Source organism: Papio anubis, chromosome 2 (genome assembly GCF_008728515.1).
Source record: "Papio anubis isolate 15944 chromosome 2, Panubis1.0, whole genome shotgun sequence".
In the NCBI taxonomy this organism is placed as follows: domain Eukaryota; kingdom Metazoa; phylum Chordata; class Mammalia; order Primates; family Cercopithecidae; genus Papio; species Papio anubis.
The window spans coordinates 7,921,837-7,993,925 of record NC_044977.1 but is presented as its reverse complement, the minus strand read 5'-3'; the positions used below and the strand labels follow the sequence as shown (position 1 = coordinate 7,993,925).

The window sequence follows — 72,089 nt, the reverse complement described above, 5'->3', positions numbered from 1 at the left end:
CTGTTATAGCTTTAATCATCAATATTAACTAAAAACATAACCAAATGAACTAATCTCCATTGCACAGAGAAAATGAGGAGGTATTAAGTGTCAGCTACATATAACTATTTTAGATGACCTGAAATCTCAAGCATGTATCATAAGACATCCTACAGTCACATACATGTTAATTTATACTTTAAAAGTGGCAATATATTTAAGCAATTTTATAACATGTAAAAATAAATCTCTATATATAAATTTTAAAACTCTGAATTGTGATTAATATTTCTGTATTGGTTTATTATAAATTATGCAGGTATCCCAAATTAAGTCATTAACTAACACAATTTTTAATATTAGTTCAAGGCTTTAATTTTTTATTTTATTTTACTTCAAGTTCTGGAATACATGTGCAGAATGTGCAGGTTTGTTACATAGGTATACAAATGCCATAGTGGTTTGCTGTACCTATCAACCTATCAACTAGGTTTTAAGCCCTGCATACTTTAGGTATTTGCCCTAATGCTGTCCCTTCCCTTGCCCCCAACACCTCAAAGGCCCTGGTGTGTGATGTTCTCTTCCCTGTGTCCATGTGTTCTCATCGTTCAACTCCCCGTTATGAGTGAGAACATGTGGTGTTTGGTTTCCTGTTCCTGTGGTAGTTTGCTGAGAATGATGGTTTCCAGCTTCATTTATGTCCCTGCCAAGGACATGAACTCAGTCTTTTTTATGACTGTATAGCATTCCATGGTGTATATGTGCCACAGTTTCTTTATCCAGTCTGTCATTGATGGACATTTGGGTTGGTTCCAAGTCATTGTTATTGTAAATAGTGCTGCAGTAAACATATGTATGCATGTGTCCTTATAGTAGAATGATTTATAATCCTTTGGGTATATACCCAGTAATGGGATTGCTGGGTCAAATGGTATTTCTGGTTCTAGATCCTTGAGGAATCGCCACACTGTCTTCCACAATGATTAAACTAATTAATACCCACCAACAGTGTAAAAGTGTTCCTATTGCTCCACAGCCCATCAGCTTCCCTTGTTTCCTGACTTTTTAATGATCGCCATTCTAACTGGCATGAGATGGTACCTCATTGTGGTTTTGACTGGCATTTCTCTAATGATCAGTGATGATGAGCTTTTTTTTCCATATGTTTGTTGGCCACATAAATGTCTTCTTTTGAGAAGTGTCTGCTCACATCCTTTTCTAGATCTTAGCAATTATGTTCAAATGACATGTTTCAAAATTTCATTATGATTCTTGTAAAAATGTTAGCCAGAATTATGATTTGATGTAATTTAGTACATAGTTTTATATTTTTCACAATCCCAGCATTTTATGAGTAATCTTAGCTTATCTGATCTGTGAACTAAGATATGAAGTTTAAGTTTAGAATAGCGATCTTCAATAGAAAACAAATTCATATCTTATGCAAGTAAAGACAAACATGTTCACTTGTGTTACATTTATACGTGATAAAAGTCAAACAAAAGACAAATAGCTGATTTTTTAAAATTACCAAACTGGGTGGATTAGTCAAAATTTTACCGTAATAACATACACTTCAATTGTTATGTAACAATGTTTCTGAGCTAGTATTTTCTATATGATTTTTCCTTTTTCAAAGGGCTAGCACATTTAAACTTCAGTTTCTTTACTTTTTGGAAAACTGGGGAACTACTGACCCACATAAGTACTTATACATTTTTACAAACCAATTAAAAATAGTTCTTGAACTTAAGACATTTTATCATCTAACTTATTAACTGTACAATAAAAGAAGTATTCTTAAATATCACAGAAAAAAAAAAAGGATTTTCTCAAATATAGACACTCAAAGGTGTAGAGAATTATAGCGTCAGATTTCCAGTCTCAGCCATAGGTCTAAATAAACCTGGAAATTAAAAACAAAACAAAAGCTTGTCCAGATCTTAAAGATATGTTCTACTTTCTAGTGGTCATGAAATACACTTTCTAGTGTTCAGGAATATTCAAGGAAAAAAAAATGAAATAAATTAACAAAAAGGGTTCTCTCTGTCACCTGGAAGAAATTAAATTCCCACTCTATACCCAAACATGATAACTACATGACCAGAAGATTCCTTGTTATTTTGTCACATATTAATAAAACCATAATTACTGTGCTTTTATGAAAAACCAGAACCCAAAATAAAATAACTGGAACAGAAGAGAGGGAGAAGGACAGGGGGAGACTGACTGAGAAAGAATTGTAAAGGTTAAATTCTGTCGCATTACTTTGCTGCAAATTAATTCACACAGTTGTTTAGCAAAATTTCTCATAATTTATGAATGTAGTAACTTTAAACCCATTCAGCATTGTCTTCATTTTCTGAAGTCATATCTTTCTTTCTTTTTTTTTTTTCAGACGGAGTCTCGCTCTGTCGCCCAGGCTGGAGTGCAGTGGCCGGATCTCAGCTCACTGCAAGCTCCGCCTCCCGGGTTCACGCCATTCTCCTGCCTCAGCCTCCCGAGTAGCTGGGACTACAGGCGCCCGCCACCTCGCCCGGCTAGTTTTTTGTATTTTTTTTTTTTTTTTAGTAGAGACGGTCATATCTTTCTAAAAATGTTTTTAAAAACTACAACCTCAGAATGCACTAGGAAGGCTTTTCTGTTTTCTGTCACTACCTGCTAGGGATTAAATTGTGTCACCTAAAAAGACGCTGAAGTCCTAACTTCCAGTACCTGTGCATGTGACCTTATTTAGAAATGGGGTGCTTATAGAGGTAATTAAGAAAATTATCTATTCCAATATGATCATGCTTTGATAAAAAAGAAGAAACTCAGACACAGTGAAAGACATAGAAGGAAAACATAAAAATACAGTTGGTCATCTACAAGCCAAGGAGACAACTGAGGCTACCACAAGTGAGGAGAGAGGCATCAAATAGATATGCCTTCACAGCTCTCAGAATAAACCAACCTTACCAACACCTTGATTTCAGACTTCTCACCTCCAGGACTATAAAAAATATATTTTTGTTCTTCTAAGCCTTGAATTTTGTAGTATTTTGTTACAGTAGAACTAGGAAACAAAAACATCACCTATAGTTTTCATCATTTTCACAGAATGACAGCTGTGTTTACATTCATTTTTTCTGCCTTGAAAATATTGTAATATAAAGAAGTACAACCTCCAAATTGCTGTTGTATGAGAGATGGAAAGAAGGAAGCACTGGTTCTCTACCTGAAAAATAAATTACTGTTAGTAGATTTTTTATTTGTTTTATTTTGGCGTTTAAAAGAGAGTGGAAAAGATAATTCAACTTACAAATATCACATCCTAAATCAGACTAGTAATATTTTAATTTATTTAACATAGAATGATGATTTATCAGAAAGACTTGCAAATGGTGGCCAGGTTGTCCAAACAACATTGCTCTTCTAAGAGATGAATTATGATTTGATTTCATTTCTAATATATCAGATAAATTTTGTTGTGGAAACAAATCTATTATTGGACTGTGATGAATAACAGATTACTACAAAGCAGAATTGCTCCCCTTTGTCTCACATGTACCCTTGGACCATATCTTATAGGTTTCTGTGCCACTAAATGCTGCACAAAGTGCCTGCCTGTGGATCTTGGAATTGCTCAACACAAACAAACATGTTAATTAGGCAGTCTCAGTTCAACAACAAAAGCAAGAAAATTATAACTCAATACAAAGTCAATGAAAGGCTATTTTCTTGTTTTATGCAATAATGCTACCTAAAAAACAAAATAGTGTCAAACACACAAATCTATTCTTTGATAATGATAAGGTATGAATCCAGCCTACGAATGTGAGGACATTCAATTGGAATGTAGTTGTCCGCACTGAAAAGCACGACGATTTTATTTCCTTCTCTAGGACCCCAAACAAGTCACCCTGACAGACCACAAAGCAAAAGTGTATATTGTTTATACACTGATTATACAGCAGGATCTAAGTGATTCCTGTATAACTTATAGTACTTGAGGGACAAAAGAAAAGCATTTCATGGAGCTAAGTCCTCTCCAACTGGCTTGTAACGTTTTTGCTTAGAAGTAGGCAATAGATTTAGTATCAGAATTTACCAATAAATAATAACTACAAATAATAGGCATATTTTTCTTTTCTTAAATACAAAGTATTGTTTTAAGCTGAAAATATTGTTACAAGATCTTTGGGGTGTCAATTTTCTGGCGGGAAACCTCTGGGGCTGGTTGCACCTTTGCCTGAGTTCTTGTCCTGTTTCCAGGAAGATTGAGGTATGCAGGTAAGTAGACGGTGAACGAGGCTAACAGGAGCTTTGCTGAGTGTTACAACAGCTTAGAGGAGCCCCACAGTGCACAGTGGGTAGCGCCTCTCTCCAGACAGGTCATCTCCTCCAGGGTTCAGCTCTCAGGAGAGAGGGTAGCTGCTCCCTGCAGCTGGTCCTCCCAGCATCTCCAGCTACCAGCAGAGACGGGGACTCTTTTCCACAGCTAGGCATCCTGTCCTCTCTCATCCTCTCTGCCCTGCTCTGGCCTTCCTCTCTCCGGTTTTGGCTGAGCCCCAGGCTTTTATGGACCTCGGAGGGGAGGAAGTGCCTGCTGATTGCTCTGTGGGCGGGCATGGAAGAGGCACTACTAGCCCCCGCTCTGGTCTTTGGGACTGGCGCCCTGGCCCCCGGCCTGCAGGCCCTCTCTGACCTGAAGGTGGGGACTTACTGGCGTCCCTCCCTCTTCCTCCCAGAAATCCGTATGCCTCCCGCTGCCATTCATGACCTGGAAGCTTGGCCCCAAGCCTTCTCCAAGATCTGAGCCGGTGCTGGGAGCAGAGAGAGGCCAAGGCAGTGGGAGCAGACACCCCTGAGCCTGCAGGGATGGGGTGGGGCGCCTTTCTGGGCCCCAAGGGTGCAGGCTGAACCAGGGAGGGCCTCCGCAGCTGCACCGGAAAGCTCCTGCTCCACTAATTCAAAAAGGGCAGGGCTCCCGCTTGTCCCTAGCTCCTGCCTACTCCCTGGGCGGGAGGCCCGGGTCTGCAGCCGACCTGTGGCTGCACCTTCACCCAGGAGGGCAGAAATTCTGCCTGCTCCCGGCCTCCACAAGAGCACAGGGAAGCTGGAATCCACAGCTGCAGTTTGGGTGGCTGCAGCCCCACACTCCTGGGCGGGGCGTCTGTCTGCGCCGTGGAGCGGGAGGCCTGATTCTGCAACTGTAGTTCCGGCGGCTGGGGCAGCACCTGGGGATTCCTGCCTTAACTCAGAACGGGTGGGGTTCCCAAGGGCTCCATGAAGTGTGCAGCCCCAGCCACCGCCTCCCTGCTGCAGCCAGCGTGATAGCAGCCGCCGCACCAGACTACCCGCCACTGCTATCAGTATTATCTGAAAATAGTTCGAAGTATTATTTAAAGTGTAATAAATGAAAATATCTAAAAACATTTAATGTTCACCAAACAACAAAGTAACAGTGTAATTATCATAAAATATGCAATTTTATAATTTGACTACTCCTATAATTCCACTCTACTTGTAGGAATATGTCCTATGCTGTCTGTATTTGATTATGATTATGTATTTAACTTTTTTAAAAAAATTACTGAGTCAATATTAACAATATGTGCTTCATGGAATGGTAAGATTGAAAAGTACATATGTGACAAGCTTAATATTGTGATTTTTATTCACTGCCTTAGATATTCTCAGAATTTAAAAAAAAACCATTGAATACATCTGTGAACTTCTAGGATATTTTCAAGTGTTGAGATATATTGATGAGAAATGACAGCTATGTAGTCAACATGGCAAAATGTAAAGAGCCACAATTTGGTTGCAGAACCTTTCATTTCTGTTCATATGTGCAGTGTAGACGTGGTGAGTTCAAATTTCCATTAACGTTGAAGATTAATGAATGAGAACGTATATTTCATCATGGTACAAAACATCCACATGTATCATATGCAAGTTAAATATTTTTTAAATCGTAGACAGAAGATAAGATCCCTAGATCTGGTTAAGCATTAGGTGAAAACGTTTTCAATATAAACATGCAATAGGAACCAAGTAGAAAGCAAATTGCCTGGGCCATAGATTAAGTGTGAATTGGATTATTGAATTGAGGAGCGAAAAAAGGTGCTGTTAAATTCCAATTATTTAAACACTGGTTAAAATGATAATTAAAGTTTTATTCAAGACTATCGGTATTGCACTAGGGGAGAGAGATTTAGGCTTAAATTTGAATAGAGCAAAGACATCTGGAGATTTATAACCAATGAGCAGATGAGGTGATCAGTGAATAAAAAATTGCTAAAAGAAAACATCAAAGGTGGGAGAACTCCTGCTAAACTGACTTGGCAGAATTTCCACTGAAACAAGACTCAGTAAGGACGCACATGGAAGCCCAAGTTTGAGGCCTATTCTAGAAGAAGTTTTAGAGAAGCCAAACTGAAGTTTGGTTCTAGAGAAAGTTTTTATCAGTGGATAGGAGAGGGTTGGGAGTAAGTCCTAGAATGGTTAATATAATATAATATTTTTGAGTACTTAATTTCTGTTAGGTACCATTAACATTATTTTTATTATGTAATTATAATTTAGCAATAAATTAAATAATAACTTTTAAACAAATAAATTACATGATTAAGGTGTTCAGAGTTTTGGGTATTTGGAGATTAAAAGTAGAACAATTTTTATCATAAGATATACAGTTATTAGATAAAATAAACTTCTACTTTCAGCCAACATAGAGTAACAAGGACCAGAGTTCCTATGCTGTCCAAAACAAAACATAGCAAAATAAATACAAAAGTAAACGAACATAAAACGTAAATAAAAAGGAACATAAAACGTAAATAAATATATATGAAACTGCACTTTGTATGACATGGGGTACCAGCCAATGAAGGAGAGTGAAACCTAAGAGACAGGAAACAAAACAATTAAAGTGATTAATGATTTCATTTAATGATTAATGGTTTAAAATGCTTAAAGCATACATTTACCATGGTTTACTTGCTTGAGAAGTTTTTAAGCCAGTATCCAAGACTGTAGAGAAAACAATCTGTAAAGATTTGAAAGTACAGTACCTGACACTCAAACAGGACCAAGAATAGCCCTCTTTATCAGATTGCTTCCATCTCACATGTTTTACCTCAATTATCAAGCAAATTCAACTACTTTCTCTTTATTAAGTGTTTGTATATAAACAGAAGCTTCACTATGAAATTTAAACATTTTGTATTACTTCAGGAAAAATTAACATATGATGGAAAATTCTTCCTCCTCACAGAATTCCCTTTATCCTTTGCATATGTAGTTTTCATAATTTTTGAACTTTATAAATAAGTAATATTATAAAAGTAAGGTTCATAAATTTACTGCATGCTAGAACTTATACAGACAAATTCATGGTGCCTGCACATCATGTATATAGGAGCCTATGAAATGAATTTAACAAATATGCATCATTTTAGGTAAAATCTTAGTATTAAATATAATAAACTATTTGTCATGTATTTAATTTATTTAATTTTATTCATCTTAACATGATAAGACATTTATGTTCACCCCCATAGATTTATTTTTTGTCAACCTTGAGTAATTAAGAATCCAATTTCACTTCAACAGCCCCCAGGTTTCTACAGCAAATGGAAATATATATGTATATACAGACTTTATCCTTTACTTATTTCTTTTTTGTGTCCTATACACTCCAAGTTCTTCAAACAACCAGACTGCTTTTGAAATTTGAAATAACTTACATAGTCAAAAAACAATCCAAATAAAAAATATGAGCAAATAAATATAAAAAATTTCTTGAAATATACATGTTAACCCCAACTTTTCATCTCATATAGTGCTATTTATGTTCCCATCTCATGTTTTCCAGGTTTCCAAAATTTATTGATCTGATTCAGGTAGATTAATAGAATCTAGCAATTGGTTCATTGATCTAATTTTCCATTATGTTCTGAAAGATGGTTCTCGAAATACCTTGTGGCATATCTTTGGTAAAATTTTCTGGACACAGGTTTTTCCTTGTCCTGCATTAATGTGTATTATTTGAAATCCACCATGGAGATCTATTTCATAACACAGGAATATAGTTGAATAGGGAATTCACTTCCCTGGGCACATTCCAAGTCTCCTTCCTGAGTTAAAGACAGTGAAGACATAAAAATAAGTTTAGTCTTCAGATATGTTTTTCATTCTACAGGTCCTGTGGAGCTACTGAAGTAAAATTTCTCAGGGTGTACAGAAAATATCTTCTCATTCTGAAGTCTTTTGTTATAAACAATCGGAAAAAAAAACAAAAAACAAAAACAAAAACAAAAAAAAATGTCTATGTCTCTGACAATATAATTTCAAAATTTCAAGTCAGGATGGATTTTGATACTATGTTTCTGTTTACAATACTCCCAAATCAATACAAATTGATTTTTCTTCCTTGTATGTGACCATAAATTTCAGCAATGGTGCAATATTCTAGGCACAACAATGCAATTAAACTATTCCATCACACATGAAGCTTTGAAAATGAATACATGAATACATATTCATACAATACATTGACACTGATAAGTAATTTTCTTGTGGCCAAAGAGTTACGTCTTTCAAAGCATGTAAGATTTTCGTTTTCCAATCCTTCTTTATATATAACGGTTTCTAAGCGTCACTATTAAATCCCATGTCTAAAGGAAAATTTAAAGTGACTACAAATTCTTTGATGTTTTTCCAGTTGAAAAGCAGGATTTCTGCCACTTCACTTAATAATCATACAAATTTCATTACTGCTTTACCCAACAAAAGTTTAGCAGGTGACTGTGTATATGCATTGGGTCCAGTTCTTAAAAGGGTCACAGCTACGTATTCCTTGGAATCCTTTCTTGGTGATACTGTTTTTGAGAATTCAGCCACCACAGTGTAGGAAGCCAAAATAATCCCATAGAATGATCACATTATCATCCTCTGGTTGTCAGGAACATAACAGCTACCAGACAATAATGAGTATCAACTACCACCATATGAATAAGCCTTCTTCAATGTCCACTGAAGAGAAAACTTCAAATGACTATAGTATCTTACCACAACCACTTGACATAACCCAAGAGAGAACCATATAGTTGAATCCAGTCAACCCATAGAAGAATAAACGATAATAAATTATTGTTTGAATCCATTGGGTTGTGATGTGGTTTGTTTGCAGAAGTATTGATACATATGTATGACATAAATTAAATTTCCAAATAAGAGCAATTTGCTTTTATCCATTTAATTTACCAGAATAAGAAATGATAGTTGAACTTTTCTCAAACATTTTATTGCTATAGCTCTAATTTCCCAAGGTTAAATAAAGTAACAAGATGGGCAAAAGTGTGAATTTTACCCATTAAGTTGTAAAATTGTATACCAAACTCTTCTCTATTCTCATTTTGAATACCCAACCTATAGCACAGAATACTTACCTTATTACCTTTCCCTCTGCAAATAATTCTTAGTAGCTAATTTGTTGTGTTCTTTAATCATTTTTATCAATGATGAGTAATTAAGAAGCTGACCTTTTTTCATTACCTCTAATATTTTATTATAAATAGTTCATCTTGTAAAAGTCTTTTGCCAGCCCACATAGTCCATAAGCGTTTCTACTTTAGTCACTGCTTTTGTTATAATCTTTACCCTAAGCTGTGAACATTACTGGAGACGTTTTCACCTTCATTTGGGTTAGTAGTTAAAAATTTGATATGGAGTTCTTCCACGCTCTCCACTCTCCCCACACAGTGAATGAAAGCCTCAAGTCCTTACGTACTGTGGCCAAAGAATTTTCACATCTTGAACAACAGAACACACTGAATGTTTGGCCCTTGAGATCATCCAGCAGCTGCCTCTGTCACTCTGTATTGACATTTGCTACAGCTGTAATATTTCAGAGAATTTATTCAACTGGATTTTAAATGTTTCTGCCTTGATTTGGGGAAAATAGTCATGTCCAAATTTATTTTCAGTTTTAGCATGAACTGTATTTTATACTCTTTAACCTTACACAAAATATGAATTTGCATATCTAGAGATAGTATATTCTTTGAGAAATGAGAAGTACTCTCACCTACTATAAAGCACAAGAAAATTTATTATTATTCTTATTTCTTTCTGCAAATCAGTATTTACAAATTATATTTAAGTTTCAGGCTAATGATCTAGTCTCATAATTTCTTTTCTTTTCTTTCTTTTTTTTTTTGAGATTGAGTTTTGCTCTTGTCACCCAAGCTGGAGTGCAATGGCACGATCTCAGCTCAATACAACCTCTGCCTCCTGGGCTCAAGCGATTCTCCTGCCTCAGCCTCATGAATAGCTGGGATTACAGGCATCCGACAACACTCCCACCTAATTCTTGTATTTTTTGTAGAGATAGGGTTTCACCATATTGATCAGGCTAGTCTCAAACTCCTGACCTCAGGTGATCCATCCGCCTCAACCTCCCAAAGTGCTGGGTAGTCCCATAATTTCTAAAGGGTGAAGCATCATTCACTCATTTAGTCAACAGGTATTTAATGACATGTATGCAATTAACAGATGCAACTTGGTCAATTGGTCAATAATGTTAAATACCAATTAGATATTCAGCACTGTGATAGTTACTATAGTGGCTTTATCAGCAATATAAAGTCTTGGCTCTTTCCTAAGCAATTTTGCAATGAAATTGACTATAAAAGAGTGTCACATACTGTAAGCCAGGTGCCATGTTGGTCTGGGCCTACTGACACTTCAACACTCATGACATTATCAAAAGTCAACCAGTAAGACAGTAAACACACAAACAAAATATATTGGTATTGTGATAAAAGCTAATCAGAAAACAAACGAGAAGTTTTATATAACAATGTGATGAAGGGATGTACAGAGAATCCTAAACGTTGAGAAGTGGGCAGCCATAACAGGGGCAAAAGGAATTGCATTTAGGCAGAACAATAGCAAGTTGTACCTATTTAAGGGCAAATAAATAAATAAATAAAAAATAAAAATAAAAAAATGGTGTGCAATGAAAGTATGAGTTTAATACGAAAAAGGGAGAGTGTTATGAAAGTTTGAATAGGAGGAAGAAGTTCATCTGTATCAGAAAACACATCCCATAGAAAAAATATTTATATTTCATTTCTGAGATGTCTTCTTGGTAATTTAACCAAATAGATATTTTTTAAAACTAGATTTTATTGTGCATATGTATATCAGGCTAGAGTATGTCTATTGTTAAGTATGTCCTTGTATAGTTAATGGATAGAGATGACAATGATAGAAAGTAACTGTGTCTTTTATGGTCAATAAGATTTCAGGATTGCCTGGGGAGAGCCAGCATTTTATTAGGGGTTAAATTCATCTCAGCAACAGCTATAGCTTGCTGTCCATTTTTTTCCCACCCTCTGGTTTATATTCAGTCTGTCTTTGGAGTGCTACCAGTCCTTCGAGTAGCATTTGTTCTTCAGTTCTGCAATTCTCCTATATCCTAACAATAAATATGTTTGTTATTTAAGATAAGTTGATTTTTATGACACATTGGTTTACTTCCATAAATGGACTAAATATTGTGTGTGTGTGTGTGTGTGTGTATATATATATATATATACTTCTATCAACAAATAAAATATTTATCAATATTTCCTAATTAACAAATGCCAATTTCAGTATTAAGTATATTGGAAAAGTAAGTTAATTAAAGGATACTAGTATATTTGTACCAATGTAAAATTTTGTAGTTCTAGAAAAGCACATTTTTTTTCCTGTAAAATAAAATCAAGCTGTTAAACAACTATTTAGCTAGATATTTAGTTAAATAGATATTTTAGAAATTTTGTGAAGGGTACCTTGATCCTATACTAAGAAAATATAATTCTATTTGACCATATGCAAGCATTTTATTTTCATTCACACTTAAGTGACACGTATAGAGTCATCAAGTGTTAGTCAACTAAAGGATCTGATATCAATGGTATAATAGAAAAAGCATGAGCCTTTCATTCCATTTACACTGATCTACTTCTCGCTGACATATCTTACATTTTTCAACCCTATGAATTTCTTCATGCAAATTTCTATCTCTCCCGTCTATACAATTCCTCTTAAACCATTTGGGAGAAGATGAATTCACATCTTTTCCTATAGAATATCTTTGGCAGCTAGAAGTGAGCATTCTGAAGTCAGAACTCATTTGGCATTTTTAATTTTTCATATCTGTTTGAAAGTATGATAATTCTGGTGTTTCTGAGTCACGAGATAGACTACAAGCCCAGCTGAGGGAGATGAATACTTCACATATTTTGATTTCCATTTGCACAGTTTTCCCAATTATTTAACTTATTTATTGGAAAGATGTCTACAGAGCTAAGAAAACAATCAGACATAGTCTGGGAAAAAATACAAGATTTATTGGGTGAAGCTGTTACATAAATCAGGAGGCACTATTTTCCCTGACTTTCAAGTCTTCACAAATTTGGCCGGTACTTATGATAATCTCGGAGCAGAAAGAGGATCTCCTCCTGTCTATTAAGATGTTTGTTGTGCTCATTAAGAAGTCTTCATTCTCCTCTGAGGGATTTTTGTACAATCCTGTGTCTCTCTCTCTTCACTGTTTTGGAAACTGACAACATACTTGCCTATTTTCAAGTGCAAACAACAAATTATAGACCCAGTCAATTCTGAGCAATAAATTTCTTGGCTCCCCATTCTTCAGTAGGTCCAATCTGTAGCCTTAACCAACACCATTTCTGGACCAGGCCAATTTAGCACGATACCTTTTCCATATTATGAGCTGAAATATCTGCAGAGTAATTCAAAGATATGTGTTGTCAGTGACCTCAAAGGTTTGTGTCACAGTGTATTATTGCACATTCTTTTTTAGTTTGCCTCAGAATTCCCCCTTGGCAATATTTTCAGGTGCCCCTGACGTATTGACACTGACTGCAAAATAAGCTCCCCATTTTCACCTTCTGCCCCTCTGTCTACATTAAGCAGGATTTAACTTTCTCTGGTAAGATACCTGAAGTTATTCTTTTTTGTTTTCCTTTTTTTCTTTTTTCTTTCTTTCTTTCTTTTTTTTTTTTTTTGAGACGGCGTTTCACTCTTGTTTCCCAGGCTGGAGTGCAACTGGCCTCGGTCTCGGCTCACTGCAACCTCCACCTATTGGGCTCAAGCCATTCTCCTGCCTCGGCCTCCGGAGTAGCTGGGATTACAGGCGTGCGCCACCACGCCCAGCTAATTTTGTATTTTTAGTAGGGACGTGGTTTCTCATCTTGGTCAGGCCGTTCTTGAACTCCCGACCTCAGGTGATCCGCCCGCCTCGGCCTCCCAAAGTGTTGGGATTACAGGCCTGAGCCACCGTGCCCGGCCCTAGTTATTCCTGTGATAACAGGATTGTGCTGAAGAAAATTTACGAAGTAGAGAATTAGAAAGACCTCATCTGAAGTTCTACTACTTGAGCACAAATACTGTCTTTCTTATATGCTATCTTCTTTGAAATGTGCATATATTTTAAAGTAGTGGTTTCAAGCTTATTATATTATTGATTTATAGAGATGACAATATATTTTAAATTTAAAAATTCCAGCTAACTTTTATGGTCTGAACATCAAATCATATGTCACATAATTACTGTTAGAATTTTGAATAAAACATAGAATTCAAATTTATTCAATTTGTTTTTATTTCAGCTTTCATAATTTCTTATTTCAAGATATTCTTAATATTATCTAACAACATGTTGTACTCATTCATATTGCAGTCATCAAATGAAGAAATAGCATTTGTCACTAATTTGAAATTCTACTATTTTGTTCTCTGTTATGGGTCATTCCCACAACAAAGTTATTACATTTCTTTGACCATACGGCATTATATTTTTTATTTTTATTTTTATTTTTTTTTGAGAAGGAGTCTCGCTCTGTCGCCCAGGCTGGAGTGAGTGGCACTATCTTGGCTCACTGCAAGCTCCGCCCCCCGGGTTCCCGCCATTCTCCTGCCTCAGCCTCCCGAGTAGCTGGGACCACAGGTGCCGCCACACGCCCGGCTAATTTTTTGTATTTTTAGTAGAGGCGGGGTTTCACCGTGTTAGCCAGGATGGTCTCGATCTCCTGACCTCGTGATCCACCAGTCTCGGCCTCCTAAAGTGCTGGGATTACAGGCTTGAGCCACCGCGCCTGGCCATGTTTTTTATTTTCTTATATAAAACAAAGACGTTAAGGATACCCCACTGATCTTATTTTATGTTTAAAAATACTTCTACTTTTATAATTTTAATAGATGATATTCCATCTTGTACAGCTACATAAACAAGCAGTTTTTAAAAATAGCAAACTTCTTATTAGAAATAACTGTAAATTAATATGCAGTTATAAGAAATAATGCAGGCTAGGCACAGTGACTCACATCTCTAATCCCAGCACTTAGAGGCAAAGACGATAGGATTTCACTTTATGTGCAATTGTGAATTGTATTTGATTTTTAATTTTAACAATCATGGTTTTATTTCTAGCACATTAAAAAAATTAAAAATATTAACAGACAGGCCAGGTGCGGTAACTCACGCCTGTAATCCCAGTACTTTGGGAGGCTTGTTTGGGTGGATCATGGGGTCAAGAGATTGAGACCATTCTGGCCAACATGGTAAAACCCCATCTCTTCTAAAAACACAAAACTTAGCTGAGCGTGGTGGTGCACGCCTGAAGTGCCAGCTACTTGGGAGGCTGAGGCAGGAGAATCACTTGAACCCAGGAGACGGAGGTTGCAGTGAGTCAATATCGCGCCACTGCGTTCCAGCCTGGTGACAGAGGGAGGTTCCATCTCAAAAAAAAAAAAAAAAACACAAAAAAAAACACAAAAAAACCCCCAAAAAACAAAAACAAAAACAAAATACAAAAAACAAAACAAAACAAAAAAGAAAACAGACTTAGTAATGACATCATGACATCAGCAGGATAGTAGATTAGTTAGCTTCAAGTCTCTGTTATCCATGAAAACGTTAAATAAACAGAGATTATTTTAAATAACCTTACAATGGCTCCAAAAATCTATAAAATATCTATAGCAAGAAGCCAAATGCCCAGTCGAGTTAAAGGCACATTAAAAATGGTAGAAACATTTTCTGCATGACCTGTTTTGGGGAAAGCAGCAATCCAATTCCCTTCTGCTTACCAAAAATGAACCTAATTTGTAGCATTTTAACATGTCTAAGATCTACCTGATAGTTTCTGTTTTGCATAATTTACAGTTCAAATAGCCAAAACTATCACAGTTTAGATCTCAAGCTACAGAAATCTACAGGAAGCAGATTTCTCCCAAAAATATCAAGGGAGTTACAGACTCACATAAGACTGGGGCAAGAGAAGACTGTTTGTGGAATACAATAGAAAAGTGAAGTCAATGAGGAGAAGCAACTGTGTGATTCATTGTGAAATCAGCATTTAGAAAGCAGCTACATGTACAGGGTAATTAAAAAAAATAATGCAAGCACACTCATGGAAGATGCATTTTCCATATAAGTCTGAGAAAACCTTAAAACTATGTACCAGGGTAAAAAGTGAATGTACTTCCTTGCACAGAGCAGTTCTATAAAGACTGGGATCAGTGGTTGTTTTGACAAATGCCAAGTTTCTAACAAACAATCACAAAGTATGCAAAAATATATGAAAACAGGACCCATTTAAAGTAACAACATTAATATTCAGAAACCACCATGGAAGAAACACAGATATTATATTTGCTAGACAAATACTTTAAATGAACTGTACTAAATATGCTCAAAGAGATAAAGGAAGTCAGGAAAATAACATACGAACATAATTAAAATATCAGCAAACAGCTAAAAATTGCAAATAAAGAAATAAACAGAAATTCAAGAGCTAAAACAAATAAAAGCTGGGGTCTAACAGCAGACTTTAATAGGCAAGTAAAGACAGAGAGAGCAAGCGACAAAGAACTTATTGGAAAAAAGTAATGACTGAAAACTTTCCAAATTTGAAAAAAAAAAAAAGTCATGGATATACAAATTCAGGAAACTCAAAAAGCACTAGTAGAATAAAATTCAAAGTTGCTCATAATGAGATACATTATAATAAAACTGTTGAAAAGTAAGGAGGGAATTGTAAAAGCAGCAAGAAAAAAAAATGACTTTTTATGTACAAGGCATCCTCAAGTAGACTAGCAGAAGATTCTTCTGTGGTAAGCTTGCAGGCCAAGAGAGTAGAATTATATATCTAAAGTGCTGAAAGAAAGAAAGTCAACTGAGAATTAAAATGAAAAGGACATTAGACAGCAACTTAAAGTCATATAAAAATATAAAATTCTTTGGTTTTAATTAATTTTTTTATTCTACCACATTTTAAAGGCAATCATAGAAATAATTTTAAATCTATGTTTGTAAAATTATAAATGTGTAATACAAACAATTGTATTCTAATATTTTGAGTAATCTAGAAATAATGAACATATTCCTAGAAAAACATAACCCATCAAAATTGAATTTTGAAGAAATGGAAAATATGAATAGATCGATAACACTATCAGTAATCAAAATCAGTAATCAAAAACCTCCAAACAAGGAAAATCTCAGAAACAGGTAACTTTGCTGGTAAATTTGACAGAACATTTAAAAAATAATTAATGCTAATATTTCTCAAACTCTTCAAAAAGTTGAAAATGAGGTGTTACGGACTGAATTGTGTTTCCTCAAAAATGTATATGCTAATGGCCTAGACCATAATGTACCTGTATTTGGAGATGTAGTCTTTGGAGGGCAATTAGGGTTAGATGAGGTCATGAGAGTGGGTCCCTAGTGGTGGGATTAATGCTTTATAAGAAGAAAAAGAGAGAAATCACTCTCCCTGTACCACATGAGAGCACAGCAAGGAGGTGGCCATCTACAAGTTAGGAAGAGGCACCTGACCAGCAGCTTTTCCTGGGCCTCTCAGCCTTAGAACTGTGAAAAATAAATATTTTTTGTTTAAACCACACAAACTGGTATTTTGTCACAGAAGCTTGAAAAGACTTACATGAAAAAAAAATACTTCAAACTATTTTATGAGTTCAGTATTACCTTGATACCAAAGCCAGTCAAAGATAGTACAAAAAAAAGTACAGATCAATATACCTTATGAATATTAATAAAAATGCTTATTAAAATACTAGGAAACAAAATTCAACATAAATTCATCAGATTAAGGGTATTATAAATGATAACTTAAGTTGCATTTATATTATGGAATGCAAAGATGGTTCAACATAGTAAAATAAACTTAAGTAGCATGTTGACAGAATGGAGAAAAAACCCACATAACCTCCATTAATGCAGGGAAAAAAAGGATTTTACAAAATTCAACACTTTTATAATAGAAGCAGTAAATAAACTAAGCATACAAAAACTACATCAATATTATAAAGTTATATATGAAAATTCTTCAGCTAACATTATAGTCAATGGCAAAAATGGAAATATTTTTCTGTAAGATTAGGAACAAAATAAAATTGAGTACTTTTGCCACTTGTATTCATCATAGTACTGTAATTCCCTAGGCAGAGCAATTAAGATAGAAAAAATATAAAAAAGATCAAAATTGAAAAGAGATAATTAACATTATCTCTGAACTCAGATGGCATAACGTTATATGTAGAGAACCATAATGTTTCCATGAAGACAAGACTATTATGACAAATAAGGACATTGAGCAAAATTGCAAGACATAAGACAAAAAATCCATTGTGCTTTTCTACACTAAGAATGAACAATTTGAAAAATATTAAGATAACAATTTCATGTACAATGGCATCAAAAACAATAAAATGCTTTGGAATAAATTTAACCAAGGGGGTTGTATTAGATCATTTTAATACTGCTAATAAAGACAAACCAAAGACTGGGAAGGAAAAATAAGGTTTAATTGGACTTACAGTTTTACATGTCTGAGAAGACCTCAGAATCATGTCAGGAGGCAAAAGGCACTTCTTACATGGTGGTGGCAAGAGAAAATGAGGAAGATGCAAAAGCAGAAACCCCTGATAAAACCATCAGATCTCGTGAGACTTATTCACTACCACAAGAACAATATTGGGGAAACCGTCCCCATGATCTGATTTACTTCCCACCGAATCCCTCCCACAATACATGGGGATTACAGGAATACAATTCAAGACGACATTTGGGTGGCAACACAGAGCCAAACCGTATCATTCTGCCCGTGGTCCCTCCAAATCTCATATCCTCACATTTTAAGACCAATCATGCCTTCTCAACAGTTCCCCAAAATCTTAACTAATTTCTGTATTAACCCAAAGTGCACAGTCCAAAGTCTTACCTGAGACAAGGCAAGCCCCTTCTGCTTATATGCCTGTAAAATCAAAGGCAAGCTAGTTACTTCCTAGATACAATGGGTTGCAGGTTTTTGGTAAACACAGCCATTCCAAAAGGAAGAAATTGGCCAAAACAAAGGCCCCATTCCAGTCCAAAATCAACAGGGTAGTCAAATTTTAAAGCTCCAAAATTATCTCCTTTGACTCCAGGTCTCACATCCAGGTCATGCTGATGCAAAAGGTTGGTTTCCATGGTCTTTGACAGCTCTGCCTCTGTGGCTTTACAGGATACAGCCTCCCTCCCAGCTGCTTTCACAGGCTGGCATTGTCTGGCTTTTCCAGGTGAATGGTGTAAGCTGTCATTGGGTCTATTATTCTGGGGTCTGGAGAACGGTGGCCCTCTTCTCACTGCTCCACTAGGTGGTGCCCAAGTAGGGACTTTGTGTTGGGGCTCTGACCCCACATTTCCCTTCTGCAATATGCTAGTAAAGGTTTTTCATGAGCGCCCAGCCCCCGCAGCAAACTTCTGCCTGGGCATCCAGGTGTTTCTATACATCTTCTGAAATCTAGGCGGAGGTTCCCAAACCTTAATTCTTCTGTGCACTCGCAGGCTCAACACCATATGGAAGCTGCCAAGGGGCTTGCACCCGCTAAAGCCACGGCCCAAGCTCTACATTGACCCTTTCCAAGCATGCCTGGAGTGGCTGGAATGCCGAGCACTAAGATCCTAGGCTGTACACAGCACGAGGACCCTGGACCTGGACCATGAAACCATTTTCTCCCAGGCATCCAGGCCTGTGATGGGAGGGGCTGCCATGAAGGCCTCTGAAATGCCCTGGAGATATTTTTTCCATTTTCTTGGGGATTAACATTTGGCTCTTTGTTACTTATGCAAACGTCTGCAGCCAGCTTGAATTTCTCCTTAGAAAATGGGTTTTTCTTTTCTATTGCATTGTCAAGATGCAAATTTCTTGAACTTTTATGCTCTGCTTCCCTTATAAAACTGAATGCCTTTAAAAGCACGCATGTCACATCTTGAATGCTTTGCTGCTTAGAAATTTCTTTCACCAGATACCCTAAATCATCTCTCTCAAGTTCAAAGTCCCACAAATCTCTAGGGCAGGAGTAAAACGCCTCCAGCCTCTTTGCTAAAACATAACAAGAGTCATCTTTTCTCCAGTTCTCAACAAGTACATCATCTCCATCTGAGACCACCTCAGCGTGGACCTTATAGTCCATATCACTATCAGGCTTTTGGTCAAAGCCATTCAACAAATTTCTAGAAAGTTTCAAACTTTCCGAGATGTCTGTCTTCCTCTGAGGCCTCCTAACTGTTCCAACCTCTGCCTGTTACTGAGTCCCAAAGTTGCTTCTACATTTTTGGGTATCTTTGCAGCAATGCCCCACTCTACTGGTATCAATTTACTGTATTAGTCTGTTTTCATGCTGCTGATAAAGACATACCTGAGACCGGGAAAGAAAAAGAGGTTTAATTGACTTGCAGTTCTACATGGCTGGGGAGGCCTCAGAATCATGGGAGGAGGCAAAGGCACGTCTTACATGGCAGCAGCAAGAGAAAATGAGGAAGATGCAAAAGCAGAAACTGCTAATAAAGCCATCAGGTCTCATGAGAATTATTCATTACTATGAGAACAGTATGGAAAAAATTGCCTCCACGTTTCACTATCTCCTACCAGGTCCCTCCCACAACATGTGGGAATTATGAAAGTAAAATTCAGGGTGAGATTTAGGTGGGGATACAGAGCCAAACTATATCAGAGGTAAAAGATAAAACGCTGTTAAGAAAAATTAAAGACAAAAATAAATGTAAAGACTTCCCATGTTCATAAACTGGATGCCTTAGTATTTTTAAGGTATTAATACTACTTAAAGCAATCTACAGATTGAATAAAATCACTGTCAAAATTCCAATGATGTTTTGCTGAAACCATGACAAAATTTATTACAAAGTTTACACGGAATCTCAAAGGACATGTAATAACCAAAACTATATTGAAAAATAAAAAGTTGGATGTTGCACATTTAATTTTAAAACTTACTACATGGATTCAGCAATAATTATAAGAACCTGTAGTACTGACATAAAGACATATATACACACTAATGAAATAAAATAGAGATTCCAGAAATAATGCTTCACATATGTGTTCTATACACTAGTGTTATTCAATGGAAAAAAAAAATACAGTCTTTTAAACAAATGATTTAGGGGAAATTGTATATCCATATTTAAAATAATAAAGTTGGAATCTTACCTTATGACATATACAGAGATTAACTCAAAATTGATTAAAGACCTAAATGTGTGCACTAATATTATAAAATTCTTAACAGAAAACTGAGGAAACCTCATGACATTGGATCTTGCAATGATTTCTTGGATATGAAATCATAAGCCCAGGCAAAATTAAAAATATTTGTATATAGAATACACTCTGAACAGAGTGAAAAAGTAACCTATGGACTGAAAATATTTATCAATTTTACAGCTGATGATTAATATCCAGAAAATGAAAAAAAAAATCCTACAACATAAAAATATGTGTATATCACATTAACTGGATAAAGCCTTTGAGTAGATGTTTCTCCAAAGAAGGCATATAAATGACTAATAAGCACACGAAAGAGTGACTAATATTACTGATCACTGAGGAAATACAAAAAGAGCTCCCAAAAGATATTATTTTATATCATTACAATCGCCATTATTTTTTAAAAAATAAATAATCACAAGTATTTACAAAGATGTGGAGAAGTTTAAACTCTTGCGTACTACTAGTAGGAAAATAAAATATTATAGCTGCTATGGAAAACAGTATGACAATTCCTGAAAAGTTCACACTAGAATTACTGTTTGAACCAGAAATTCCACATTTGGGTAGATACTCAAAGGGATGGAAATCAGGCAATAATAGGTATTTGTACACTGTTATTTTTTGCAGGATTATTCATAAGAGCCAAAAGGTGCAAGCAACAAAGTGTTCTTTAAAATGGATGAATGAATAAAATCAATGTGTTATTTACATATGCTCTGGCTTGAACGTGTCACCCAAAGTTCATTTGTTGTCAACTCATTCCCCAATGCAACAGTGTTGAGGGGTGGAGAATTTGAAAGTAATTAGGTCATGAGAGCTCTGCATTCATGAATGAAGTAATGGTGTTACTTCAGGAGTGAGTTCAGGAGTGATCATGGCCACTTTCCTGTTTACCCTTTTGTACTTTCTTGCCCTTCCAACTTCTGCCATGGTGGTCCTCACCAGAAGCTGGCACTTCGATATTGGACATCCCAGCCTCTAGGACTCTGAGAAACAAATTTATTTTCTTCATGAATAATCCAGTCTACAGTATTCTGTTATTGCAATGTAAAATGGACTAAGACAACAAACAATGGAATACAAGATTCAGCAGGAAAATGTGAAGGAAATTCTAACACACGTGACAATGCACATAAACCTGCAAGACATTCTGCTACATGAAATATGGCAATCGCAAAAGACAAATTTTCTATAACTTTACTTAGGTGATGTGTTAAAGTTCTCCAGAGAAATATAACCAGTAGGATGTCCAGTAGGCTAGAGTCCTGGGGAGCTGTTGTAGCTCAAGTCTGACTACAACCTGGAGGCAGAAATCTCTTTACCTCCAGGAACTTTGGTCTTTTTATCTTAAGAACTTCAACTGATTGATGAAGTCCATCTACATTATGAAGGATCATCTTTTTTACTCAAGGCTTAATGAGTAAATCTCATTTAAAAATACCTTCACAAAGATCTTTGGTAGAGTGTTATTTGACCAAATATCAAGGTGCTATGTCCCAGTTATGTTGACATATAAAATTAACCATTATAATTCCATGCCTTTGTAGCTTGAAACCCATATAGAACTCCTTAATACCTAATCTTCAAATAAAAACAATGGCAGGATCACACTTCTACGTAACATAATATAGTATTCTGCATAAAAACACATTAATCTTTTCCCTAGATGGGAATGTAAATCCATGAATGATGTTCACTTTTTTCTTTGATATTCTGTAATGTAAATTCTATAATGTAAATAATACTTAAAAACTGTAATACAAATTTGTAATTCCCACCTAAAAGAGTGACTCAAACATTCATTCTTGAAGGCTCTGGGCCATAAGTGTTCTGCCTGAATAGGGTTATTGCAGCTTCCTATTGACTTTAAGCACAGGTAATAGTCATACTAAGAGGCACCCTAAAGGATTTCTATATATACTTTTTTCTTATCTCCATTTCAAAGATAGTAGTCTAATTTACCTTGACAGTCAGAATTAATCCAGCCAGCCACCACAGTTACTCCCTGTTTTGCCTGTGGATTCGGAGGCATGAGGAGCCCAAAATTGCCAGGTAGCAGTCTTAACATCTAGGTCAATTAAATTATGGTGTATCTTCTGCTAGAACCATTCCTTCCTTTGGAACTAAGCCCTCTAGGCAGCAGAGAATAAGGTCATGGGGACAGAAAGCAAATATTTTGCTAGTAGGTCAACAGGCGCAACAGTGACTTGTTCCACTTCCATTTTTACTCCTTGACTCCTGGACCCATGAATCCTGTGTATTGGAAAAGTAGCGCTATATTTTGGATGCTGTTTCAAAGACCATAAAGTCTCTTAGAGAGCCTTGTCCCAGCCCTACAAGGTATTCTAACCTAGCTGGCATTGTAACTGAGTCTTCAAAAAGCTGTTTTCCTCCCATATAAAGTCAGCTACCTCAGAATACAGGAACACATGATAAGACAAGTGAATTTTATGAGAATGGGCTCATTACAAGACTTTATTTGCTGTGCAGTAAATGTCTTGATCAGAAGCAATGCAGTTTGGCATACCATAATGGTAGACAAGCATTCTGTAAACCAATTGATATTTTATATATATATATATATATATATATATATTTTTTTTTTTTTTTTCCCAGAAGCATTACATGCAGGAAATGCAAGTCTATATCCCAAGTAAGCATCAGTTCCATTCACTAAGAGTAACACACTGCTTGGCCGGGTGCAGTGGCTCACGCCTGTACTCCCAGCACTTTGGGGGGCTGAGGTGGGCAGATCACGATGTCAGGAGATCGAGGCCACCCTGGCTAACACGGTGAAACCCCGTCTGTACTAAAAATACAAAAAACTAGCCGGGCGAGGTGGCGGCGCCTGTGGTCCCAGCTACTCGGGAGGCTGAGGCAGGAGAATGGCGGGAACCCGGGGGGCGGAGCTTGCAGTGAGCCAAGATGGCGCCGCTCACTCCAGCCTGGGCCACAGAGCGAGACTCCGTCTCAAAGAAAAAAAAAGAAAAGAAAAAAAGTAACACACTGCTTCATTCATGATAAGTCTGTAGCTTTGTATCTCTGGACAACATTGGAACGTTTTCAGCCCTAATTTCTTCAGGTACTTCTTCAGCTCTATCATCTTTTCCTCCTCCTGTAATTCCACTGGCAGGAATGTTAGATCTTTTGTTATCCTCTTACAAGTTCCTAAGTCTCCATTTTTTAGTCTAATTTTTTCTCAAGTATTTGCATTGGTTAATTTTTATTTTTCTATTCTTCAGTTTATCAATTTTTCCTCTTTCCATCCACTGAACTTTTTATATTGATTATTATATTTTTCAGTTCTTAAACATCCGTTTAGTTCTTTTTCATATCTTTTATTTCTCTGCTGTGGCTTTCTATTTTCACATTTGTTGCAAAAATTTGTAATTATGGAAGCATTTTTTAATCATGACTGCTTTAAAATTATTGCCAGATTATTCTAGCATTTCCCCCATATCAATTATGCCATCTATTGTCTTTTTGCATTCAGTTTGAGATTTTCCTAGTTTTTGACATGATCATTTTATATCAAGACCTGGTTGGATATACTAATTAACTTGATTTAATCAGTCCACATTGTATACATGCATCAAAAGATCACATTTTATCCCATAAATGTATATAACTATGATTCATCAGCTTAAATAATGTTACTTTTAGAAGATTTTTTAAAACCCGATTTTAGGCATTATGCTATAAGACTGAATCTTAACTAAACCTTCTGTTTTAGCTAGCTTTTTTCAATGCCACTTTAGAAGAGCAAAGGCGATCACCATCTTGACATGTCCAACTGGCCATAAAAGTCCAGGCTCACTGCTTGGCCTCTAATTGACACGCAGGGTGGTGGGGCTCCTGATTGTTGCTTGGCAAGTGTAGAAATTTTGTCTTGTCATGGAATCTCCACATTGAGGGTCTCCTAGTTAGCTCTATGTGATGGTAAAGTACCAGAATATTCTACAAGCCTTCGCTGACACCCTCTGGGGGGTCTGTAAGATAACTCATTATACCATCATGAGGGTGGAGGTCTCAGCTACCCGTTTCACTTTCCTGGCATGGGAGGTGGTGGTGCAACTGATATTTATGGTGTACTGTTGGAGTAGATTGTTTATCATCTAACAGATTTGTTTTTCTTTTTTTTATTGCTAAACTGCCCCCCTTTGCCACTTTTCTTGGGGATTTTTCTTTTCTCTGTGTCACTGACATTTCTAGACAACTGCACGCTTCAGCTCTATGTGGAGTATATGAGGCAAGAAGAACATCAAAGAAACTTATCACCACATTAATATTTTTAATAGACTTCACTTTTTAAAGTAGTCTTAGGTTCAATTACCACATTATTTTTCTTTTATTTTAACAAATAGATTAATTTTCATAAGATGATATTAATTCTTTAATTACATTAACTTATATTTACTTAAATCAAAGCAGTCAGTTTAATAACAGTAATAATTAAATCAAAATGTAATAATAAATCAGCTTGCTTTTTTGTTTACCTGTGATAATTGGGCTAAATAATATTTTTACTAGGTTAATTTTATATTTGACTTAATTAGTAGGTCATTTTGGTTTTTAACAATGCGCAGTCTACCAGAAAAGAGAAGCTATATATGTTTTAGTTTTCTCTCTTGCAAAATAGCTTTTATATTCTGCATATTCACTGTGAAATAATAAAGACAAGAACTACAAGGGCAGACCAAAGACTATTTAGCTTCTGCGTAGATATTGATGGCCATATGAAGGTTACTGCTATAAACATTTTTTTTCCCCACACTCAGCAGCTAACATTAAAGAAATTTGCATTTCATTATGGTCTTACTGTGCTCAACTTTTTCATAAAATCTAAAGTGCTAAAAGAAACATTTTATTGAAACTTAATTAAGATATATCCTCTGGGTGTCAAGTTTGAGGAAGACTGAAGACTCCTTTAAAATCCATATCCTATAACAAAAAAGGTGCAAATGTCATGAAGAGAGAATCAATTTTAAGAGATAAAGAAGGGAGACTATCCCAAGGGCATCAATGTGATTGCTAAGTGCTGCTATACAGATAAGTATAGAATTGGTGAATGACGTTTTCATGTATTAGGTCTTGGAAACAACAGAGTTTATAAAATATTAAAGTATTTGAGCTTTGACATTTTAAACAGCAGGTGTATTGGTTTCATCTGTTTTGTAGCCTGTGATCTGATGTCACAATGGACATTTAGATGTTTATTTTTTCTAAAAGAACAGTCTGAGATGATAACTCTTTGCATGTAGAATATCTGCTGTGTAGTTTGTGCTCAATGCACATACTAGGAAAAATTATTGAGAATGATATTGCAATCTTTGCCTTGTTTTTTCCCGTATTTGCTATCCCTACCTATTTCTTCATTAACTCTTAACTGATTTATTGCTAAACTATTTTGTTTACTATTGTCAAATTCATTTTGGTAAAAATCAGACAAATATTTGTATGGTCACATCTCTATTGAAAATATCCAGATGCTTCCCCTTTACCTTTAGACGAGAATTTAAATTCATCAATTTATTATTCTTCCATTTTATTATAATATATTTTAAAATTTTATTTTCACTAAGATTTATTTGTAGTAATAAGAATGATGACAGTAATAATAATAATAATAATAATGGCAATCTATATATAACAGATGACATGTGTCAGGCATCATTCTGAACCATTTTTGCATGTTAAAGTTTTAATCTTCATAAAAATTCGAAGAGGCAGATACAATTATATTCTCCAATTTATGCAAGAGAAAACAAAAGAAAAGATGGCTTCAATAACTTGTCTAAGGTCACAGAGCTAGAGGTTAGCTGATCTGGATATGAAGAGAGAGAGTGCCACTTTAGAATCTGTGCTACTAACATCTACATTCACATGCCTCTCTAAAGTAAACATTTGAACTATCCTATTGGGGTACTAAATTCATAGTTTTGAAACAAAATGAAAGATTCTCAATCTTTAATGTTTTTAAGTAAAAAAGTTATATGAAATTTTGAAAGTCTTGTCATGATTTACCTTTTTTATAAAACGTTCAGCAATTCAAGTTTGAAGTACTTCCTCCTTCTCAGTGATCATGAATCTGTTTATCCTATGGAAAATATTGTTTTCTAGATTTCTGCATTTTATGATTTAATGAACTTTAATTGTTCTTTGTTTTCTAGCTTTCTGTACTTTGTGGATTAATGAACTTTAATACACTGTAATATATTTGAAAATTGGGATGTTGACTGTGTCATAATTTTGTTATTGTTATGCAACTAGCAGTTGTTAATTTCCCATTCCCCTCCGAAATATCCGTTTTTTTGACCTTTATAGATTAACACATTATTGTGATTAATTTTTGCCTTTATTTCAAATATTCTATTTTGTCTTTATTGTATATCTTTTCATATTCTATAAACTATTAAGATATAATGTTCAAAAAACTTATCAATGCTAATAAAAATGCCATTAATTCATTGACAGAATTATAAATAAGTATTGGATACTAGAAAATTATTTTAGCAAAATACATTGGGGCCCTTGTGTTATATAATTTATATTGCTAATTCAAAATTTTGGTTATACTCCTAATCCTGTCTGGAACATTATTGTCAAGATATAGGAACTACAGAAGAATTTATATGTAGACACGTACATTGTAGTATTATTTCTAATAGTGGAAAATTTAAAATACTATAATATTGAGCTAAAAAATAGCAGAGGTATTCCTCATTCTTATTAATATTCTGTCTTTAAAAACATTACTTACAAATAGTTATACATGTAAAAATTAACTATAGTTTCTAAATAAAAGTTATGTAAAGCATTTATGATACACAATAAATAATTTTGCATGTTACACAACCATAAAAAAGAACAAGACATGTCTTTTGTGGGAACATGGATGGAGTTGGAGGCTATCATCCTTAGCAAACTGTATTAGTACATTTTCATGCTGATATGAAGAAATACATGAGACTGGATAATTTATAAAGAAAAAGAGGTTTAATGGACTCACAGTTCCACATGGCTGAGGAGGCCTCACAATCATAATAAAAGGTGAAGGAGGAGCAACAGCACATCCTCCATGGTGGCAGGCGAGGGAACTCATCTTTATAAAACCATCATATATCGTGGGACTAATTCACTATCACAGGAACAGGATGGGGAAAACCCACTCCCATAATTCAATTACCTTCCACCGGGTTCCTCCCATGACATGTAGAGATTATAGGAGGTAACAATTCAATATGAGATTTGAATGGGGACACAGCCAACCCATATCACAAATTAACACAGCAACAGAAAACCAAATACCATATATTCTTACTTATAATGGGAGCTAAATGACAAAGAAGGAAATCACAGACACTGGGGTGTACTTGAGGAGGGAGGTTGGGAGAGGAGCAGAAAAGATAATTATGGAGTACTGAGATTCATACCTGGGTGATGTAATATTATGTACAACAAACTCCCATGACACATGTTTATCTATGTAACACATCTTCATGTGTACCCCCAAACCTAAAATAAAAATTTTGAAAATATATAAATAAAAATAAACATGTGCATAGAACAATGATTAAAAGCCATACCCATTAATAAATTGTCTTTTCCACAGGATTATAGTTCAAACAAAGCATCAATGATATCTTTATTCCTAAATCCTGGGAAACTTTTTTCATATTTCATGTTATTTACTATCTCTCAATTGTTAAATAATTTTCTTCATTTTATCCTTCTTGAAATATCTCTAAATTGTAATACTTAGACAATTTACTTTTTTTTGCTTTCTTTACTCATTATTTCTATTCTTGCATGACTGATTCTCTTCCTCTGCCAAAGGTTTAAATGTCTGATGTTATAAGCAAACATTCTCAGTAGTTTTCTCTTCTCCTCCAGTATAATTATTCTGAATTCTCTCTTTCATACCAGTTATTCATATGTACAATCTCTTCTATACTCACTCTCCAATTATTGTTGATTAAAAATCTAGAACTTCCTATTCATATCATGATCTATATACACAATTACTTGTTCCATCTCCTAATCAAATTTCCCACAGACATGTAAAATTCCATACTCGGTTTATCATCTCACCAAATATTTGTCTTCTGTAATATGACCTGTATTGAAGAATACGTGAGAAAGAACAAAATTTACAACTTCCTTTTACTTTCTCCAATATTCAGCCATAATTCAAATGTTTCTGAATATCTCTCAAATATTGATTCTTCCTTCCTTTCTATCATTGTGTTTTTGTATTTAGCATATTTCATTATTTCTTCTAAATTAGCCATTTAGAGTTTTACCTTAAAACAGATGTTTTCAGGAACACTGATTATTACGTTCCCTGTGGAGTTAAGAAATAAGTTGTAAAAATCCCGAAAATATGAGTTAACATGTGAACTTGGTTTTTCAGACACAGTGAACAAGAGAAGTAACTGAGGGACCATTTGCCTTGTTAATGACAGAACTCAGAGAGTTCCCATTGTTCTCCACTGGGCTGCTAAGTCTCATTCAGTCAGGAGGCCTGTAGGGAAGATACTCAGCTTGGCTGAGAACAGCACAGTGGTAATTGGAGGGAGGAGAAAAGTAATACATCTTTGTGTTATTGTCTCTTGATTTCTGGAATATTAATAAATTGACTCATTAATTGACTAATGAAAAATCCTTTCTCATGCCTCTAGTCCTTATGCCTTCCTGATATGTTTTCTTATTTGTTCTCTGTTCAATTTCCAAGCTATCCACTGATCTAATTGGTACTTAGATAATAGGCTACACTCTCCTTCCTCAAAAATGTAATTGTATATTGATTTCAATTATTCGTGTATGACTCTCTGAAGCAACACAGAATATATCTACCCTCTTATCTATGAAGAACATTTTGAATGATATCAATGAGTGATCAAATTACCCTCTAAATCTTTTTCAATTAAATATGATAAGTTTCTCAAATCTTCTTCATATTTTTCTACAGTCAGATTGCCTTATCTGGAAATATTCCATTCAGTCATTGTCCCTTTCCATATACATATAAAATACTAAAAAAATGCTTGAATACCATCTTCAAAATATCAGGTAAAAAGAACAGATATGGGGATATGGAACCATACAAAACAGTCGAGGTTTTAGAACTAAACAATCAAAAAAGATGCTGAAGGTCAATTAAGGAAGGACATGTTTGGGGAACTTACTAATTCTTAAAAGCATTACACTTCTGTGAAAGGAAACTTCAGGGGGGATTATCAGTATTTTGGAATTCTGCATTAAAAAAAAAAGGTGAGAGATGTACTAGACCTTGAAAATGAGCAGAGTTTGTAAGTGACCTAAAGTGCTGTTATGTACTTTAACATAAAGAGATATATTCATTCCAGATAAAATCATCCTACTCAATGTCCCTTCTTTCTGCTGTTTGTACAAGTGAGGGTGATGAAGAGAGTGTGGATTGGCATGTGGCGGCACAGCAGGTGCTAAACAAACACAACACATTGTGCTCTTGCACTAAATATCATGAAGAAACACCTTCTCCTACTTTCCATATGCATCCGAATGTATTAAATTATGGATTAGCTCCTAAAATAGATTAAGTTCTACATTTTAAGTATGTGCAAGTATATTTATATATACATACATACATTCATGTACAGGCTTATATTTTTAATAAAGTTATCAGTATGGATTTGCACAGGCCTGTGAAATTTTTAAAGTAGGATTTATATTAATTAGGCAATTAGTCAAATAAATCTTTATGAACATTATTGGGTGGCATAAAGTTTTCTGTGATATATTAAAAAAAGGATATATACATGAATACTTCAATTTTTAAAGAGTAGATGCAGGATACAAAATACATAAAAATCCTTGCACTTTACTTAAAAAAAAATCAGCGAGCCTAAGGAAACCCAATGACGAAATACAAACATAATTTCCATTATTTTAGAATTAGTATAAAAGTCTCAGAGATATAACATATTGGTTAATGACAAGGATATTTGGGTTTATTATTTGTAAAAACTCATAAAGCAAGAAATATGTTACTGATAATACAATCATCTTTTGAATACAGACATGCTTAGAAATGTTCTTAACATGTAAAGTTGAATTATTTACATAGAAACTGTCAGGACAATTCAAGGGAACTTTGAAAATTATTCCCATGAATTAAATGCTGGAGTTTGTTTCATTCAGATACTGCTCACAGCACATTGGGGATTTTCATCTCTCTGGATTATTAGAAAGCCTCTGCCATTTCAATCTATACTGCTGCTTCATGTGTGCACACATTTCCAGAATGAAAGTGCCATAATGGCTGAAAATTATGGAGCAAGAGTGAAAGTACATGATCGTCTTGCCAAGGAGAATTAAGTCTTTTTCTCACTGACATTTAGACAATATGAACTTCAATATACTCTATGGAAAAAAATGGCAATTTCTTGATTGATGAGGAGTTGGTGATGTGGAAATAACTGTGAAAAACTCTGACCAATAATCCCAATGTGCTTTTTTTCACAGCTAATAAAAGTTCAAAACCAGAGGTACTGTAGTAAAGTAATTGCAGCGTGATTCTTAGACGAAGGGAAGAGCTTTAGTGAATATATTTTAATAACTGAATTTTCTTGCCAAATTGTTGTAATAGTGCTTTTAAGTTTTGCCTGACATAGTTACTGAACACTAAAATACTATTTTCTTCATTCATTATTGATTTATGTATTGATTAATTCCCTTCTCACCACCACCCAGCTGTTAGAATTTAATAATGTATGTTATTTGTTGGCAATGATATTCTTGGTAAATTAAATCTAGCCATAATTTGTAAAAATCTAGTTAATCTGTTTTAATATTCTAAATTCCCCCTTTTCAAGAATTTAACCAATACTCATACAAATAAATTTTATATATTTAACTTTTTCTGTATTTTTAATTTCTTCCTCCTTCCCTCTCTCCCTCCCTTCTCTTCTCTGTCTCTTCCTCCCTTCCCCTCTTCCTCTCTTCTTTCCTTTCTTCCTTTTTCTTTTTTCTTCTTTCTCTTTTCTTTCTTTCTTTCTTTTTTTTTTTTATTTATTTTTTTGAGAGAGAGTTTCACTTTGCTGCCCAGGCTGCAGTACAGTGGCATGGTCATGGCTTATTGCAGTTTCCAGCTCTTGGACTCAAATGATCCTCCAGTCTCAGCCTCACTAACAGCTGTGAATATACACATGAACCACCACACGTAGCTAATTTTTTAGTGTTTGTAGAGATGAGGCCATAATATGTTGCCTGTCTGGTCTCAAACTCCTAGTCTCAAGCAATCCTCCTGCCTCGGCTTCCCAAAGTGCTGGGATTACAAGTGTGAGTCACTGGGCCTGGTCTTTGTATTTCTAAAAGAATAGGGACTAATCAGAAATTAAAAGTAGCTGTAAACACTCAGGCTTAGTAATTTTTTTTCAGCCACTGAATTCATTGCAGTAACAGCTAATAAATAGTTCATTGTATTGTGGCCAGAATCATGGTACAAACTTTTAATTGTTGGATATCATTTTGGGAATATCCTCAATGTACATTTCTAATATGTTCTAAAAGTTTCTGGTGAAGAAATTTAGTAATTTGGAATGCAGATTGTCTTATTCTAAGAAAGGATATTGTCAGTGGAGATGAGTTGTCGAGGCCAGTTCAAAAATACTATTTACCTTGATGTAGTAGAAGAATAGTATTGATTGCAACCTTTTCATTATTGTTAATTATAGCTCTTGGCTTGGTCTCTATGGAAAGTATATTTAGAATTTTATCAGATAATGTAAGATTGTTTTACCCCAATTAAGCAGTATAGCACAGAGTAGGACAGAGAATCCAGGATGACAGCTTCCCCAGGGTGACATCTTATAGGTGAACAGAGATTAGCCAAGCACAGTATTGGAATGGCAAAGAGAAAGCTTGCGCAAGATTACTTGTTATAGCTTATTTATCAATCACTCTCGTGAAAAAGTTAATAAATCTGTAACTAGAAATTGTTAAATTTTACTGTGTATAGGCATCCCCTGCTGCTGTCTGGCTACCTGCAACTTTATTGTTTTGATCTAGACTTTTCAAGAGACTGCCTCACATTCCAAAATATCTACTTCTTCTCATTTGTTTTTCTATAATAAAAAACTGCCATTCATTTAGAGAAAATGCTTCAGGGTAGTGTTTTGAGAAGAGTCTGATAAAATACATTTACAGAAACTAATCATGTAATATTGCGCTTCTCACACATTAGGCCATATTTGCTTTATAATTTCATAGTGGGGTTCTTACTTGTAGAAGGACTTTGAGAGCAGTGCTGAAATTGCACCATGAATATATGTAGTTTAATTATGTGCAAGGCCCATAATGATATCAGAGTAATATAGGATTATGCCTTCTAAAATAAAGGATGAGAAAGAATTCCATACTAATTATTATTTTAATGATAATTGATAGAAATCTGTATGCCTGGAAACATAATGCCTGTGGATACAAAATAGCATGGTAGCTTGGTTATCTTGAGTAAAAATGCAACCAATTATAAAAATAATAGAAATAAAATTGCTTATGTATAATTTCTGAACAAGATTATGGACTTAATAAAAGATAACTACATTTTATGTGATATATTTATAGCATATAATCATTACGCACATTAAGACTATATAATTTTTTGGATAATAATTCTGTATTATAGAATTATATTTTCCAATTTTTTGGGTGGGAGAGTAACATCTATTGTTTTATATAATAATTATTTCTCTTGAATTTATTAAAGCATTAATTAACTTAGTTGAGGACATATCTGTTAACACATATTCATGGAGCATAAGCCCTGTAAGAATTACTGTTCTGCTTAGAAAGAAAAAATAATAAATAAGAAATATTCCTTGTCTTCATATGCTACTTATGAAATAATGGCTAAAATTTACATAGTGCTTATGAGTTTTCTGCACTATTCTATGTACTTTTACATATTAAACTACGTAATCTTCACAACAACCCCGCCTGATATATTTTAGTATTACATCCAATTTACAGGTGAGAAAATTGAGGTACAGCATAGTCTAGTTACTTGGCCAATATTACCCCTCTGGTAAGCTGGTAAGTGGTAAGGAGAGAAGTACACGTCTTTTTATTTCATTCTGTTATTATTATTACTATTATTTTTTGAGATGGAGTCTCCCTCTGTTGCCCAGGCTGGAGTGCAGTGGTGTGATCTCGGTTCACTGCAATCTCCACCTCCTGGGCTCCCACCTCAGCCTCCTGAGTAGCTGGGACTACAGGCGCACACCACCACGCCTGGCTAATTTTTGTATTTTTAATAGAGACAGTGTTTCACCATGTTGACCAGCCTGGTCTCAAACTCCTGACCTCAGGTTATCCACCTGTCTAGGCCTCCCAAAGTGCTGGGATTACAGGCGTGAGACACTGTGCCCTGCCCACCAAAGCTATTTTTTCATTTCCAGGCACTGAAAAATATCCAGGATACTTTTGAAGCCACCTGTCTTAAAAAAGGTGATCTATTAAGGGATAATGTCCTTAAACACCTAAACAAAGAAAAAAATATGTAATCTCAATGCTTTGTAAAAATTATGTGATTAAATAATATGTCCGTGGAAAAAATAAGAAGACATATGGTACTTTGGTAACAATGACGTGGTTACATATTAATTTAAATATTTATTAAGGAGGGGCAATGACATGATTTGTCGAAAGTTTGGGAAACGAAGAAAACAGTGATAATTTGCAGCAGTTCAAAGACGAATTAATGACAACATAACCAGATTAGTGGCAAGTGCTAGGAGAAAAATAGGGTGTTTTAGAAGATAGAATCCACCTGTGATTTGTTAGATATTGCAGAAAGAAAAGGAAATGGGTCAGTGAATCATGAAACATAGGCTTCTGTGCTAGGCAATGGGGTAGTTGTTGCAGATAATCACTCCTTTCGGCAATCTGAGGGGAGAAACACGAGCACTAGCAAATTTGGTTTGGAGGACAAATGGACTCAGATACAGGCACATTGGCTTGAGTTATAAGATAGAGGATTTTTCTATATGTCAAAGCTCAGGGACAGGTAGGAGGATTCCACTGAGTACTAGACTATAATTTGATTTTAAATTAAATTATAATTTAAAAAATAAAATCAAAGTATATCAGATGTAGGTAATTTCATTACAGTTCTTACAATTTATGAAAGAAAATGAAGGATTATTGGTTGTATACTTCAAAAATAAATCTTTGTACTTTTTAAAAGATGAATGTATAGAATGTGGCATGAAAACACTTTTAAATAAACATTAGAACAAACTATAATTCTATTGGTCTTCTGGAAAAACAAAAATGCTTCTATCTGTTCAACTATGTTGAGTAGCCATATTAGTAGAAAATAATAATGCAAATAAATTATATTTCAAAATGAATATAAATTAGACTTAGGAATTAGAAAATAAAGCATTTTCTCCTGCTGTGATACCCAAGTGATTATTTGTTGCAAACAAGGATATTCCATGGTATTGAAGTTGGCCCAATTTTGCCTGTATGGAGTTTGTTATAAACAAATACATTTGTTTCTTCTTCATCCAAAAAATAAAAATAAAAATCTTTGAGAGGGCAAATATGTTGTCTCTGATTAAATCCATTTTCTTCTCATGGTTTTAGAACTAAGTACTTTTCCGATATTTGTGGCAAGACACAATTAGCAGCATCAATGTGTGGTTCTTATTTAACCTCGGCCTCTATTTTGGATTCTCTAAGTTAACAGTAGAGGACTTAAGAAAGTGTTGCCAGATATGCGGATCTGATAGTTGCCCTTTGATAAGTGTGGGCAGAATGAGTGTTGTAAAAAGGAAAGGAAACTAATAGGTGGTGACAAAGTCTTTGATTCTATTATTAGATGCTTATTGGAATAGTTACCACGATAAATGTTTAGCACTTTCTAGAAGCCTGAGGAAGTTCTTGGATATCTGTTTATTGCAGTCCTATAGCATGTATCTAAATGAATTTAATTCAAAATGTATTCCTTCAACACCATTTGTGTGACCAATGTTTACCAGGACCTCAAGACATCCTTTCCCTTCCCTGCCCACAATACCACAGTGTGTTTAAGATATATTTTCAGCAGTTTCTAAAATATATTTTTATAGTTTAATAAACAGAAATTGTAGGCTCATGGTTTAGCCAAAAGTCTTCTTATTTATGTGTACAGTAATTAAGCATTAAACAAAATTGGATTATAAACAGATACTTAAAATAAAACGTAATCATACAAAGACAGGAGGAGATATTGTTTGCGGGTAGAGTCTCTGATTGGGATGAGGTATAATCTTGGGAAATACAAGCCATGGATATATGACATTGTAAAAGTAATCGATGCCACTGGATTGTATGTTTAAAATGCTTAAAATGGAAAAGTTATGTTATGTGTATTTTACCACAGTAAAAAAATTAAAAACAACAATTCAACTGTAAAGATAAAAGGTTTTCTTATTCTAATATTACAATAGACAACAAATCAGACAACATAAATTACTGTGGAGAATATATACACTTTTAAATATAAGAATAAGGAACAAATAATATATAATGTCATGTAATGGTATAATAATATAGCATTAGGTTTATCACAATTTATAAGTTGAACACATATACTTAATTTTATTCTAAAATTAGTCTTCGTACATGATTTTGATATTGGCTAAGGCATCCAAATATTACACATGGGTAGACAAAGACGTCTACATAATATTTGCTCCTCTGAAATTACCTATATGAGACATCTCTGAAAAATAAATATACTTTTAAAAGAGGTTCAGTGAACAAAATAGTTAATATCAAAAAAGTATGAGTTCTTTACTTTGAATTTGTTAACACAAAATGAGAAAGGTGATCAATAACATGATAAATATAACCTTAACGAAGGTAGTATTAAATAAAATATCCAATTAGTTGGATTTTAGTGGCTTGCAAAAGGAAATTTTCTTGTGCACTGTAGGAAATGCTGCAAAAATTGAATACCTTTGAATTATGTATTATGTGCTATTGTAGGTTTAAATTTTAGCGTGGAAGAGAGAGTATAATCGAATTTGTGTTTGATCAGATCACTCCATTGATTTGTAAATGATAACATTTCATTTGGCAGACAAAATTGAAAATGAATGTCCAAAATGATGCATTTTATTTTCAGTGAAAGTAGTTATTAAGACTAGAAGTCAGAACGCTACCAGCTACTATTTCCTAACAGCTATACTACAGATATTGAAAGGAAATTTCACATTACCACACTCTGCATAGTATTTAAAATTAGAAACATATTTTATTTAAGGACATTCATATAATAATACCAATAGACATATTTATTCACCAACACATAGAGTTTACCATGTTTAGCCTGGCATACTAAGCTTAGTTAAAGGTATACTCACGTTTAAATTTTCACTTGTAAAGTCAGGAAAAAAGAATTTTATGAGGCAGTGACAATTGTGCCAAGATAGCTTTTCTACTCTGCACTACACTTACCCTACTTTGTCATTCTTTTACTTTATAGTGACTTCAAAGTAAGGGTTTATACATGTCCTTTGCAGCTCTTCCAAATATATTGTTAATAAGAGTTGTATTCATAATTAAGAAAGATATTAAGTTCCCAAGACATGAAATTGCAGCATCCTTACTTGTTATTGTATTGTTAAGTTATATCTTTCTTACAAGTGGTTTGGAAGCAAAGTGAGAGGAAAATAAATTGCAATAATCATTTCGGGTGTATATTTCTCTTTCCAGGGATAGTTCTTATTATTTAGGCACATCAAATTGTGCGGGACATTTTTGAAGTCATATAACAATAATTTGAAAATAATTTAATTTTGCCGCATTCAAAAGGTGGCATATTTGGTTAAGATGGAATGTGAAACTACATACGATTTTTGTGCATTTGTCATTAGTATTCTTAAGATTTAATTTAAGAAAATCTGAAAAGGCATTTTCCTGTTTACCTAACATAATTATGCAATCGATTAAAGCCCAATACAGATGCATCATATCTGTGGACTAATGTAGGAAAAAATTAACCTCTCCAAAAGAGAGGTCCAGTTTTTGCTCTTTTTTTCTGAGAGTTAATCTTTAAGTCCTTTGAATATCCTGCCTGATAAGAGTGGCTTTGTTTACCTGTGGGGATTGGGTCATGCCTAATAGTCTATGCTAACAATAATTTATGGTGGGACCTCTGAGCCACAAGGTGTCAACTTAACCTCTGGAGAGACTGGAGGCTAAGGTCAGCCACATGGGTAGTGATGTCTACAAGATCAAATCCAAAAACAAAAAAAAAAAAAAAAAAAAAAACCTGGAAAAAATGGCTTAGGTGAGCTTCCTGTGTTGGCCATACTCCATGCATATTGCTACACATCATTGCTGAGAGCAGTTAGTGTTGTGCATGACATCACTGGAAGAGTACTACTGGAAGCTTCATATTTGGAAACCTCCTGCACTCTTCCCCATTCATCTCTTTTTGTGGCTGATTTTAATGGCATATTTTAAATAGTCATTGTGTTTATAATGGCTTTCAGTGAGTTCTGTGAGTCTTAATGAATTATTACACTGGATGGTGCTCTTGAGGACCCCCAAAATTGCAGTTCATATAAAAAACAAGGGTGGCTTGTACATTCCAAAATTTTGCAAAATTAAATATTTATCACATCAAAATTTGGATTTAGGTGTAGGGCAGTAGTTGAAGACCAGTTTCTAGGACCCCAGTGTGGGTCTAGGCAAATAGAGACATTGCCAAAATGTGAAGCTTGACAACATAAGATTGTCATAAAGACTATATGAATTAATGTTTGAAAGTACTTAGAATAGTGCCTGAAGTAGATTAAGCACAATAAAAATGTTAGCTTTTATTGACTTCATTCATTTGACCTATAGAAAATCCTTTAAATATGACTTGTATATAGCAAGTAGTAGTAAAAGAAATGTATACACAGTCAGTCATTGTTACAATCTTAAGTGATCTTTTTTTCATTGACTTTTGGACACTTGACATAGGGTCTCCATTTATCAGTTTCCATTCACTGTTTTAATGAAGAGATTGAGTTTCCAGTCCAAAATTCTTTGTTCTAGAATCTATTTTCATGTGGATGTAATAAAGTTTTTGCTATTGAAACTGTCAGGCATAGATCTGAGTTTATGTATTTTCCCAACTCTTTTCCTGATGTAATGATCCAAACGTGAGCATTTTCTTTTTTTTTTCTTTTTTTATTATACTCTAAGTTCTAGGGTACATGTGCACAATGTGCAGGTTTGTTACATATGTATACATGTGCCACGTTGATGTGCTGCACCCATTAACTCGTTATTTACATTAAGTATATCTCCTAATGCTATCCCTCCCCCTTACCCCCTCCCCACAACAAGACCTGGTGTGTGTGATGTTCCCCTTCCTGTGTCCAAGTGATCTCATTGTTCAATTCCCACCTATGAGTGAGAACATGCGGTATTTGGTTTGTTATTTTCTGTCTTACATCTGAATAGTTTCAGAAAATTTTATTTTTATTCTTGTAAAATGACATATTGATTTAATCTGTAATCAAACATAATATATGGATGAGATTTCTCCCTCAAATTTGTTAATAGTTTTAATATTTTTGAGAGTCTTTATGTGATAATAAAATTTATTACCTGAAACTCTAATTAAGCCTTTTGAACTCTTATTTATAAGAGTCTTATTTATAGAGTCTTATGTCTGCTAACTTTCATTCGTTTTGAACAATTCTTTCCAGTGGCTCATGCCTGTAATCCCAGCACTTTGGGAGGCCAAGGAGGGCGGATCACGTAAGGTCAGTAGTTTGAGACCAGCCTGGCCAACATGGTGAAACCTGTCTCTACTAAAAACACAAAAATTAGCTGGGCACGGTAGTGGGCGCCTATAGTCCCAGCTACTTGGGAGGCTGAAGCAGGAGAATTGCTTAAACCCAGGAGGTGGATGTTGCAGTGAGCCGAGATCGCACCACTGCACTTCAGCCTGGATGACAGAGTGAGATTTGTCTCAAAAAAAAAAAAAAAGAGTCGTTTCATAATTTTATTTTCTATTGATAGGATCACTAATGGTCTTCAGCTTTTTCTCATGCTTTTAAAAAAACATATTTTTATTATCAGTATAAATTCTCTCTATATATTTAACTTATTACAAAATAAAATTTTAATATTTAAGGTTCATTATCCCTGAAAACAGACAAAATACCAAGTGTTAGTATATTTTCTATCTTCTTGTCAATTTTTTAAACATATGTTTTCTTCCTTAAGCAATGACTAGTATATATGAATTTCACTAAACTAATCAACCACTTAATTACTGTCATTTTTTATTATTTCTTTTAGATCTGAAAAAATGTTTTTAATATGTTTTGCTTATAAAACAGATAAAAATGTAATGCTTGTCATAAGGAAAACATATATTCATTAGATATTAACTTATTAATAAGGAATAACCAGCAAATTAATCTAAAGACAGTTTATATTTTGTGTTTCCTATAATAAGAGAGAGTGCTTAAAATTTCCATATAAATATGTTTTCGCCTACGTTTTAAGTCAGGAGTAGGCAAACTTCTTTTTTAAGGGCAAGATAGTATATGTTTCAGACTTCTGGTCCTTATAGTCTCTTTTGCAACGACTTAACTCTGACATTGTAGCACAAAAGCAGCCATAGGAAATATATAAATAAATAAATTTCTGTAGTAGTTTCTTTAAAAAAGCAGATGACAAACTTATGAACCAGAGTTTGCCAAACTCTGTTCTAGGTTATTAATACATAAATGGATAAAATTAGTAGGCAGATTGAAGTTTCCTAATATGATACCAAACTATTAATAAATGTCATCATTTCTATTGCTAAAATTTGATATTCAAATCATAATAAAATCCCATCTAACATAACATTAGATGCTTTAATATTCATTTATATAAGCATTGACTAATAAATTGTTTTGTGTTTTATTTGTTTATGCAAATTCAAGAGTAGACAAAAAGTGTCAAAAATTAAATAAAGTTGTTTAGGGGCATATGGAACAATATCATATTCTAACATAAATGTAGTTGGAGTCTGAAATAGTGAAAATAAGTAGGATATATATTGTGGAGACAATATTTGGAAAAATAATGACTGCAATTTTTACAAATGTGGTGATGGATACAAATTTACAGATCCAAGAAGTCTAACAAAACCTAATAGAGTTTAAACTAAGAAAATGAAAATCACTGAGGCTTATCATCAAACCACTATTAAACCCAAATAAAGAGAAAATCAAGATAAATATTAAAAGCAACCAGAGAAAAACAGCACATTATATCTAGAAGAATATCAGTTTGCATGATTATTGATTCTTATCAGAAATAATGAAATTCTGAAGACAGTGGAACAACATATTCTTAAAGTGCCACAAAAATCGATTTCTACATCCACTAAGAATATCTTTTGAAAATGAAATTGAGATAAAGATATTTTTAGATAAAAGAAACAAAGTAATCTTTTGTCAGAAAACCTTTACTGTGGATGACCTTAAAATAAAGGACAATAATATGAAATGGAAACGTTTTAATCTGAAAAAATAAATAAAATTAAAGGCAAATTTGTGAATAAAATAATATATTTTTATCTTAATAATTTTAACAACATTTGATTGTTTAAAGGCAGAATAAAAATGCCTTATGGAGCCTAAAACATAGGTGTTTATGAGATATATATACATATGTATATATCTCCTAAGTATATATGAGATATATGTATCTTATAAGATTGTAAGATATATAATATATAATATATGATATATATTATGTGTATGTATGTATTGTTTTTAAAAGCAAAATAAAAATGCCTTGTGGAGCTTAAAACTTATGTACTTATAGCTATGTATCTCATAAGTATATATGAGTATATAAATATCTCATATGTATCTCATAAGTATATGATATATATATTTCATAAGTATATATACATACACAAATATCTTACATTTAGAATATGAAAGATTGGAAGGGGATGAATTATTAAGTATAAGTACAAGATTTATATATTTTTTATCAGGCATAAAAATGTTATTCTTAGTAGATTATCAAACTTGATGGAGTTATATTTTAATCCCTAGTATATCCACTAAAAATGTATGCAAATAAATTCATCTAAAAAATTATTGTATAACCTAAAATGAAAATCTAAAAATATTCAAGTTGCCAGGAGCGGTGGCTCACGCCTGTAATCTCAGCACTTTAGAAGGCCAAGGAGGGTGGAACATGACGTCAGGAGATCGAGACCATCCTGGCTAACATGGTGAAGCCTCGTCTCTACGAAAAATGTAAAAAAAAAAAAAAAAATAGCCGGGCGTGGTGGCGGCGCCTGTGGTCCCAGCTACTCGGGAGGCTAAGGCAGGAGAATGGCCGGAACCCGGGAGGCAGAGCTTGCAGGGAACCGAGACTGCGCCACTCACTCCAGCCCGGGCGACAGAGTGAGATTCCGTCTCAAAAAAAAAAAAAAAAAATTCAAGTCATCCCAAAAAGGTAAGAAAACAAGCATAGAAATAATAAGAAAGATGATATACATAAATTAAAATTCTAGGATTCTATTCAAACTAATTGATTGGCATTAAATATTAATGAATTTAATACCCTAATTAAATTGAAGATATTTAATCTTTAATGTTTATGATGCATTACTTACAAAGTGGAGAAAAATACTTTGACAAATGACATATTTTAAGTAAATAGACATAGATATGTTGAAGTTAATTATATAGAAAAAAACATCATGCCAAAGGAAAAAAAAGAATAAATAGGGTATGTTTTCTACATTCCTATAAAAAAGTAGATATCATGATAAATATAATGAAAAGAGATAAATAGAAATATTTCATAATAATACAAGATTATTCAGAAAATAAAAAACTCGAAAATGTTTATGTACAGAAGAGCTTTCAAATACATAAAACAAAATGATAAGCATAGAAAGAGAAGTAGAATATATCATAAGCAGAATGTGTGATAGTAAATTTATCTTTCAGAAACTGACAAAAGCAACTAGAAAAAAAACAATGACGTAGACTTGAAAAAATCCTCCCAATGACTTTGAATTAATTGTAATGTAGAACACTGAATTTAACAACTTCGTAATATGAATTATTTTCAACTGTACTTGTCACATGTTCCAAAATATACTATTTGATGGTACTTAAAACACGTTAAATAACTTAAAAGTTCTTATATTATACAAAATTAGTTTTGTAAGAAAATATACTTAGTCAGTAGTCAATAACCTATATTTAAAAATACAAACTCTGGGATGTTTAAGAATACATTTACAAATGATTCAAGATCAAAGAAGAATCACACATGCACACAAACAGCAAAAAAATACCTTGTACTAGAAATCAGAACATACCAAAAACAGTGTGATACTGCCACAAAAATAGTTGGAGATGAATCCATAGCTGTACATTTTATACAAGAAAAAAATGAAAGCCTAAGTAATTGCTTATGGTTCCAAAATAAGCTAAAAAAAGAGTAAGATGAAATGAAGTAATAATAATTGGGTGAATGAACAAAATACAGAAGTGATATCAATGGCAAAAACATAGAGTATTAGTAAAGCCAAAGTTGGTCATTTTAAAATACCCACAAAATTGATAGTGCTTTAGCTCAGCTATTAAATTTAAAAAACACCAAAAAAGCACAAATCAGCATCTTTGACTGAAAGCATGACTATCACCACAGGTAATACATAAATAAATAATAAGGGGATATTAATAACAACTTTGTTTTGATAGACTTGAACATGTTGATAAAATAAATACACTTCTTGAAAAGTACAACTATCAAAAAAGGCATGAAGTAAAACGGAAAACTTGACAGCCTATAGCTACTAATTAAATTATTAGTTATAAAATATATTTCATAAAGACACCTCCAAGGTAAAATTATTTCATTGGTGAATATAATCAAAATCTCAAAAATCAGATCATCAGAGTCTTACATGATCCTTTACATAGAGAAGAAAAACACATTTTCCCACTTCTTTGCTAATGCCTAATACTAAACTATGATAATAAAATTACCCCCAAAAAGGAAAGAAAAAGAACATATAAACATCCTTAAACACAAACACAACAATCATTAACAAATTACTGGCAAATCGTATCCATCAATATAGAAAATGTTCACATATCACGGTAGCCTATGTTTAGCTCAGGTCTGATTAATTTTAAAATCAATCTATGTAATTCTTGTTATTAATAGAATAGAAGAGAAAAGCACTCGATCATTCCAATAGATGCAGAAAGGGCATTATTCAAATTTACAATGTTAATAACATAAACAGTCCCAGCATCCTAAGAATATAAAGAAATTGTTTAAGCCACGTAAGCAGCATGTAAGTAAATCTAAAACTGACATCATATCCAATGGTGAAATATTGAAGATTTTCCAAATATATTTTGGAAAAAGTCAAGAATGCCTAATCTCACCACTTCAGTTCAATATTGCAACAAAGGTTGTTGCAGTAAGGTAAGGAAAATAAATAAAAAGCTACTTATCAATTACTTTATTATTTACATATAAAATCTCTAGGAATCTACATAATAACTTAGAAATTTTATTTTTGCACACTAAAAGGAAACAAAAAGAGAAAAAAATGAATAATTTAGTTAATATTAACGTGAAAAAACAAAAACACCTTAGAGATACTTTTAATAAAATGTGTAGGTAATGTATAAACTGCAAATTACAAAATATTCTTAACAGACATTGAAGAAAAAAAATGGAGCTGTACATGATTTTCGTGAATCAGTAAACTCAATATATTAAGGTTATCCATTTTGGAAAAATTGTTTTAAACATTCAATGTAATTCCAAATCTAATCCTGGCAGATATTGTGTAAAAAACTGACAAACTCATATGAATGTACAGATGATGTAGAATAGTTAACACGTTCTTGAAAAGGAACAACAAATTGCAGGATGTGTACTACTTAACTCTACGACTTACTGTAAAGCTATAGTAATCAAGGCAGTGGAAATGTTGCAGCTTCTTCACTTCTGTAGTTTGTAGTTTGGTGGGCAGGAAGAAGTGTTACCGTATTGTAGCTTTTTCACTTCCATAGTCTGGCAAGTGAGAGGGAGTGTTTAGGCTCCTTCACTTCTGTAGTTTGAGAAGTTCCAAGTTCTTTTCCCACTGTCGCAGCTTTTTTGTTCTCATAGTTTGGTAAGCAGAAGGGAGTGGCATCCAGTAGGTTTTTCACCCCAGTAGTTCAGCTAGGGTGTTACAAGTCTTTTTATTCCTGCTGTCTGTGGTTTGATAAATGGGAGAGTGTGGCACACAGTGGCTTTTTTCACTTCTGTAGATCAGAAAGTGGTAAAGAGTGTTACAGTTCTTTTTGTTCCTACCATTCAGTGGGCTCCAGGGTCTTGTCCTGTAACCAAGAGAAATGAGGTATGCAGACACCAGGAAGTAAAGCAGAGAATAATTCTATTGAGCAACAGAACGAAAGCTCTCAGCTGCAAGAGGGGCTCTGAAAGTAGGTAGCTGTCTGTGAGGCTGAGTCTGGGGTTTTTATGGGCTTAGGATTGGGGAGTTCATACTTATTGGTCCATGGGTGGTCTTGGAAAAAGTACCATCTGATTGGTTAGAAGGCATTATCCAGAAGGAACCAATCAAGGAAGGGGAAATATGGGATAGAAGTTCTCCCTCTGGTCATGGCTTCTATCTGGAGCTGCCAGTTCAGTTTTCAGGCTTTAGGTTGTCCTCAGCTTGAAGGTTGGGTTTGACTGGGGGCCAATCCATGTCTGCCTAGAAATTTCTCTCTCCTGTCACTATCATCATGACTGAGAGGAATGAGGTACACAGACATCAGAAAGTGTGTAAGGCAGAGTAGAATTTTATTGAGTGACAGAAAGAAAGCTCACAGCAGTGAGAGGGGAAGCATAAGTGGGTTGGTGGCTGTAAGAATGATCCTTGGGTTTTTACAGTCTTAGAATGGAGAAATGCATGCTGATGAGTCAATGGGTAGGCATAAGTGAGGCTGGGACCCACTTGAAATGAGGATTTCTAGGATAGGACAAGCTTTAGAGAGGACCTGGATAGGGAGGCCTGGATAGACCAGGAGGAGCAGGACCAGAGGTAGCCCACTCCCACACTGGAGACACCTCTGGAGTTTGCTTCCCTAGTTCCTTTGTTCCAATCTAAATTTTATTCATGGAAGTCTTGCCATGCCATAGGATCAGAATAAGGTCCTTAAGGTATCTTGCTGAGGCTACACCTTGGTGTTACCTGAAGGCTCCTGGACCAGCTCCAGTCCCAGAAAGTCCAAAGGGTTGTCCTTGTAGCCTCTCCTGAGATGACTGCCAGGAGAGCTGGATCAATCCTACAACATCAGCAAAGGTCTAGATTACACTGAAGGCCAAGGAAAGCCTGAACCTATGGGACCTCAGACCATTTGCCTTCACATCTACAGAAAGGTCCAGTTGCAAGATAGTAGTGAAATTGGTACTTCCCTCCAGAGACCAACTTTCCCCATCCTGCAAATTATAATCCAGCCAGGCCCATTTTCAAAAGAATGAAAGAAAATTTTTCTTTAGAGTCTGAGGGTCAAAGGAGTTCCAGTGATTCAGGATACACTCCAGGGGATTGCTGGCTGCAGATGGTTTGTTACCCATCTTTATTATCTTGAATTTGAGGCATCTTCAGAATTTCAGTAACTGGTACTGACACCATGGATGGGCTTATGGCATTCATGTCATGTCATGGATGCAAGCATGACCTCCACCCATGAAACAGGAATGACTGATTGGCAGGAATCATCATGCTTACCCTCACTGTTCTCTATCATCATGCTTACCCTCACTGTTCTCTAGCCTTTCACTGTTGACTGCCTCTGGATCCTTCAGATCTAGTTTTCCTTCTAGGGCTCCAGACTGAAGCATGGAAAACACATTGAAGTAATAGGATTTGGTCAAGGAACTCTAACAGAGGGAGCATCCTTAAATCTTTCAAAACATCCCTCAACTGATAGTTGATAGACAGGGCCAGATCATATCACCTGAGGAAACTGGAGCGGTTGACTCCCAGACACAGTCCCCTTCTCCTGTCGAGAAATGATTCTAACTGAAGACAAGAGAGGTACCTTAGGAGGGAGTATGGATCCATTAAATTAGTTCCCAGTGGCCCTCATCAAATTGCAGCCAACAACTGGCAGGGCATGTGCACTGTTGCTTCCCTATTACAAGCAGATTTTTTCCATTCACAAATGGGGCAAGCTGTAGGACCCACACAAGCTGATTTTAATAAGACCAGCAGACAAGGGACTTCGATTTTCAGGAATAAGGCAGATTAAGCACTCAAAGGGAAGAGTCCACTTGCCATCCGTTCCAATTTATCCAAGGGATTCTGCAGTTATTGAGAGAGTCTGAAATGTTAGTGTGAAGCTGAGGGACCAGATCCTCTTTAGGCAGAAGGCAGAGAGAGGTCCGCAAGGACTGGGGGCCCAGCCTAACAAAATGGCCCCAAAAGAACAATTTTTTTTGCATATATTGACTCCCCTGTTTGCACTGTGTTGACTCCTGACAAGTTGGAAAAACAACTATAATGCAGAGAATGAAATGTTGTCTAGGGCAAAATAGCCTCCTATTGTTTGCCAGTGGGTTTCTTCAACAGAGGAAAAAAAATTCTTTAAAATCTTTGTATTCCCTTCTTTCTAGAAATAAATAAAAACCACATTGTTCTGAGTTACACTCCTGATGACTAAGCCAAGTAGTCATTCTGCCCAGTAATACTATCTCTTTGGGGTAGCAAAATCGCTCGTAAAGTTGTATATAAGGACGGGTTAGCAGCCATGACAGTCTCAAAAGAAAATATGATGGGAAAGACTGGAAACCTTTAAACAACACACGAATGGACTTTTGGGGACTGGAGCTGGTCCAGGAGTCTTCAGGTAACACCAAGATGTACCCTCAGCAAGATACCTTAAGGACCTTGTTTTGATCCTATGGCATGGCAAGACTTCCATGAAGGTAAACTAGATTGGAACAATGCCAGCATTCCCAACACCTAAAGGTGAAGGGTTATTAACAAAGTTCTGCCCGGCAAGCCTGTTACCTGTGTGTTGTAGACCAGCAGCCACACAATTCACCCTTAATTAACTGACAGAAGCTCAATGCTCCATCTGTTCTAGAAAAATACCTGAGGACAAGCAGCCGTGGAATTGAAAGTAAAGAATCACAGGTTCACTCTTACTCAGCCTTCCACTGATTCTGGATGAGTCCCCAAGAAATCTCTTCCTTCTCAAAGTTCAGGAGGTGGGAGGGAGTGTTACTGCTCTTTCATTCCCGCAGTTCGGAAAGTTCCAAGTTCTTGTCTCATAACCAACTGGAATGAGTTACATGGTCACTAGAGTGTGAGTAAGGCAGAGTATAATTTTACTGAGGAACAGAAAGAAAGCTCTCAGCAGTGAGAGGGATCCTGAAAGTGAGTTGTCAGCTGAAGACTGAATCCAGGTTTTTATGGATTTAGAATGGGGAGATTCGTGCTGATTGATTTATGGGTGGGCTTGGAAAAGGTACCATTCAGAAAGAGGTATGGTGATGTGGAGAACAAATCAGGGGCTGAAGTGAAGGCTTGGCCTGGGACCAATCAGGGGCTGAGCACACTGAACATAAAAAGGAAGTTTTCACTCTGGTCTATGGACTCGATCCGGAATTGCTAGTTTGGTGTTCAGGCTTCAGACTGTCCTTGACTTGAAGGTTGAGTTCCACTGCGGACTCCTTGCTGTCTGCCTAGGAATTTGTCTGCCTCCTATCACTACCAGTACTGGCATAAGAACCAACATATAGAAACACACACACACACACACACACACACACACGCACAGAAATAGACTAATACCTACACAGTCATCTGATTTTCAAACAATGGAAAATATATTTTAAAAAGTAAAGTATTAAATATAGTCTGTGTGGGAAAGGAAAGTCTTTAAACAAATGATCTCAGAAAAACTGGATATCCATATATGTGGAGACAAAAAAGTGCCTAATTGTTGACTTGTATCAAACACAACATTAACTTGAGATGGATAATACACCTGAACAGAAAAGTAAAAAATGTTTGGGAGAAAACATAATTATTTTGTGATTTGAGATTAAGCAAATGTTTACTAGAAAGAAAGAGAAAAAATATAATTTAAATAACGAAATAGATGAATCATTAAAAATGTAAAAATATCTGCTTATCAAAAGACATTAAAATAACAAATATTGTAACCAAGTTATTCATTGACTATTCTGTCTAATGGAAAATATAGGCTGAAATTTTAGAACATCTTGGAAGTAATTATAAAAACTAAACACCTGAAAATTATGGGATAACAAACAAACATAGCTATAAGAAAAAATTGATAGATCAGGCAAATAGATTAATAAAACAAAAATTACAAAGAAATTAAACATACAATGAATAAAACCAAGAAAGAACAACTTTAAACCAATAGTGAAGAACTGTCTAAAATCCAAAAATCCTTTAATAACGATTAATTGAATAAACTATAGTATATTCGCCCAATGTAATACTTTGGAGTTTAGAAAAGAATGAAGACAAGCTATATACGTAACAAATTTCTGGGATAAAGTATAAAGTGAAGTGGATACTATTGTTACCGGTGTGTTTTCATTTATCAAAGAATGGATGGATGAGATAATACATGCATAAATGTGTGTGTGTTTTATTTAAAAACAAATCTGCAAACAAATCAAAATAAAAGGATAAATCAAAATTCAAATAGAATTGTGTGTGTGTGTGTGTGAGTGAGAGAGAGAGAGAGAGAGAGAGAGAAATAAAGGCTGGGCATGGTGGCTCATGCAGGAAATCCCAGCACTTTGAGAGGCCGAGGTGGGAGGATTACATGAGGTAGAGAGTTCAAGACAGGCCTGGCCAACATGGTGAAACTCCGTCTCTATAAAAAATACAAAAATTAGCCAGGCGTGATGGCAGGCACCTGTAATCCCAGTTACTTGGGAGGCTGAGGCATGAGAATTGTTTGAACCCTGAACGTGGAGGTTGCAGTGAGCTGAGATCGCACCACTGCCCTCCAGCCTCTGCAACAGAGCGAGACTCTGTCCTCTGTATCAAAAAAAAGAAAAGAAAAGAAAAGAAAAGGTGGACTTTTATGGAATTAACTTTAGACACATGAACATGCATTCTATAATTATAAAACAAAATATATTAAAAGATTAAATCTTTAAAAATGGAGCAAAATACAAGTTTAACCGTAGCAAGTTGTTTTCATAGTGCAGTAGAGAGTCATTATCTCAGTGATTTTGAAATACTAATCTGATTGATGGAGTATGTCTTAAAAGGAAGAAGAAGATTAAAAACAAACATACAAACAGACAAAAAACCTGTTTTGGCCAGGCCCAGTGGCTCATGCCTGTAATCCCAGCACTTTGGGAGGCCAAGGTGGATGGATCACCTGAGGTCAGGAGTTTGAGACCAGCCTGGCCAACATGGAGAAACCCCGTCTCTACTAAAAACACAAAATTAGCTGGGCATGGTAGCACATGCCTGTAATCCTAGCTAATAGGGAGGCTGAGGCAGGAGAATCACTTGAACCCAGGAGGCAGTGGTTGCATTGAGCTGTGGTTACACCATTGTACTCCAACCTAGGCAACAAGAGTGAAACTCTGTCTCAAAAAAGTAAACACACAAATAAACAAAACCCAAAACAACAACACGAAAGAACCCTGTTTTTTTCTAATCATATTGTTATTAGTAGTGCTGGTATTGTTTCCTGAAACTGGCACGTAGGTTAAAGCAAGCCATTAATTAAGACAACTTTGTTATTAATCAAGGTTGTAAGTATCAATGGCATGGACACATAAAATCAAATAAGTGAAAATCCAGAAGCTTAGATATGATCTAGAAAAAACAGAATGAATGTATATATTTTATCACTAAAGTATGTATGTATGTGTCTTTTTTAGGTTTATGTCCTGAAAGAGAATAGAAATTATGATGAATTTAATAGCAGTGAGATTAATGTCCTCTGATTTTCTTACTAGTAGGGATGAAGATTTCTAGAAGAAATAGCTGATTCCAGTTATATGATAAAAATAATACAAATATTTTATCATACCAGAAATAAGAAAATTGTCAAAGATTAAAGGTCATGTCAAGAACACTTAAAAGTTATCCTGCATTTGCTCCCATTGCCCAGATATAGGACAACATAGGAGCATCAATAAGCATCATCGTCATAAAGTATTGAAACATTAAATATATTTGAATCCAGGAGCTTATGTTAGTCAAAAATGCATGTAAGGAGAGCAACTCTATATTCTAAATACAGTCATGTGCCGCATAACAACATTTTGGTCAAAGACAAACTGTACACACCACAGTGGTCCCATAAACTTATAAGGGAGCTAAAAAATTTCTATCACCCAATGATGTCGTACCCTTTGTAAAGTGATAGTGTAATGCTTTACAGGTGTGTTTGTGGTGATGCTGGTGTAAACACACTTACTGCACTGCCACTTGTATAAAAGTACAGCATGTACAGTTATGCATGGTACATAAAACTTGATAATGATAGTAAACAAGCATGTTACTGGTTTATGTATTTACTATACTAAGTGTCTTGTTATTATTTTCACATAGTAATTCTACATAATTGTTAAAAAGTTAACTTTAAAATAGCCTCGGGCAGGTCCTTCAGGAGGTGTTTTAGAGGAAGTCATTGTTATCATAGGAAATGACAGCTCCATGCATATTACTGCACCTGAAGAACTTCCAGTGGGACAAGACATGGAGATAGAAGACAACGACATTTATTACTCTGACCCGGCGCAGGGCTGGGCTACTATGTGTGTTTATGTCTTAGTTTTTAACTAAATGTTTATAAAGTTGAAAACATTAAACATTGCCTAAAGCTTAGAGATTCGGAATATAAAAATAAATAATTTTGTACGGCAGTATGATGTGTTTGTGTTCTAAGCTAAGCATTATTACAGGAGTCAAAAAGTTTTAAAATGAAAATGTTTGTAAAGTGAAATGTTACAGTAAGCTATGGCTAAATTATTATCAAGAAAATAAATTTTTAAAATACATTTAGTGTAGCCCAAATGTACAATGTTTATATAAAGTCTACGGTAGTACATGGTAATGTCTACACGGACCTTCACATTTACTCACTGACTCACCCAGGACAACATCGAGTCCTGTAAGTTTCAATTATGATAAGTGCCCTATATTGGTGCACCATTTTTAATCTTTTGTACCATATTTTTACTGTAACTTTTTTATGTTTAGGTATGTTTTGGTTCACAAATAATTACCATTGTGTTACAGTTGCCTACAGTATTCAGTACCATAACATGCTGTACAGGTTTGTAGCCTAGAAGTGATAGGCTATCCCATATAGACTAGGTTTGTAACATGCTGTACCAGCTAGGTTTGTGAAAGTACAGTCTAGTGCCTAATGATGCACTCCTCAGAACATATCCCCATCATTAAGCAACACATGTTTGTACTGGCCAATGAAGAAAAATAATCGACCTTTTAACTCTGCTTTCCATGTAGAAACTCTGCCTCAGAATAGCCAAATAATTCTTAAGGGGACATTGCTCTTAACGGTGTTCCAGTTAAAAAAAAAATAATGCTAGAATTAGAAATTCAACATTTTGCATTCCATAATGAAATAATGAATCTGGGCAGTTAAGTTCCTTATTTCATTACAGAATATAAAATATAATGGTCACCATTTATGTGCTTCCTGATGGAAACCTACACCACCTCTGAAGGTATCTTGGGGGTGAGGGGACAGAATCAGATCAACACATCAGAGTTAACATCAGTTTAATGAAATTTCAGGTGACAGAGCAACATGTTGAATGAAAGTGTGAAGGACTACTTAGTAAAATTACAGCTCAACAGAAGGTATAGGTTACTTTCTTCAGCAAACGTGTTAAATAATCAGAATGGAGAGAGGGACAATTATAGATTTTTTTAAGTTTTAGAGAAGTATAAATGACAAGATAATAGCTTTTTGTTACTGTTGTTCCTGATTGAAACAAATTGTTATAACAGTGGATATAAGACAACTCTAGAAAGGCAAATACTGACTGGGTAGTTAATACTAGAATTTTTAACATTTTAGATGTGGCAGTGGTTTGGGGTCCATGCACATTTGAGTCTCTATTGTAAAAATACGTACTGAGAAATTTTCTCTAGATAAACACTAACTGATGTTGATGACCTCCAGAGTCAAGCCTTACATTTAAGTAAATTTCTAAGTTAGGTTGGAAATAAGTTTAGATTTATTAACTAAAGTTTTGGATTTTTCATAACAATATAATGATTTCCAGATATTTAGGAAGAGAATGGAGAGATAAATAGATAGAAAGACAGATAGATGATTGATAGATAGATAAACATAGACCAGTAAGTATAGGTAGATACATACATACATACACACACACACACACACACACACACAGATGCAGACATGTAGCTGATGCATTGATGTATAAATAAATGGGTGGATAAATGAATATTGGATGGTGAGAGAAAGAGAGAAAGATACAGGGGGAAATGAAGGTAAGGGAAGGAGACAAGAAAGAAGGGGAGGAGAGGGTAGGGAAAACAGAGCATATAGAGATACAAACACAGGAGTACACATACACTACCCAATGCCCTTTTGGTTATCATAAAATAATTTTCTATTTTTATAAATGATTTAATTTCTTGCAGTCCCTTTTTACCTTTCCATATTGCTACAAGCATAATCCCAAAGGGGAAATAGCAAGAATGTAGACATTTAGTCAAATTGTTCTTTTAGTAGCTAGGTTAAATGATTGCAGCTGCTCTGTAAATAATCAAACAATTATGTGTAGGTTTAGTGTAAATATTTGATAGGTGAATGGAATAATCTTTATTGAAGCTATACAATGCATAGAATTATAGTATAAAAATAAAAAATATAGTATAAAAATAAAAAACTGTATGAAATATGATGAAATATGGATAACTGAATGATGGAGAATGGTGATGGAATATCACCTATATAAAATGTATTCAAACTAGGAAGTACTGGACAATTAATTTAATGAGAACATAGTTATTGTGTGCTCTGAGAGGGTTCTCTGGAGTGTTTAAATGGAAAATCTAACTTCATAGGTATGTAAAAAGATATAAGATTACCATTATTTACTTTTTTCTTTGGTTTGTAACGTTTTTATATTACCTTGGAACATCACAGTTCAACTAATAATTTCTTAAGCAAAATGAGTTACGCAAGCTCTAAGTTGTTTGATCATGTTGTAAAGCTAAATATTGTCTGGTAGAAAATTCTGTCTTAGTTATCATATAATAGTTTGCAAAATTATGAAAAAGTTAGTGGTACTTAACAGACGAAAACCTGAAAATTATTTAATGAACAGCAACAAGAAAGGAGCATGTATTACTTTAATGTGCTAAATCATTTTTTAAGGAATTGTGGTATGATTTAAAAAAACAAGATTTAACAGTAAATTATTTATTTTTCTTATACCTGTTCTTTTGCTATTCAAAATGTGTTTCAACTTTAAAAAATGTATCTATGAAGTATATAGCTATAAACTCAAATGATTCTATTTCACAAATTAAAAAAATTGAGTACAAATTCAATTAAAGCATTGTCGGATTTTTTAAAAACTAGTCTGTGTCATATTCTTTCTTTGTACAGATATACTGCCCTTCTCCTACCTTCTAAAAAGTGCATAATAATGTTTTCATTCATTACATTAAAATGAGTTGTATTTTAAGAAATGTTTGGCATTTTCATGACACTTGATAGCTAACTATTCATATGGAGTGAAAGCCATAGGCCAATTTATTATTCCTTTTATAATTTGTATTTGCCATATTATCTGAAGACAACTTAATTGTAGCTCTATGACTTAATTCTACTATTCATCATTCATTATACAATGTAAATAGATGCCTATAATTCTTTCCTTTTTCAAATGTAGAGGGTGTTCAAACTTTTTATAATTGGGGTCATGTGCTGAGAATCAGTTGGTTTTACTTTGTATACTATTCCCAGTATGAAATGCAAAATCTATGTAATTTTGCATTGATCTTTACATTATCTATTATATTATAGAAAGTTGCAATTTTTTAATGTTACAGAAGTTAACACTTTAAGCTTAAGGTTCCAATGCAAAATAAATTCTAAGTCTCATTAAAGAACATACTGCTATACCTTACATTTTACTGAATATTTGTGACAAAACATTATGTATGGACTGAATAAACTGAAGACTTAAATCAGCATCTCTTATAAGATTTAAATATATGTCTGTAGGACCAGTGTGGGAAAATATAAGAACACCTTTTAGATTTTACACTATGGGCATTCCTTCTGAAGTATAGATCTTCTTTTACAGGGGATCTGCGGCATTTTTGTCTGCTTCTCACAGGAGACCTATGTGAATCTTTGATGAAACCTCTCTCTCTCTCTTTCTTTTCTCTCCTTCCTTTCCTATGAAATTATAGTACATTCAATTTTGATGCCAAGTAAAATTATTTTCCGACTCTTTAAACAACAAGAACTCTGTAAATTTAGAAAAGGGACATATTGCACACTTTTTAAAGTAGAGACAGACATGATATTCCCTCGAGTTTTACTAAATCTTTTCTTATCTCTGAATGCCTGTCTTCATCCATCTATATTAAAATAGGTCTGTTTTTATATATCCCCTCGTGGTTTCCTGTCTGGATTTTTAAAATAAACTGAACATATACTTTAGATATATCAATCTTGTTTTACCTTTTCTTTCTTTAATGTTGTGAAATCAGAGGTGTTATCCTCCATTTTTAAATTCCATGGATTTCAAGGCATTGTTAGGCCTGAGAATAGAGCAATATATTCATTAATTTAGAAAAATATTTTTACTCCTCAAATTTCAAGAACATGGTATGTATTTCAAAATCCTGTTGAATAGTTCTACATAGCTCTTATTAGAAACTAAATATGGTATGCTTGTAAGAACTTTTATCAGCCCCAGTAGTCTTATCTTTCCTAAGGGAGTTAGCTTAATACAATGGCCCTTTCCCACCATTTAGCTATTGGTGTTCTAACGAAACTTTCAAGGTGGGAAGTTTGGGTCAGTATGTAGTGAAATCTTTCAGACACTGTTTGCTTTTATTTCTTTGTTTTGTAAAAACTTCCATATTTGGCTGTCTTGTGCCCTCTGGGAGTTCAACCAATATCCACGTATTTTCTTGAAGCCTTTTCTTAACTCTTACCTTTGTTATGAGAATTGTGACGTCTTTTCCATAAACTTTTTCTAATTGATTAATGTGATCAGTGCTATGTCTTTGTGTGAGCCACTTTGATTCATCTCCCTGGGACTGTATTCGCATTTTTTTTTTTTTTAACTTTTTGTTCCCTATTTATTCTCCTGCTAAGAGCTTCTCTCTCTCTCTTTTTTTTTCCCTAGAATATTGAGATACCACATTGCACGTACATTTTTTTTTTCTTTTTAGCTTTTAAGAAGGTTCTTACTGAATTGTTCTTTCTATAGCAGGACTAAGAGAATCTAGTAGAATACAGAGGATTCCATGTCTTCAGGCACTCAGAGAGGAAACCAAAACTAAAAGTTATATAAACACCTATAAATTATTGCAAGTGTGAAATGCTGAGAAAAGAGTGTTTTGTATTTGTTATTATAGAATGTTGCAGATATAAATAGTCATAAAAATTACCTAGTCCAATATCTCATTTTACAAAAGAAACTGAGATACAAAGGCTAAGCTATTTGCTTAATATGATCATAAAGTAAATTATATGAAAGAGGAAGATAATTTTAGTTATAATTTGCAAGAAAATAAATTTTAATTTCTTCTTTTCATATATTTCCAAACTTTTAAACTTCAAAAGGAATTTCTAAAGTATTTGATATATGTCAAAGTAAATGAATACATCTATTTAATCAGCAAATGTATATCAAATGCCTATTATATAATTGACTCTATTATTTACAGTTGGAATACAATAATGGAGAAGACATAACCCCACCTTTGATTAATTACACTAAAAGCAGGTGGGATTCATGTAAAATATATATTATAACAGAAGGATGTGCATGCATTAATTCAGGAGTGAGTGATCTACTGCTTGACTATTGGTGTCAGTGATTGTTTTTATTAATAAAATTAATAGCAAAGCATTATTGTGATAACCATCATGTTTAAGGTTTAGATTTCATTTTGTCAGACATTGAAATTTCTTGGAAAATACGTAAAAGGCATCCTTAAATATTTTAATAAACTGTAGTTTTTGTTATTAATAACAAAAATATTCAGCTCATAACACATCAAACATTGTAATTATTTTTTCTAATTTATAGAATGTATACAAATTCTTGGGATGTCTGATTTCAGCAATAATAATGAGAATTTTAATTTGTATATTTGATGCATCTTATACATAAAACATGCAAAATGTTTGGTGAGATTTGAAAACAGTTTAAGTAATCTAACTACTTTTACTTACAGACATTGAAACAGTAAAAAGTCACGTAAAGAATGTCCACTTAGCAGTCTTTCCAGATTATCTAACGTTCTTGTTTCCCACTGTGGCATATACTGACTGATGTCTACGGCATCCTAAATGTACATTAGGAATCTCCTGTCTCCTATGTACTCTGGTTTTCAACAGGTGAAAAGCATTAATCCTAAAACTGTTTATGCCATATCAGCTAGTAATTATGTATGTGTGTGTATATATATATACACACAAACCCACACATAATTATGGATATATACATATTTACAAATACATATACATAATTACAAATATATATATACATAATTACAAATATGGCGTGAGATTCAAGAGAATAACTAACAAAAGTTGTGACTAGAAACACATTAATCATTAATATTAGAGAAAGTGAGAAACAAACGTAGAAGGATTTACATTCAAAGGATTTACATTCAAACTCTTACAAACTTTCTTACTTGGACGTCCAGGCAGAAGGATTGGTGAAGGTCAACAGCTCACAACCAAGCTGGGCAAGACAGTGAGTTCTTATCTCTAAAAATAGCTTGAAATATGAGCTAAGCATGGTGACACGGGCCTTTCATCAAATATATTTGGGATGCCAAGGTCAGTGGATGACTGGATTCCAGAAGTTCAAGGCTGCAATGAGCTATAATTGCACTACTACACTTTCAGCCTAGGTGGTAGAGAGAAATTCTATCTCTAAAACAAAACAAAAACATTTCTTTAAATGCTTTTTATACTTCAAAAGTACCCCCCCACCCCCACCCAAGAACTGTGTATGATGCATCAGAATGTGGTATGCGAAAGCTAGGTAATGTAGAGCTTGTCATAAAAGGACATTTTGAATATACACACAGCCACACACACACACACACACACACAGACACACACACAAAGTGAAATAAAATGTAGTATGTACACACCATGATTTTGTTTAAAAGACTTTGTTCCACATATATAGGATGTGCTAAATTTTTCTGCAACCAATAACTATATTATTTGTATTTCTATTTAAGTTTATTTAATAACACTTGTTTATTTAATAAATAATAATTATTTAAATAATTTAATAAAATACTGCTATTGTTAGGTGCAGGAAATTTGGCATTTTAAAAATAAACTTTCTCTAAAAGCTTAAATAAGTTTCAAACCCAGTATCACTCTTTTTTGCAACAATTACAATTGTACTCAACTTCTGTGGAATAGAAGGCAAAGGTGTAAATATTACACTCTATCTTTGTCAGAAAGATCAACCTCTTTGCTATCAGTTAATTTTTTGGCTGTTGTTGAAAGCAGGCTAATGTTAGATTAACTTTTGCTAGTGCCAAATACAGTTAGAAAAATATTCCAAAAAATATAAACACAAAAAGAGATCAAGAGAGAGCACCAAAGATAGCTTTTTTACATTTTATATTTGGATCGTTTTCACACTGACAAAAACAAAAATCTCTTCTGTATTTTAGTGACAACACTTTTGAATGACAATTATCTGATATTTTTATTTCTAATCTTTTCTGTTTTATGATGGTACATATTTGCATTTCAAAAAGAAAGGAAAATGATGTGAGCCAAAATAAAAGAGTGATGATTCTTGATTTTTATTAACTCAGAAGATGTCAAAGATTAATGATGATTGATGAGTGTTAGGGGAGAAAAACACAGAGGTACATTACCCTGTATTTGAATGCCAAATTGGACAGGTTACATCAGAAATTTAAAAGTGTGATTATTTTGTTTCCCCCCAAGAAATGTGTTAATAATCATACATTTAAAAAGTGAAAATAATTTTATATTCAAAAATGATAAATTCTCACTAATATTAAGATAACTTTATTTTCAAATACATTTGTGAATACTGAAAATATAAAGACATAAATCTCATTAACTCGGCCGGGCGCGGTGGCTCAAGCCTGTAATCCTAGCACTTTGGGAGGCCGAGACGGGCGGATCACGAGGTCAGGCGATCGAGACCATCCTGGCTAACACGATGAAACCCCGTCTCTACTAAAAGATACAAAAAAACTAGCCGGGCGTGGCGGGCGCCTGTAGTCCCAGCTACTCCGGAGGCTGAGGCCGGAGAATGGCGTGAACCCGGGAGGCGGAGCTTGCAGTGAGCTGAGATCCGGCCACTGCACTCCAGCCTGGGCGACAGAGCGAGACTCCGTCTCAAAAAAAAAAAAAAAAAAAAACTCATTAACTCTCAGTGAGCTCCCAAATTAACAGAAAAGAGAGGCCTTTTATGGTAGTTCTTTCTTCCACAAATAGGATAAAGTGATTGCTAGACTGAGTTACAAATAGTAAGTTAGATGTATCCACAGAATTTGAAGGGGGGCGGGACAGTAAAACAAAGGTAACAGCGGCAAAGTGTTCTGATCAGAAGTAACTTGTGAGCTAACTCCCAAAGGGGGAAAATGTCAAAATATGAGAAACAAAATGAATACATTGCAATTGGAGCATAGGGTGATAATGTGTGTAAGTGTGTGTGCTCATTGAGGGAAACCCTCATTTGTATTGGAGGGCTCAAAGGAAGAATTTAGGAGCATCAGTATGTTTGGAAAGAAAACCTTGAGAATGTATTTGCTTCACCCTTTACATAAAATGATTAAGTGGCCATTTTCTACATAACAGTATTGGTTGGGTCAGGCTAATGAGACAGAGCCTCTCAAACTTGCTTTCCCCTAAAACTTTGAGGATGAATTCGGGGCGTTAAGGAACTTAAGGCCCTTCTAATCCTTGACAAGGAAGCTGGACTTCGTTCTGAAGGGAGACAGACATCATTGTGGAGTTATAAGCAGAGAAAGGGGCATACTCAGAACGTGTTCTTAAATCACTGTGAGGGCTGAGTGGGAAAAGAATAAGATGGGAAGTGAAAAAAAAAAGTGGGAGACTGACAATAATTAGGGCCAGAAATTCTACCATGATAGCTGAAGATATAAAATATATAATGTAACATATACACATGTATAATATATACAATATATAATGAACTTTTACAATCAGGAAAAAATGTGGGGTTTGGGAAGAGCAGATGGATTCAATAACTTTTTAGCAGAGTGTCAAAATGTGTTAATAGATCAGATGTGGGGACAAAGGAGAATTATTATTTTGGAAGAACAGAAAAAGTTCTATTTAAACATGTTGAGTTTGAAGGGACTATAATTTCTTTGTCTATCTAGCTTTTATATATTTATGAGTCTATTTATATTTTTATATTTATTCATGATTTAAAAACTTTAAATCATTAAATGTTGCAGAAAATGTTTTTAAGAGAAAACTTTTAGCAAAAGGCCAATAAAAACTCACCAGTACAAAACCACTTCTAAAGTAACTATTCAAAAATTCCTCATTTATTAGTTTATTGCTACCAGACTTTTTTTTCTTTTTGGAAGTCGGACAGAGTAACTTTATTTTATTTTATTTTTATTATACTTTCTGTTCTAGGGTACATGTGCACAACATGCAGGTTTTTTACATAGGTATACATGTGCCATGTTGGTGTGCTGCAGCCATTAGCTCGTCTTTTACATTAGGTATATCTCCTAATGCTATCCCTCCCCACTCCCGCCACCCTACAACACGCCCCAGTGTGTGATGTTCCCCTTCCTGTGTCCAAGTATTCTCATTGTTCAATTCCCACCTAGGAGTGAGAACATGAGGTGTTTGGTTTTCGGTTCTTGTGATAGTTTGCTGAGAATGATAGTTTCCAGCTGCATCCACGTCCCTACGAAGGACATGAACTCATCCTTTTTCATTGCTGCATAGTATTCCATGGTGTATATGTGCCACATTTTCTTAATCCAGTCTGTCATTGGACTGGTTCCAAGTCTCTGCTATTGTGAATAGTGCCACAATAAACATACATGTGCATGTGTCTTTATAGCAGCATGATTTATAATCCTTTGGGTATATACCCCATAATGTGATGGCTGGGTCAAATGGTATTTCTAGTTCTAGATCCTTGAGGAAACACCATACTGTCGTCCACAATGGTTGAACTAGTTTACAGTCCCATCAACAGTGTAAAAGTGTTCCTATTTCTCCAAATCCTCTCCAGCACCTGTTGTTTCCTGACTTTTTAATGATTGCCATTCTAACTGGTGTGAGATGGTATCTCATTGTGGTTTTGATTTGCATTTCTCTGATGGCGAGTGACGATGAGCATTTTTTCATGTGTCTGTTGGCTGCATAAATGTCTTTTTTTGAGAAGTGTCTGTTCATATCATCCTGATACCAAAGCCTGGCAGAGACACAACAGAAAAAGAGAATTTTAGACCCATATCCCTGATGAACATCAATGCAAAAATCCTCAATAAAATACTGGCAAACCGAATCCAGCAGCACATCAAAAAGCTTATCTACCATGATCAAGTGGGCTTCATCCCTGGGATGCAAGGCTGGTTCAATATATGCAAATCAATAAACACGATCCAGCATATAAACAGAAACAAAGACAAAAACCACATGATTATCTCAGTAGATGCAGAAAAGGCCTTTGACAAAATTCAACAGCTCTTCATGCTAAAAATTCTCAATAAATTTGGTATTGATGGAACGTATCTCAAAATAATAAGAGCTATTTATGACAAACCCACAGTCAATATCATACTGAATGGGCAAAAACTGGAAGCATTCCCCTTGAAAAAAATGTCACAAGACAGGGCCTCTCTCACCACTCCTATTCAACATAGTGTTGGAAGAGTAACTTTCTTAGTTAGACAGTTTCAAGTCCTCTTGCAAACTCTTTGTCCACTGTTCTCTGTTCTGACCTTAGGAATTTGACATATATACTGCATCAAAAGGTTCTCTTGAACTCATTAACATAGGATTTAATCAGAAAAACACTTTCACCTGATATTCTTTGCCAGTACACGGAATGGGATGTATAAATCATCTGAGAGAAATCTTACATGGACTAATGAGAAAGAGAAAAACAACTCCATAACAGGAGATCTAGCCTTGTACTTGTAGTTAGGCCCTGATGTTCTGCTGTTGAACACACAGCTTCACTGAATATTAACATCGGTAAGGTCACTCGCTGCCCATATGATTCAAGACAAAACCAGGCCACTCTGCTCTCATGTCTGAACATAGACACTGAAATTGTCCAAGCCATAAATATGGTCAACATCCCCCTATTCTGGCTAGGATGAAGGACTGCTGCCTCTTTATCCTTCTAGATAAAGAGATACATCGAATTAATCCTGCTGCCTGAGAGTGAAACAAATTCAAGAGTAAATCCATGACTCCATAAAGTCTTTCCAAAATCACAGAATGAGAGTGCAAATCCTGTAAGTCCTGAAACCCTCCTACTGAGAGGCCTGAGGGTCCCTCCTGGGGATCTTCTTTCTTGCTGATGCTGCTGATGTGTTCCTTGTGGTTTCTGGTTAAAGGTCATTGACATTAGTGAATAATATAGTTGTGAAAATATTCAATCATTTGTTTTGTTTCTAAATTGAGGTTTGAAATTAAATGAATATCAAATTTAAACTTTCCCAGAACAAAAGCAAAAGGAAAACTAATATGATAAAGAGAAATTTGAGAAGAAATTCTTAATGTTAGTTATTGGTCTCTCTCTTTGTATCTCTCTCCCTCTCCTTTTTATCCTGTAAGAATGTATCTCCAAATTTCTTTTTAAATGATCATATCTCATAAATAGCTGTAATCTTATTAAAAAGTAATATGATTATTATGTTGAAAACTGTTAATGCTATGGCACTCTCAGTTTATTAGCACTTTCCAATTATCTTATTCATTAAGCTCTTTGAAGAATGTTTTCTAGAAGAATAAAATTTTTCAGCATATTTGGTTATATGTGTTGGGAATCCTGGAAAATTGCCCTAGCAGTCGTAAGAAATAGTGAAAAAATTCTTTTTTAAATGTTTTATTGCCACTCAACTTTTATGCATTAAATACTAAGGTGATGCATCTCTCTTTAAAATTAGGATTCAGACTAGGGAACTGCTGTAAATGTAAAAGTTAAAAGTATTAGTGTATCAAATACAAATGTAATTTTCCTGATTCATGGCTACCACTAGCTTATAATTTCATTTAGATTATCCTAGATATTCTGTTGTTTGAAATACATGAAAAAAAGTGTAATAAATATATATTACTATAAAGATTACATTGTTTGAAATAAGTTTTACGGTTTTTAATAAGTTCTGAATTTATCAGTGTTTTTGTTAACATTTTTCACCTCAAAAATAAAACTAAAATAAAAACATTTTTATTATTAATTTTGTTAATTTTTATAGCCTAATATTTATTATTTTTGTAAACTTTAGATAACAAAGTTTATGTGAGTTGTGTCATGTAAAAGAAAGTGAGTAGTATATAATTTGGAACAGAATGCTGTCTCAAATTACTTAAGACATAACATAAATGACACGTATGAAGAATAAGCACAAAAGAGTTTAAATTAAATTTATCATGTGAAGGGTTCATCTAGTCATTTGATATTTTATTATTTTTAAAGTTGATTGTATTTTTATTTTGCCAGATTAATTTATTTGGCATAGTATGCCAGAGTGAAAGACTGTTTGTATATTAGAGTGACGTTCCAGCTTCAGTCTGAAGGTAATCTGGAGGCAGAATTCCCTTGTCCACTAGGACCTCAGTTTTCACTCTTCAAACTTTCAACTGATTGGATGAGGTCTACCCACATTAAGGACTCAAGGTCTACTGCTTTAATGTTATTCTCATCTACAAAATACCCTCACAGAAAATCTAGATTGGTTTTTGATTAAATATCTAAGTACTGTGATTGAGGCAAGTTTATATGGAAAATTAACCATAATGATTTGTAATATCATTACATATCATCAGTATGTTGAATATTTATACCGCAAACTAATAGAGTTGAATTGCATTTCTCACTTTTTCTGCATGAATCTTCTAATTTTAGAAAAGAAACTGATGTTTCTCTTATCTAATGATAAACCCTGAGTTAATTATACCAGAGTAGTGTTTTGGATTTCCTGTGAAATGGGTGTGAGAGAAATATTTTTTACTAGTATTAGTTAAGTTGGTTGTGTGACTGTGTGTGTTAGCATATAGGTGTTTAAAATTTACCTGAGAATTTCCACTAGTAATAACTGATTTGGTGTTAAAGAACTAAAATTAAGCTGTTGTCAAGCTAACGTTGCTTTCTTGAATGAATACAAATTTTACAAATGAAAAAAAGTTTAAAAACTAAAAATAAAAATAGTTTTCTTAATGAAGATTTATTGTAGCAATAAAAATGCAAATAGTAGTTTTCTTAATGACTACATATTTATAAAATGAACCATCAATTTTGGAGAAATGTCTTAAATCTTTGTATGTATTACTCTGTGTAGCTGTGTATTTGGAGTTGTAGAGTTGTCACATGTAGCTGATACCTTATGGGATATCAACTAACTGATTACATTCAGGCCTGCTCTCCTTCATTCCCCATATTCTTTCTTTCCTCTTCCTTCTTGTTCTCTTTTCCTCCCTCACTCTCTCCACCCCTTCCTTCCCTTCTTCTCTTCTTCCTTCCTTCCTGTCTCTGTTTTCATTTTGCCAGCATTGTGTATTCATTTATATTTAAGATACAGAAAAATAACTTTAAAAATGTGTCCAAGTTCTAAAAGAGAGCCTTTTTTCCTCATTAATCCTGTGGACATGTGGATGGAGTACTGTCATGCTGACATTTAAAAATCTATCATTGAGTTAAATATTTAATCACTTTTAAATGTTTCAGAAGCAAAGTACAATTTTTGAATACTCTTTTATTTTAATGTATATGATCTAAAGAATAAAAGCAATTGTTTAAATGTTGAAGTGACTTTATATTCAGTGTTTCTTTATGAGAAATAGCTCTGATTGCAATGACACACAAAATTGATAGCACAGCATACCTATAATGAAAGTTGTAATTCTGTTAGCTTTTATTCAGGCAGTATCTACCCAGTTAGTGCTGACGTTGGTAAGTCCAACACAGGAAACACCACAATATAAGCTTCAAATACAAGACGATGGCAATTTCAGAACTCGTTATGTTTAATGGAAAGTATGTACACATGTAACAAAGAGCATAAATTTTAGCTAATACATCTCGAAGATGTTTTTATTATTTTTAACTCTACACATTATTTTACATTTTTCCATCTCAGATAGTTGATGAATAGTTACATAGTTGGAGGCAAAAACAAAAATACGCTAAAATTTCTGGTATTCAAAACACATACAAACATACACAAATGATATACAAACACATGCATACACAAACAAGCATACATACAAAACACAAACTAAAAAGGGTACCATAGCTCATTAAAATGATAGAATTAAAAGCTATTACAATTTTTCCTCGCAGTGTTGGCACTATGAAAACATCTTAATAAGAATCTCTTATGTCTTTCAGTGTTCTGGGGGATCCAATGTATGTGAATGTTTTGTGGTAGTTTAAATAAAACTTTAAATATGCTTTGTGTCAGTTTCATGTATGTGAGCATATATGTTGTGTGTATGTTAATGTTTCTGCTTACAATAAAGTAACAGAAAGTAAAGTAACAGCAGGAAATTATTAGCAGTAACACCAAAATCTTGACTTAAAAATAAGGAAGAGTGATGTGCCTTTTGATTCCCAATTAGTGATTGCTTTTAGATAGACCCAGAATACTGACTCTTACTTTGAGACCTATGCATATACATCAAGAGTAATTGAATTCCAGAAAGTTATACAGAAAGGTTTGTTTTATTTTGATGTAAATTTAATTTTTTTCCTGGGTTTAAGAAACAGCACAGCACCAATTACTGAATAAGAGATCCTTTCTCCATTCCCGGTTTTTGTCAGCTTTGTTGAAGATCAGATGGTTGTAGATGTGTAGTGTTATTCCTGAGGTCACTGTTCTGCTCCATTGGCCTATATGTTTGGTTTGGTACCAGTACCATGCTGTTTCAGTTACTGTAGCCTTGTAGTATGGTTTGAAGTCAGGCAGTATGCATGCCTCCAGCTTTGCTCTTTTTGCTTAGGATTGTCTTGTCTATATGGGGACTTGATTCCATATGAAATTTAAAATAGTTTTTTTTTTTTTTCCTCTAATTCTGTGTAGAATGTCAGTGGGAGTTTGATGGGAATAGAATTGAATCCATACATTACTTTAGGCAGTATGGCCATTTTCTTCATATTGATTCTTCCTATCCATGATGATGGAATGTGTTTCCATTTGTTTGTGTCCTCCCTTATTTCCTTGAGCAGTGGTTTGTAGTGCTCCTTGAAGAGATCCTTCGCATCCCTTGTTAGCTATATTTCTAGGCATTTTTTTTTTCTCTTCGTAGCAATTGTGAATGGGAATTCATTCATGATTTGATGTCTGCTTGCCTATCGTTTGTGTAAAAGAATGCTTGTGATTTTTGCACATTGATTTTGTATCCTGAGACTTTGCTGAAGTTTCTTACCAGTTCCAGCAGTTTTGGGGCTGAGATGATGGGGTTTTCTAAATATAAAATCATATCATCTGCAGACAGAGACAACTTGACCTCCACCCTTCCTTCTTGAATACCCTTTATTTCTTTCCCTTGCCTGATTGCCCTGGCCAGAATTCCAATACTATGTTGAATAGGAGTGGAGAGAGGTGGCATCCTTGTCTTATACTGGTTTTAGAAGGGATGCAGAAAACTAAAACCAGATCCCTTCCTTGAACCTTATACAAAAATTAACTTGAAGTGGATTAAAGACTTAAATGTAAAACCCAAAACCATAAAAATCCTAGAAGAAAACCTAGACAATACCATTCAAGACATAGGCATGGGCAAAGACTTCATGATAAAAACAAACAAAAAAAAGCAATTGTAACAGAAGACAAAATTGACAAATGGGATCTAATTAAACTAAAGAGCTTCTGTACAGCAAGACAAACTATCATCAGGGTGAACAGACAACCTATGGAATGGGAGAAAATGTTTGCAGACCCATCTGACAAAGGTATAATATCCAGAATTAACAAGGAACTTAAACATAGTTACAAGAAAAATAAATAAAAAAGTTGGCAAAGGATATGAACAGACACTTCTCAAAAGATATTTATGCAGCGGAAAACATATGAATAAAAAGCTCATCATCATTGATCATCAAAGAAATGCAAATCAAAACCATGAGATACCATCTCATGGCAATCAGAATGGCAGTTATTAAAAAGCCAGGAAACAATAGATGCTGGCAAGGCTGTGAAGAAATAGGAATGCTTTTACACGTTGGTGGGAATGTAAATTACTTCAGCCATTGTGGAAGACAGTACGGCGATTCCTCAAAGATCTGGAAAGAGAAATACCATTTGACCCAGCAATCCCCTTACTGGGTATATACCCAAACGAAAATAAATCATTCTACTATACAGACACATGCACACGTATGTTTATTGCAGCATTGTTTACAATAGCAGAGACATGGAACCAACCCAAATGCCCATCAAGGATAGACTGGATAAAGAAAATGTGGTACATATACTGAATGGAATACTATGCAGACATAAAAGGAATGAGATTACGTCCTTTGCAGAGACGTGGATGAAGCTGGAAGCCATCATCCTCAGCAAACTAACACAGGAACAGAAAACCAAATACTACATGTTCTCACTCATAAGTGGGAGTTTAACATTGAGAACACATGGGCGCAGAGAGGAAAACACCACACACCAGGACCTGTTGTGGGGTGTGGGTGAGGGGAAGGAACTTAGAGGACGGGTCAATAGGTGCAGCCAACCACCATGGCACACGTACATCTATGTAACAAACCTGCATGTTCTGCACATGTATCCTTTTTTTTTTTTTAAGACATAAAGCACTTTTTTTTTTAAGAAACAACTCACGTTCACACAGGGCACCCAGTTTGGTGTCTCTCCAAGCCAACCATCATTTCTGATTTGCTAAGTGTTTTTACATACTTCAAACATCACCTAGAAATTTCCAGCATCCTTCATTTAACCATGTTCAAGAATTTGAGAATTCAAGTTCTCCTCAAAGAGTTAGGATTAATTCATCTAGGATGTTCTGTGAAATGCCTAATTTTAATTTTTTGATAAAGCAAATTGCTGACACCCACATAATTTCTACAAAAATATTGAAATTAGATCATTCTAGGGGCTTAATATTGCATTATTTTGATGCTAGACAATAGTACCTCCTGTATTTTGATTATTAAGGTCAAGTCTTTGAATGAAGACAAATCTCTTTAACAATAAACAATGCTATTTCCTCTCTGCTCTGAGAGTCATTCTGAAACTCAGCATTACACGGTTACTTTAGTCTCTTTCCCCATCTTGGTGTACTTATCAGAAGAGACACCAAAGAGCTTGTGCTCTCTCTAGAGACACTTACATAGGAAAAGCCATACGAGGAAAAAGTGCTCATTTACCATCCAGGAAGAGAGTCTTCACAAGGAACCAAACCATGCCAAACCTTGATCATCGACTTTCCAGCATTAAGAACTATGAGAAAATAAATTTCTGTTGTGTAAGCCATGCAGTCTTGGTTGTTTTTTTCTTGTTTGGTTTTGAGACAAGGTCTCACTCTGTTGTCTAGGACAGCCTCAAACTTCAGGGCTCAAGTGATCCTCCCTCCTCAGTCTGCTGAGTAGCTGAGACCACAGGCATACTCCAATTCTACCACACCTACCTATTTTTTTTTTTTTTTTTTTTTCCTGAAGAGACGGATTTTCGCCATGTTGGCCACCTGAGCTCAAGCTATCGATACATCACCGTCTCCAACACCTGAGCTCAAGCTATCGATACATCATGGCCTCCCAGAATGCTGGGACTGTAGGCATGAACCACCTCACCTGGCCTGTGGTATTTTGTTATTGCAGCCTGAGGAGATAAATATACTTTTCCTACTCTAGGCAATCACTCCCAAAATGCTTTCAGTAATTAGACTTATTATTGCTTGCTGCCTTTCCCAATTTTTGTTACTAGTAAGGCAGTCCCTCTACATGAAATCATGCATGGTTCTAGTTCTACTTCTTCAATTTCTGCTCCCACCCTGGAAACTTATTGAGTACTGCCATCAACTATTAAATCTACATGGGGAAATATAAAAGATAAAGACTAAATCTTGATGATACAACAACAAAAAGTCTCAGCCCATAGAATTGGTTAGGGGAGCAAGGACCAGAGATCAGAAACAGTAGAGCCCTTTTATACTATGGAAGGAACATGGAAAAGGGAACAAAAATATCTGATTTATATGTATATGTGTGTAGGGTGTGTGTGGGGGGTGTATGAATTCTACCATATGCATTCATTTTGCTCTGTTTTGTGAAAGTTTTCTGACCTGCAGTGAATCAGTTAACAATTAATTGCATAGTTCAGTTATTCATTTTATCCTGTAAGCAAAGAAGCCATGAAGAAAGCAAATATATTTTAATTTTGAATATCTGGTATTATTTAAAACATCAGTGGACTTTGATAGTTTTTATTTTAAGGTACTTTGAATTCTGACCCAATTTTTTCATGAGATTGTTAGTCATTTCATGTTCACTGTGTATTTGCAACGATCTGTATTTTGAGATGTTTCCAAGTTTTCTTTGTTTCCTTTAACATATTTGTTATATTACAAATTTAAATTATTGTTATCTAAACCAGAATGTTCACAAGATTCCTTTTGTTCTGATCTTGGAAAGGCATAAAGCAATAGTGACATTGATAATTTCAGGGATGTTTATTTCCTTTGACATTTAAAGAATAGGTGAATGACACGTAAAAGAAGAAGAAACATAATGTGTAGGTTTCATAAAATGAAAAAATACAATAGAAAATTTTACTTCAGTTTTGTTTTAATTCTGACTTTGGCAGCAGCCACGCCTACTTGTCTATGTGTGACTGTAAAAGTGACAAGTGCCTGGACATTACAAACCTTGAATAAAAATGATCACATTTCAAATTCGTTTTGAATGTGGCTGCTTTGAAAATTCAAACTTCTTTTCACAGTTAAAACACACAATAAAAGAGTATCAAGTCATGTAACTAATAGGTCTAAGCCTGTCTCAGGAGTAAGGTAAACCTGACAGGTTGAGAAAACTATAAATACTTTCCTCAGGACAAAAAAGGTGTGATAAACTTAGAATTTAGGAAAATAGAGAGGTCACTGTTACAACTGTGGAAGAGAATATATGCAAGTGAAGAGCCTTCTGTGTGTTTCCTGAATCCTATTTTACACCTCACATTTCTCTGAAGCTCTGTGTAAAAATCTATAGAAATGTGGATAAACTCATTTCACATTCCATTTGTTTTTGTCAGATATTTTATTATATAGTCATAAAAATTAGACATATTTTATGAACAGATCGTTGAATAAAATACCATTTAGTTGAACTATGCTCTCTGATATTATCCTTCAGTTTGCTTTTTAAACTGTCTTTATCAAAGAAAGTCGTACAAATAATAAAGGACAACGATGGAAGCTTATATTTCTATCCAAACCACCATTTCCCAGATTTACAAATTTGAAAGAAACAAATTTTTACTCCTTATATGTAAGTCACCTTGTTTTCTATTGTGATTAAAGGGAAAGAGGGTGGCTGTTGAGCTAAATTTATTTACCCCATTCTTAAAGCCTGACAGATATACAACAGAAAAAGAGAATTTTAGACCCATATCCCTGATGAACATCAACGCAAAAATCCTCAATAAAATACTGGCAAACCGAATCCAGCAACACATCAAAAAGCTTATCCACCATGATCAAGTGGGCTTCATCCCTGGGATGCAAGGCTGGTACAACATACACAAATCAATAAACATAATCCAGCATATAAACAGAACCAAAGACAAAAACCACATGATTATCTCAATAGAGGCAGAAAAGGCCTTTGACAAAATTCAACAGCCCTTCATGCTAAAAACTCTCAATAAATTCGGTATTGATGGAACGTACCTCAAAATAATAAGAGCCATTTATGACAAACCCACAGCCAACATCATACTCAATGGGCAAAAACCAGAAGCATTCCCTTTGAAAAGTGGCACAAGACAGGGATGCCCTCTCTCACCACTCCTATTCAACATAGTGTTGGAAGTTCTGACTAGGGCAATCAGGCAAGAGAAGGAAATAAAGGGTATTCAGTTAGGAAAAGAAGAAGTCAAATTGTCTCTGTTTGCAGATGACATGATTGTATTTTTAGAAAATCCCATTGTCTCAACCCAAAATCTCCTTAACCTGATAAGCAACTTCAGCAAAGTCTCAGGATACAAAATGAATGTGCAAAAATCACAAGCATTCTTATACACCAGGAACAGACAAACAGAGAGCCAAATCATGACTGAACTCCCACTCACAATAGCTTCAAAGAGAGTAAAATACCTAGGAATCCAACTTATAAGGGATGTAAAGGACCTCTTCAAGGAGAACTACAAGCCACTGCTCAGTGAAATAAAAGAGGACCCAAACAAATGGAAGAACATCCCACACTCATGGATAGGAAGAATCAATATTGTGAAAACAGCCATACTGCCCAAGGTAATTTATAGATTCAATGCCATCCGCATTAAGCTACCAATGACTTTCTTCACAGAATTGGAAAAAACTGCTTTAAAGTTTATATGGAATCTGACTTTACACAATATTGAATCCTAGTTAATATTAGTTTCACATTTTAGGACAGTGTACCTATAGGCTAATCTTTTCTAATGGCTGTAACACCTAAATGCACAAAGACACTAAAATGATCATCTGTCTCACATCTATATAGGTGAATGACATTTACTCTCAAACATACTCACTGAAGATAATGTTTGAGATTGCTGTTTTCTAGTCTTGAGACATCTTACATCTTTGTAGATTTGTCCATGCAGTGCTTTGTTGAAAGTTGCAGTTTTTATTTTATGCTGTGTGCAGCACAGGGCAAGACAACTAACCATTCTCTTCGATCTTCTTAAATTCACTTGGGTGCATGACACATTATTATTTTCTGCTGTTTCTG

At 34.5% G+C, this 72,089-nt stretch overlaps 1 long non-coding RNA gene across 5 annotated transcripts; it reads right to left on the bottom strand.

Moving 5' to 3' along the window:
• Positions 1-42,504: 42,504 nt before the first annotated feature.
• Positions 42,505-57,829, bottom strand: LOC103880886. Of its 5 annotated transcripts, XR_004182007.1 has the most exons (4): positions 57,607-57,829; positions 55,412-55,491; positions 45,886-48,000; positions 42,505-45,028 (listed from the first exon to the last, which is right to left on the bottom strand). It is a non-coding gene; the product is annotated as an uncharacterized LOC103880886 (long non-coding RNA). The 5 variants fall into 5 exon arrangements; XR_004182006.1 differs by lacking the exon at positions 57,607-57,829 and having other exon boundaries at positions 55,412-57,580; XR_004182008.1 differs by lacking the exon at positions 57,607-57,829 and having other exon boundaries at positions 45,886-47,979; positions 55,412-57,580.
• Positions 57,830-72,089: the final 14,260 nt, after the last annotated feature.